Raw genomic sequence first — 70,086 nt, 5'->3', positions numbered from 1 at the left:
AATCTTGTCCTGTGCTGATCCGTGGCAGGGCTCCCAGAGATGTGGGATCCGTGACAAACAAATGGCAGCCAGACTGGAATCCCCTCAGTTAATGCCTTGGGTGTTTGCAAACCTGTCTGCGGGGTCAAACCGCATCACTGCATTCCTCACCTAGAAAACACGAGCATTTTAGTCTATGCTTTTGAAGTCAGAAGAAGAGAATATAGCATTGTGTTGCAGTGCTGTTCAGGAGACATTTCTCCCCTTAGTAAAGAAAAGGATTTTTGGGGCTTTGTGTGGAGAGGCTGAAAGGGAGAAACCTGTATCAGGGCAGGGATGGCTGTGCAGTGCTCTCCCAGCTGGGTCCAACCAGAACAACCAGCACTGCCCTCCCCAGGCCTGCCACACCAGTGGTGTGGGCCAGAGGATCCAGAGAGGTGCTGAATTAGAGTCAAAAGGGCTGCAAGGAGCGGGGCACAGATGTGCCTGCATGCAGGTCTGTAGCTGTGGGGCCAGTGGGCTGGCTAGCAGCGGGTCAGCAGTCCTTCTGCAGGTGCTCCTACTGCACTGCTGTGGAGATCTGCACACTTCCCAATTGGTTGCTGCACATGGCTGTGCTGCTGTTAAAGCTGAGTGCTTTAGATGGCTAAATTATAACTACTTGTATAGTTTTAAATTAAACTCTTGCTCAGGATGCTTAATTTGAAGTGTGACATGTTATTTATGCAGCAATATTTGCAGGAAAAGTGACCTCTAGGGAGAGCTGATGACAACGGCTGTGTATTTCATTTATCGTGTTCTTATCGGTGATCATTTTTCATTGCTGCTTTGATTGAGTAATATTTCCAGCCTGGAATGGCAGCATGCACAGATGCCCTCATGCACTCCTTCTGCAACGATGAACAGAAATGCTTCAAGGTTTCCATTTGAATTAGTCTATGAATGGGAAGGAAGTTAGGAGAAGTTCGTCGCAGCCTGATGCTTGACCACTCAGGGCTCCAACAGCCTTGTGCAGAATAGATGTGTGGTGACGGTGTGCCCGGCTCCTCCCACTCCTGCTGCCTCCCTCACTCTCACCTTGAGAGTACAGGGTACTGAGTGCAGGCCCAGCAGGGTGATTGCAGGCTCTGTCTGGAGAAACAGCAGAACTGCTCACGTAAGGGCTGACTGAGGCTTCCTGCCTGTCAGGAAGGGAGGGACAGCCCCGTGGCTGCGGAGCCGCAGTGAGCCCTGTGCTGGTTGTGTCACTGGGGCTGTGCTGGGCTCTAGGTGGGAGAGGAAAGTCGTGAAGGTGAGACTCTGACCCTCTGTTTTTCTAGAGTGGCACTTTGGTTTTTGCCGTGATTCTTCACTCATTACTCAGTGCGGTCCTGTAGCTCTTCTAAGGCTGCTCTGCCCCAAACTGGGACAGCACGTGCTTCTGTAAACACAGGTGTACCTGAGCAGGCACATCAGTGCAGCCACAGAGAAAGCCAATATAGGAAAGAAACATAAAACACGCTGGAAATATTTCTGTGCAGGACTGTGGCCTGGATGGGTCTCTTGCTGCTGAACTCTTGGCAGTTGTAGTTCAGTTTTGTCCCTCTGCCTTCCTGCACCAGGAAGGAGCAGTTGCAGTGCAGCTGGGCAGTGTGCTGCAGGAGGCTGTGAGCACTGCGTCCCGCTTGGCTCCTGGAAGAAATCACCTGGCAGGCAGCTCTGAGGGAAAGGCCCCGTCTCTGGGTTGGGACCGACCTAGGCTGCAGTTTGCTGGGGGAGATATCCCTGTGTACGTGCTCTGGGTGGCTGTTGTGGCCCTGGTGGTGTGCACCAGGCTGGGTGTGCCTTTGGTGTCCCTCGAGGTATCGGTTCTTTTGTTACAAGCAGTTTTTTTTTGCACTGAGTTTATCTCTGCCAGTGCAGCAACTGAAGACGCGTCACTGTGAGCTTCTGGTTGCTCTTCCAGGAAAGCAAAAGCAAAGCTGCTCTTCAGAGCCACAGGTGCTGCCTATGGTGGTGAGCTGGGTCCCAGCTCCTTCCTCTGGTCCCTAGCTCAGTTTTTAGACTGGGGAAGAAAATGTTCATCTCTAATTTCCATCCTTCAGAGCAGAAGGTGAGGTGACCTGGAGTGCACTGGCTTGTAATCTCCACTTCCTTTTTCTCCCACGAGATCAAAGTGAAACCTTCTATTAAGTAAGATACCAGAAGTGGCAGTCACAGATTTCCAGCTACACTTTAGCTCCTGTACTGCAGGATGCGAATCTCAGTGGCTGTGCATTTGCACCAAGCGTTGTTATTGCTTTGAGAGAATGATTTTTGTACTTGTCATGAAAACTCTAGAATGGTGCAAAATAGAGAAGAAGAGTTATGAGGTCGTCTACCACAGTCCTCCACAGCACAATATTGTTCCCTGTGGTATTCTCCAATACCTTGTCCAGGCTGCTTCTAAATTACCTAGATATAGAGATGAATTATGTCTAGGCTTACAACTTTCTGTGAGGGAATGAAATGAGCCGAATGTCTTGGACCCAGCACATGATATTTCACAAATCAGAAGTCAGCTTCGCACCATAAAGCCCAAACCACCCAAACTCAACCTGGACTGGTTGTGGGCAGGACTGAGGTGGGCCTGCTGCCCTGGTTGCTCCAGCAGAGCAGAGCTGGGGGCCCACGGGCTCCCATCAGAAATCAGCACGATGTACTCAGCCTATTGGTCAGTGCTGGTGGAGCTGGCACCGCAGCATTTTGCCTTCAATCAATTGACAGGGACAAGGCAGCGTGTGGGACAGTTGCTGGTTTGCACTTGGGCATCTTATTGTCATGCTGTCTTTCAAATGCTGTTGCAGATAAGCAGCTGTGCTACTGTGCAGAGCAGTTTGGACTGGTGCTGTGAGCCTGAAGAGCTACGGGAAGAGGATTTTGCGTTTGCAGGAAGCCTGCCTGTCTTGCTTTTTGTTTTGTCTTCAGATGACGGTGAGAAATGCAGAAGTTGCAGAATGAGCAAGTGCTCGCCAAAATAAATCAATGGGTGCCCGGTTTGATAGCGGTTTGCTGGCAGCAGAGCTGTATGCAGGTGCAGGGCCGGCCCAGCGCCCCGCTTCTCGCTGTGCGGGGGAAGAGGACAGGTTAACTGCTTGCCTTTCCTGTAGTGCAGCCGTAAGCGATTAACGGGCCACAGAAATGGAGCCCCTCCCCTACTGAGGGCAGGCTGAGAGCTGGGACTGTTGAGCGTGGAGGAGAGAAGGCTCCAGGGAGAACTGAGAGTGGCCTGTCAGTATCTAAGGGGGCTCTAAGAAAGAAGAGAAGAGACTCTTTAGTGGGGTCTGTGTAATAGGACAAGGGGAAGTGGTTTTGAACTAAAAGAGAGGAGATTTAGATCGGACATGAGGAAGAAGTTCTTTACGCTAAGAGTGATGAGGCTCTGTCACAAGCTGCCCAGAGAGGTGGTAGTGCCCCATCCCAGGGATACCCAAGGTGAGGCTGGATGGGGCTCTGAGCACCTGATGGAGCTGTGGGCATCCCTGTTTGTTGCAGGGGAGTGGGACCAGATGAACATTAAGAGTCCCTTCCAACTCAAATGATTCTGTGATTCTCAGGCAGTGCAGTTTTGTGCAAACAAGGAGGAGCTGCAGTGCACAGCCATCACTGTTAAAGCAGACAGAGCTAAGTTTTTCCCTCTTTGTAAATACAGGTATGGGCTGTCCCTGCCTGCTGTGCTGCTGGGATATGCAGCCTTCCCAGAGCTGCCAGCAGTGGATCTGGCTCAGACCACAGTGTCGCGGATGTGTGCTGTGCCAGCAGGGCTGCCCTTTGGTCTGTTTGCCTCAGCCAGTTGTCACTATGTGTGTAATCCACCTGCAATCATTTACTGCTTTAATCGACACCATAAACACAATGGAGTGGTTCCTTGTCCTTACGCTGCTGTCCCCATCCATCTTCATGTCATCTTCCACTCATTCCTAGGGCTGGGGAGGCTGTGAGCAGCTGTGCTGACTGTGAATCACTGAGCTGGGCACAGCCTGGCCAGGAGAGCCTGGCCTGGCAGCAGGGAGATGCGGGAGACCAGAAGACATGAAACCGTGCAGGAGGTTCTTAAATCTGACTGTTATTTTCTCAGTTCATGGATGATTTCTATCAGCGCAGTTAATCACATGCTATTGCTAACTCTTTCAGACCAGTGTCTAAAAAAATCAATTATTCACAGAAATTCCTGCTGACAGTTGTGAGTGTCGGGTCACAGTTCTCTGGTGTGCAGTTAGCAGCTTCAAACAACAAACTGAGAAAGGAACAGCAAAGGGGAGAAATGCAGGCTGCAAACCCAATGCTCAGGTGGGTTCCTGTAGCAAGGGGCTGGAAGCCATGGGAATGGGCAGAAGGTTTCCGTATTCTTTTCAACTAAGTGTTTTGTGCAAACACAGTTCTTAGGCCCAGTTGTTTAGGGCCAAGAGTGAACGCTTCTGTAAAAGGGAGAGAGCTTTTTTCATCTTCCCAAGCTCTCATTTTGGGGTGGGTTTTGCAGTTAGCTCAGAACCAGACTCCAGTGCCATCCAGCAGAGGTTGTCACTATGGGGCAGTTGTCATGTGGGAGTGAGCAGCTTCTTCATCTGCTCTTATCAGTGACAGTGCCAGCTGCTCCAGCAGATAGCCCACAGCTGCAGTGAGGTGTGCTCAATGTGTGGCTGCTCTTGGTAGTGAGTGGAGAGCATCCTGGAGCTGTGCCATGGCATGCCATGTGGATCCAGGGGGAGCTGGCAGCACTACACAGTGAGAGCAGCAGCCCTTGCCCTGCCCAGATGTATGGCAGGATTTGGATTTGTACCTGCTTGCTTGCAGGTTCAATATAAAATCGCTGAAGTTAGGTGTGTAAAACAAAAATTAAAAAAAAATCATCTCCTATAAAGGGAAAAAGCCAAATGGTTTTACAGGTTTTAGCACCTCCTTAGAGGTGCTAAACCATTGTGTAGGTGAAAAGCTATAAAGATGAAGCATTTTCTGACAGCAAGGTCTTGTCTTGAAGCCACTGGTAGGACTGGTGCTAGTGATGTATTTGTGTTAGAACTGGCTGGACGATGTGGTTTTGGCATTTTAAAGAGAACAAAAGCGAAAGGCTGATTCCACCAGAGCATCTGCTTTTAGTCAAAAGGTTCAGGTTGTCAGATTTCTACGAGAAAGTGCCTGGAGATGTCTCCAGACCTCAGAAATGCCTATCAGCAACATCGTCAATCAATCTATATATATATATGTGTGTGTGTGTGTGTGTAAAAGTGCTCAGCTCTGACATTGTGGCATCATCAGTTTTTGTCCATAAAACCTTTTATAGGAATGGTTTGAGCTCTGCTTTCTTGCCTGAGGTGGGCACACCATTTGCTGTGTTCACCCATTCTTTTTTGGCCTGTGGTTACTTGCTGGTAAAGAGAATGAAGCTGCTTGTAAATACTGGCAGGGCTGCTAGCGTTCATGGGCTCTTGGTTATCTCTGCAAGAAGGGAGGGTGCTGAGATAAGGAGAGCATGGTGAATGGTTTGCTGAAGATTGGAGGCTCCTAAAGCTTGCCTGCTTTCCCACCAATACCTGATCCATGTTAGTGAGGTCCTAACTACCCAGCTGGGTGCTCGGTATGTGGATTTCTGTAGAGTATCTGTTTATTCAGTTTATTTAGCTCCATCTGCCCCAGTACATCTTATACATTCGGGGTCTGAGCAAGTGCAGGTGAAAAGCTTAATTCAAATTATTCCTTATAATTTTATCCCCTGTTGGGTCTTTATTTTAGAAACTAAGGCACAAACTGTATGTTCTGCAAGTTGCATTGTTTATTTATCGCCTGCTTTGGGGTGACAAATTGAGGAGCCCATCAGTAGCTCCATCCACTGAACAGTCACAAAAGCAGCTATCAGGTCTTTTTTGTTTGCTAACAGTTCACGTTAAGGCACAGTTCTCGGGTGCTCCATAGTGGATGCTTAGTTGATTATTATTTTTTCCATTTTCATTCTTTTTAATATGGAAATAATGGTGAAGAGAGAGAGACATGAATTCTTCACATTTGCCTTGTGGACCCTTCCTGTTCAGTTACATTGTTAACTCTTCAGAAGTGCCATAACCCACTTTCTTAGTTCTGTTGGAAAACAGAGTAATAATGTACAGAAAACCCATCTGTTCTTGCTTCTTGCTTTACTGGGGCCTTCATCCAATACCTCATTTTCCATCAAGTGCTTTTTTCTCAATTAATCTTTCCCATAAGAAATATATTCAGTATTGTCCTTGTTGCTAGATCCCAGAGTAAAATCTACAGATGAGAATAACCTGACTTTGATGTAAATTGGCAAAAAAAAAATCAATCACAGAGATGGCAGTACAGCGACTGGAACAAATCCTCACTTAAGAGTAACATGAAAGACAGAAATAAGAACCATTTTACACCAATTCCAAATGTTATTTATGTTTGAAATGGGAGCGGATTGTGCGTGCTGTCAGCACACCCTAATCTAGCATCTCGGTGATGTGTGGCTTGGCTTTTGCATGGATTAAGGCTGCTCACAGCCCTGCAGACAGGGAGCATTTCAGAGCTGGGAAGCGCTTAGCGTTGACTCCTAAATCTCACTGCAGCTTGTTTGATGCGCCAAGGCAAAAAAGCCAGATGAAAAATGCTGGGAGGACAGAAGGGAATCAGCCCATCAGTCCCTTCTCCTGTCCCTGCTCCGACCCTTCAGGTCCTGTGGTCTGAATGGATCCCAGCTCTCCATAGCCCTGAATGGGCCACCAGAAGGGAAGCTCCCTCTGTGCTACCATGCTACACGGCTCTGCCATCATTGCTGTGTGTGTTGCAAGCAGTGTGTTGAAAAGTCAGTTGTACCTATGGAGCAGCCAGCAGGAAAGAATGAGGGAAAGCCATTAAGAGGAGCAAGCCTGAGTTTTGGGCTTGCATGTAATGGCAAATGGGCTCTTCTTATATATGCAATCCAATTAGAGTCTGTTGGCTACGAAATGGTTAACTTAATCTGTAATTACAGTTTGCTAACCAGCTCTTTAGCTGCTGGTACACAGTAACAGGGAATGCTGCCTGGTCCTCACCCCTGTTGGAGGTGTGTGGGCTATGGGAGCGTTCCCTTTCTTCCCTGTCTTCCTTCCTTGTCCCATGGCAAGCTCTTCCAAGAGCTCCTCTGTGAGCTTGCTGTGGATGTTTGACATTACGCCTGTGACTTTAGGAACAGTAATTTCAAATGCATGCTTTTCTAAGAAAATAGTCTTGCAGAAATAATATCATCAGCCTGCTGAGTTTCTTCGGGGTTTATAGAACCTAATGTTCTGTCTATTTCTGGCATCTGGCTATTACAGCATGTTTTAGTTGCATTAAGTAGTCAACAATAAGCAAAGCAAAAGCTTGAATTATACGTGTATGGAAATAATGAGGCGAAGTCACGGATGGCTCTATTTCTGCACAGACAGCAAGTGGCTATCTTAACAAAATGCTTTCAGATAGCTACTGCCGTATTTTAGATCATTTTGGCATATACTTATGCAATGTATTTGATTTCCATTTGCTGTGTTTTGCTGTATGGAGGGAGAAGGAGCACAGGCAGTGTGTAATGGGCAAGCGTTTTTCAGTTACTCTTTCATTTCTGTTTCCTTATCAGCAAAACATAAATCTGCAGCATGCTGTCAATGAAACCGTATGGTAACTCTTCCTGACGAATTGATTTTGCAATACAGATGACCCTGTGTCTGCATGGAAGGAGGCTTTTTGGATTATTTTGTCTTAATTTTCACATTACTCTTTAAGTTTCAGCACCTGGAAATCATATATTTGGATGTTTCTGAACTCAGTGGTTTGTGTGAATTAAGAATTTACAGAGCATGCTCAACTTTAGAGTTTTTACTTTGGAGGCAGTTATTTGTCATGTGAAATAATGTGTTTATTTGCTATAGCCAATGCCTTCCTGTCCTGTCAGACAGCAGCATCAGATTCCGATACTTTCTGAATGTCGACTATCCACTTAGTGTGAACTGAAGAAATGCATGGTATGAAGGATCTCTTTCTTTAAGAGAGTGTGCAGGTGTGCCCATAGGATTCTTAAGGTATTTGGCTCCTTATGCCCAAACTGGCCCATTGATGGCCTATGGTCTGCGATGACTGCAGCTGAAGCAGTACTTTGGGTGGTGGGCAGCATGGATAAGGTGCTTTGTGAGTCCCGTGCAATGAGTGAATGAACCAGCAGTTGTCTTCACAGCTTCTCTTAGAGCTCAAAATCAAGAAGTGATTTTCAGCCTTTGCTTTGTAGTGGTGAGTGAGTTTTCTTCTTGTGCTTAGAAGTGGCAGCCTGTATCTGAAAACATAAGCAGAGCACAACCTGGGACTGGCAAACAACCTATGAGTCATGGGAACTAGGTTTGGGAGACACATCAAATCTAGGAGGGAAGCCATGAAGCTAATCAAAACTAAACAGCACGTCATGGATGGGGATGTTTATTGTGAACTACTCACACATGGCTGATAGGCTCATGGTAATGCCTTGCTCAGTCCTCCCAGCTGTAAGTGCTGCCTGCCAAGCATCACTCTGTGGGGCTTGAGATGCAGCTGTTGCAAAAGTGAAATAAGTAGTATTTATGGCTCTTATTTGACATTACATTTCTGACTAGTGACAGTTACTGCAATCCAAGGCATAATATTTTCTAGATATTTAGAAAATAAATACAAATCGAGATGTAAACCTGGCCAGTGCAAGTGTCTGCAGTGTTGGTGTTTTACTTCAGTAGACAATGCAGCCTCCATGTCAGACCTCAGCTGAAAACAAAAATTCCTCCTTGTAGCAGATGTTGTCAAACAAGCGTGCCTGGAGAGCATTCAAAGGCTAGGTCCATGCAGAACATGGAGTACAAGGAATGGAATACAAGGAGTACAAACAGGAGGGTGGAAGCACACTGAAACAGTAGTTTTCAAGAAGTGGAAGGATAAAAGTAACCTGGCAGAAGAGTGGGTGCAATGAGTAACTGCAAGGACTTCATGGATCAATAATAGAAAGGGATGCTAGAGCTCACAAGAGAGATTCGAAAATGAATTATTAGAAGACTATTGCCAAAGAAAACTAGGGCAAATCTGATCCAGTGGTTTTAAATCTGAACTTGGATAAAATTCAGAAGCTTGTACTGGCAAAAATCCCATCTATGTGTTTCAATAAAAGCTCTTATTAAAATAATAATAATAATAATAAAAGCCTTTAATGTTTTGATGCTGGCCAAAGAAGAAATGGTATTGAAAAGCTTTAAGAAGAAGAAGAAACAGCGTTTCTTGTATGGCCACATGCAGATACGTGGAGTACAGTTGATGAACTTTTAGTTAAGGTTCTGTGTAAACACAAGCATAGAAGCTTTCAAAATTTTATCACTTATTGGATGTTGTCAAGAGGAGTCTCAGAATTACTGCCTCAGTTACATCTGTGCAGGGATGTCATCTGGGGATGACATAATGCTATTACAGCACAGGCCAAAGCAAGGAAATAACCACAGCTTAATGGGACTCTGGCAAAGGAAAGGCTGTTGCAGATCTCTGTAATGATCAAGTGAAGGAAGTATTTTTAAATAATAATGACGAAAGGTCACTGACATTCTGAGATTTTAATCATTCAACACATGCAATTATGGGCAAGGACAATGCAGGAAAGTGTAAAGAGTGCTGGCAACAGCCACGTAGTCAGAATGGCCAATGGTGGATTAAAGATTAAAAAAAAAAAAAAATTTGGAAGAAAACATCAAGAGATAAATTACCTATTCTTTGGATGTGTAATGATTCCAGGTAAACTGGCAAGTCTGCTGAAAGAGTCTAATGAGGACTGCTTAGGAGGCTGAGGAAACATAACAAATCAAACTTGGCTCTGAGATACTTTCTGCATCTCTTGCAGCTAGAAGCGTCACTGACGTGAGCTCTAAGTATGTGATCTGGTACCTAAAAGTAACCTTGGAAGTGTAAAATGCAATGATGTGGGTCTTTTGCAGCTTATGATGATGGCTTTTCAGAGCATCTTGGGTGTTTAAGGTGAAGAGAGAAGCTGGTAACACTCCAAAGTGAGGTAGGAAATGGTCCAGCTCACACATCAGTGTGTTCCAGCATCAGATGTTGAAAAGAAGGACAAGAAATAAGGGAAATGACACTCTAGGGAAGGTTTGCTCTTGTAAAGGCAAGTTGCTGCCATTGCAAGGGCCTGAAAGAAAAGGCAAAGCGAACAGTAATAACCTATATGGAATTAAGAAAGGCATGTTTTTAAAATGCAGCCCTCAGTGTGTATTTACTTAGATTAGACCAGTAATTGACACTGTGGTTTTATTTGGTGTTTTGCTGAGATTCCTCTGGTTTTGGTTTTCCAGGGATTGGGTTTTTTAAGAGTGTAGACTGAAGATGAGTCAGTAGTAAGCCCATCTCCTGCAGTTTGATCAGAGCAGCTTAGAGTTAATTAATGACTGGAGGGTTTTTTGGTATGAAAAATGAAATAGATTTGATATCAACATTGTAGCTCTGTCCAAGTGTTCTTGAGGAGACTATTAAAACTCTCAATTTCTTTCTGATTGTACATGTGGAAGGCATATTTTCCATCCTTTATTATTTTCTGTGCCATCTTGGTGTTTGCCACTCTGGCCTTGCAAGAGCAATCCCACTGCCTCTGAGCTGCCCCTGCCCCTGCTGAAGTCATCTGGAAATCAGCTGAGAGAAGGGAAGTTTGGTTTCTGATGCAGAAGCAGTGCTGCTATTAAGTAAGCGAGTGTTAAAACAAAGACAAAAAAAAAAAAAAAAAAAAAAAAAAAAAAAAAAAAGAGGGATATATAAAGCAATTCTCAGGTTCTGTCAGTGCACAGGTACAGGAATAGAAAAATGCAGTTGTTGTTGTTGTTATTGAAGTATAGTTGGATATTATGTGTTGCCTTAATGACTGACCATTAACATTTATGTTACAAATGAATGAAACAAGGAATATTGTGGCAACAAAACAAGGCTAGTGGCTGACAATATGTTGCTGAGAGGCTAATAACTCAAAGAACAGCTGTATGTACTGCAAAAAATAGGAAGAGAAAAGCCAAAAGAAAAAATGAAAAAAAGAAATGCATGGTGATACAGCAGTGTTAGTGAATGGAGATGAGGATGTGATGTCTCTATTTGGCCACTTTTCTCCTTTTCCTCTCCCTATGCAAAGGCTGTGGGAGTTGTCAGCTCAACTTACCAGGGATAGCAGAGGTGCAGTAATCTCTGAAAATGAGGAGATTCTCTAAGGTTGTGATAAGATGCTACCATATAGAACTGGGGTGCTGAAGGATGTGATCAGTCCATTAGGTCTTGGAAGGTTTGTGTGAGAGAGGATGTGTCATGAATGTTCTCTGAATGGAAAATGCCATCTTGATTACCTAATTAAACACAGAGCTCAACAATATGAGAATGGGTCCAATGAGACCATGCCACTCGTAGATCAAATTTTGTTTTGTTTGAGTTTGTCTGGTTTTATTTGTTTGTTTTTTAATGTTCATTGTGTAAAAGAAGCTGTGCAGCAATGTAAGTGAACCCCACTGCATGGGGCAGAGAGCAGAGGAGCTTCTGGCTGGCGTTACAGGGTCTGGCCATGGACTGGCACCTGGCAGAGCAAGCAACATTGCCCGTGCAGAGCTTTGTTCCTTGTTTTGGCCATTAACTTGGGCTGATTTAAAATATGATTATGGTCAACCAACCAAAGTGAACCTCCACTTTCTGCTCTCATATTGCATTGCCTCGTGTATTTGTTCTGCAGGGCAGTGCAGCCATGTGCCCCCTCCCCAGCTGGGCACCCTGCAGATCATTCATGGCAACGGCACAGCCGTCGGGACGGTCATCGCCTTCCAGTGTGCGGCCGAGCACCAGCTGGAGGGGCCGGGCGTCATCACCTGCATATGGAAGGGGAACAATACCCAGTGGACGGCAGAAGTGCCCTCCTGCAAGCGTAAGGCTCTTCCAGAACCATTCCCAGTCCCTCTGGGCTGCAGTGTAGTTATTTAGCTTCACGTATCTCCTACAACGTGAGGATTAATTCTAGACATCTGTGCAAGAAAAAAAGACAAATTCAATTTCCTTCAAAGTTGCCCCTGCTGACTGTAATTGCGCTCCATATGTGTTCTGACATCGTTAATTATTGTGACATAGAAAAGACTCCATCGGATTTCTGCCCGATCTTACATCACCGGATCCGGTAGTGTTGCACCCGAACAAACGTGGCTCAGGGTGTTCTGTTCTTTACAACTTATAGAGATGTGACCAACTAATCTGCAAATGTATTTACAGATCTCTAATCTGCTGGCATTCATTTCTGAAGATAACTTGCTGTAAAAGAAACATGGCAATATTTTTCAACAATATCAGGCTGTTGCCTGTGGGCAGCTGCATGGGAAAGTTACCATATTAACAAATAGCATTTGAATGGCAGCATCATTAACTACCTTTCATGCTGTGTTTCTTCTTATTTATTATAAAACAGTTAGTAATTTGACTGGAAGTAGACTCAAGCAAAAATCTACTGCATGGTATTCTGAGCTTTGTAGTATCTGAATTGGGGAGCTCAGTCTGTATCTCAGATTTGTATCATTTTAAATCACTGGTATTAGCTCTTCAGACTCTTATCAGTCCTTCTGAAATTCAGGTGTTCATATCTCCGGTTTAAGAGACTCCAGTAAAGAAAATAAATGACAGAAACCCTCCACTTTGTGTAGAGCTGAACCATTCCCTGTGCTGGTATTCGTGTTGAAGGAACTAGATGAGTTCTGAAGTGAGATATGGTTAGAGCTCACAACAAGGTGGCAGAGGTCTGAATTAGCTTTGCCTTGCCACATTCTCACTCCTCTTTTGTCTGGATAAATGCATTTCTGATGTCAGATCACTGTGAATACAGAGCCTTACAGATACCATCCCTTCCAACCCCAAACAGAGGAAGACCAGTTGGTCACTTCCTGGCATATGGGATATCAAAACATAGAGCCATCCTCAGTGTAAAAGGCTTCTTTAAACCCACATACCCTTCAGTATTTGTGTTTGCACTTTCCACTCCTTGTCTACTATTGATTAAAATGGTCTGGTAGCTCATCTGCATTTGATAGACCGACCAAGTTGTGCTTTTTAATTGCAGTGCTAAAGACATTTTGTTTAACTGCAGTGCTAAAATACTTATGAACAATTACTTATAAACAGGAATTTTTAATTAGCCAGTTTAAGATCTGTGTAGCTTTAGGTTGAAGCCAAGATACTTCAATATCGTAACACATGCTTAACACTAAGCTACTATTAGCATAAGTGTAAAGCAGGTAGGTTTCAGCATGGTTTAATGAAAATATGAGAGATAAATATGTTGACCTCAGAAATGTTCTCCTGTGTTTGCCTTGCTGCAGCCATATCGAAGTATGAGACTTTTGGATTTAAAGTCGCAGTGATTGCTTCCATCGTGAGCTGTGCCATCATTCTGCTGATGTCCATGGCTTTTTTAACCTGTTGTCTCATCAAGTGTGTGAAGAAAAGTGAAAGGAGGAGGACTGAAAGGTATGTCAAGAAAAGGCTTTTAGACAGACCTGGCATAAAATGTGTACACCATGTGCACTCCTGCTGCGATAGCACAGGGCTCCTTTCCAGGACTTGATGCTTAGAACACCGTGATGATGTTAACTACTTACAATCCTTCATTTGCAGAGTAGAACGTAGGCGTAGAAAGATATAAAATCAAAAGTATTTAGGTGCCTATTTTTTTTTTTTTAATATTGAGTGACTGAAGTGGACCTGGACAGATCTAGATCTACCCAGTATTATGGAGGGGCTGAACATACAAGTCTTGCTCTCTGGCCCAGTCTCTTTCTCCTTGAATTACTTAAGTTTGGCTGTATCTTCTCTTCTTCTCTCTCTTCCTTTTTATTCCTTTGCTCTCATCGAACTCCTCTGGGAAATCCAATCTACTCATGTCAAAACCATCAAAGCCTTCACCATCTGCAAAGTGTGCTTAGTGCTGTCCCACAGATGTGACAAATAAGAGCTGGAAAGAAAGACTTAGGATTTTGTCGTCTGGCTCGAAGCATGAGACAGTGGGCAGAATTACAAGCAGACAAGGGAAGAAGTAAAATTTACTCATCCAGTCCGTTATAAAAACTTATTGTGAAGGATGACTGAGTGACCAAATGTGTCTGAATGCTAAATTCAATCAGCTGTTGTTCATGAGAGCATCCACTCAAATTTACCTGCTGCAAAAAGTGTTCTATGTGCACCTGTGCTTCGTTTCCTTCTCTCTTTTCCCTTCGTCTCCCAGTGGGCTGGCTACTCCCAGCTGAAGCCAATGAGCTGCACTTCTTGTTGATTTTTAGTCACCTCTTGCTTCAGAGAAGCATTTGAAGTGAGGTGAGGGAGAGGACTCAAGTGAAGGTCTCTGTGCTCTGAGCTGTGTTTTATCCAGAGCTGGGTGGGAGCCAAACCTTCTCTTTGGGGGAAAATTCTGTAATTTCAAAATCTGACTGAAGCCAAAATATGGATTTTTTTCCCTCATTTCCCTTGAAAGGATTTTGCATGGCAAAGAAGCCTTTGGTGTCATTCATAGTATTAGGTTTTCACTCACAGCATGAAATAAATTTTGAAATGAAAAGGATGACTGGCATTTTCAGGATCGCTGCTTTTCTTTCTGATAAGACTATTCATATCAAAGTCCTTGTTATTCATTTATTTAAAATGAAGTTTTGTCAAAATTAGCCAGCCGCATGACTTTGATGTCTTGTTATTTTTCTCTTACCAGAGAAACAGACTTTTATACTGGGCATTTTTACTCAGTTTTGCCCTAGAACACCAAATGGTTCCCTTTGCTTCCCAGTGTACTGCTGCCCTCTGTCCTGTGGCAGTAGTCTTGCTGCAGCTGGGTCTCCAAGAGCTTGAGCAAGTGCACATAGAGGGAGCCTCTTCTGTTAGATCAGTTGATGTAGTGGGGAAATGAGGACCAACCTCTGGATGCACAAAGTGTTTCTTGATCCAAAGAAGAAATGTGGGTTTGGTAACACGAAGTGAGAGCACTTAGGAGGACGCTGGTTAAATAAATGTCTTTCAGGCCATCTCTGAAAGAAAAGGCAGTCTGCATCTGCAGAGCAGGGAGTGTGTCCTCATCTCCCCTTCAGCTTTGAAATCTGCCTGTCTGCTTTTTCTGGCTCTCTTAGTAGATTGCTAAAAAAGGTCACCTCTGCCTATAAGCCTGCTTGTAAGATTTCTGATGATCCAACAGGACGTGCCATCCTGTGCTTTATCCCTGCATTTGGGAGATGTCAGACAGAGGCATCCAAACACCCTCCCATAGCGTAGCCTACTCCCAGAGCTCTCCCCATGGCACAAGCATAGCATCCATTTTCTTTGGTAGAAGCAGGACTGCATCCTGAGAGGGTGGAGAAGTCATGGAAATGAGCATTGCCATTCCTCGCAATCTGATCTCATCCCAGCAGCCAATGTGATTGTTAGTGACTCTGCGAATGTTAGAACTCTTTTAAAAACAGGAAAAGCAATTGTGATTTTTTTTTGTTGCTGTTGTTTAACCCTAGAGCTGAAGAAAGCAGCATGAGAAGTGCCTTGGGCACATCCAGAAGGAAATTCTGAAGGCATCCAAACACATTCTTCTCTTTAAAAAGTCAATAAAATCATATAATCATTAAGGTTGGAAGAGACCTCATCTAGGTCATCTAGTCCAACCATCTACCTACCACCAATACTGCCCACTAAAGTGTGTCCCTTTGTACAACATCTAAATGTTTCTTGAACACCTCCAGGGATGGTGATTCCACCACATCCCTAGGCAGCCCGTTCCAGTGCCTGATCACTCTTTTTGGAAAATAAATGTTTCCTAATACCCAACCTGAACCTCCCCTGTTGAAACTTGAGGCCATTCCCTCTCATCCTATTGCTGTTATCTGGGAGAAGAGGTTGAGCCAGGCCTCACCACAGCCTCCCATCATGCAGCTGTAGAGAGCAGTGAGGTCACCCCGAGCTTTCTCTTCTCCAGACTGAACAATCTCAGCTCCCTCAGCTGCTTCCCATATGACACATGCCCCCAGACCCCTCACGGCTAGTGAGGTAATAGATGTGGATTTAGATTTAAACTCCAGTAAATCTGTGGTCAGATAAAAGCTCAGGTATGCAACTGTTCATCACAGTGCTGTTTTACTCTTTTTTACGCTTTATTCACAGAGACATGCAACTGTGGTATCAGCTCAGAACTGAAGAATTGGAGAACATGCACGCTGCTTACTTTGGTTATAAGGGAAGAAATAACAACAACAACAAGAAACTCAGGAATAATTCTGTATTTGATGATGTGACTAACATGGCATATGACAACCAAGGCTTCTACAGGTAAGGTTGTTAAAATATAGTGATTTTGAATGAGGTTGTTGAAGAAATTTTAGTATTTGCTAAAGAATATGCTTAGCAGACTGCCCTGAGGAGGTCAGGGTATGGCAGCAGCACTGACCTGGAGCAGGCAGGCTCACCTGCTGGGGCAGAACGTATGGTTTCCTTGAGCTTGCCTGTGCTGTGGGAGTTGTGTTGCCCAAAGGTGGCAGAGAAGAAAAGCTGAGCACTTGGTTACTCACAGCAGTGCTTGGTGAAGCCTGGTCTGCAGAGGAGGTTGCACCAGGTTAAGTGGAGAAAAGTTTTTAATTGGCTTTGTTAAGTGGATGCTAAACAGCAGCGGGTAAGTGGTTACACTGTGTGGTTGCGTGGTAGCAAGCTTGCCTAAGAGCCTTAGGAGAGGAGCTAACCAGGGTCAGCCCAGGGTGTTCCCATTCCTCTGTGCCTGGAGGGCTCTCCAGAGAAACATGGCAGTCAGTATGTGCAGGGCAGCACAGTGGGATCCTCAGCTGCAGCGTGCCACTGCCCCATAAATGCCACCATGGTGGGAACCCCGACCCTGTGGCTGCCCGGAGAAATGTCCATGCTGAAACAAGGTGTGCCCTGTGGTGTGAATGCATGTGGGGTGGGCAGAGGTGTTTTTATTGGTTCAAAATCACCTCTGAATGTGTCCAGATGTGTTGTCACCAGCAAAATAAATTTGTACCATCTGTACAAATACATGTCGTTGCGTCTTTGATAACCTCTGAGTGCTCCTTTGTCATTCTGTATGGTATATACAGCACAATCCTTGTTTGCTTTTAATTCACTGCTCCTTTGTAGAGCTTTTCTGAACAGCGGTACCTGTGATTTGTAGTGGTTACCTGCAGAAAACAGCTTTATGCAGATTGCAAACCTGCTTCCATGTCACAGTGCAGCTGGAAATTTTATTCCAACGGAGCACTTACATGAAAGTCTGATGGCTGTTTAATCAATTCTTAGCTTTGGGTGTTTTCAGAAAGAAGTATAAAGCTAATTAAATGAAATTTATAATCTCAACAGCTTTCACAAGTCTTAACGACGCAATTTTTAACTTTGGACAACTTCAGTCTTTCACAGTGTAAATGTTTTGAAAAAGTGTAATCTGCTTTTAAAATAACAGGAATAAATAAACACAGGGCTATCTACAGGGCATAGAGCTCTGCTGGAGTCTCAGCTCCTTCTGCTGCTTATCTGCACCACTCCACAGGGCAGAAGCTGCTGTGTTATGTTTACCGAATTCTGTACATCTTTTCTTAACTGAAACGAGCAGGGAATACACAATTCTTCTGGATAAGCAGCTTCTCTGGGGCCAGAAGTAAACAGTTTGATTATTTCTTTAGAAAACTGGAAGGTGTGCAGTTCCCCAGTGGGGAAATACAGAGGGCAGGAGGATAATGCCTGTGAGCTCTGTTTTTACTGCTTGAACGGAAGAGATGCTGTGTTGGGCACTGGGGCACATACCCACCTCCTGAAGCATGAGGCCACTGTCAGCCATGTCAGCTTGCTTTCCAGGATGCAGAGGTGATGTGATCCTGGCTAATGACCAGTGAGCAAAAATCAGCTGGAAGAACAGGCGTATCATGCTGTGCACACCAGAGAAAGGGTCTAGCTGTTTCTCTCATAAAGAACAGATGCTGTTTCTAATCGGACATAGTATCCAAGCTGTTACAGACCAAATAAAATGGTTTGGGGATTGCTCTAGGAGCAAGCATGGTCTGTTATCAGTTCTTACCACACTCCCTTTTGTCACCTGAATAAGATCTACTTAATAGGGTTAGTAAAAGCTATTCCCTTCTCCTGTTTATTTCTGTTAAGTGGATATATGCAGAGGATGAGGTGTGGAAATGATGCTAACCTGTCTTGTGCCAAGTCTCAGAGACAACAAGTTGTCTGTCAGCTCTGCACCCCTTGCAAGACCAAATGGTGCACGTCACAACTAGGTGAGGTCTCAGCATGCTGTGCTCTGGAGATGTCTTGGCTGATCTTTGTCCAGATGATAGCAGCCTTTCAGGCTGATCCAGATCTTGCCTACGTACATTGTCTACCAAACAGTTTGATTTGCTGCTTTGGGGAACAAAAGTGCTTTAGTAACAAATACAATGAAAAGCCAGTTCTTTCAGGCAGGTAAGACACAGGTTATATTTTGAAGAGTAACTCAGGAGCACAACGCTATCATCTGTTGAAGTGATGCCTTAGTTTGCTGATGAGATCATTTTGACTGTATTGAGGTACCTTAACAGAGATCCAAAATGCTGACATGAAATATCATTATAAATAATGCAGGATCTGGCTGTTGGACAGCTCAGGCTCCAGTGTGTTTTTCTGGTTCTGTCTGCCCTAAAACAAGGTTCTCATCCTCTTGTGTTTGAAGTGTGGAACAAATGTGATGAATATGTAGTCTCACTGGAAAACATTGAATTTTAATGACAACTGCTGTAACTATAATGAGCCCCATTCTGGCTTCTTAGGTACGTGAACAAATTGCTTTAAAATGCTGAGAAATATGTTTATGAATACCTGGGATCATTAATGGCTGTGTAGTCTCTGTTGATGCTGCTGCTTTGCTTGGGTGTAAGGAGCCATAAGGAGGTTAAAAATAGCAAATTTTAGCAGCTCATACATGCAGGAGCTGTAAGCCTATTTGCTCTTTTATAATATTGGAACAATTCACTAACACTGAGTAGGAACAGCAAGTTACAAGGCACAGGGTACTGGGAGGGATGTGCTTCCCCCAGAAGGTTGGAGCAGTGGCAGCAAGTTGCTACGTGAAACAGGACTGGAGATTAGCAGAAGGCTGATCCTCAGCTGCAGGAGATGAGAGCAACCCGTGGGCAGCCTGGCAGCCAGGGTGCAATGCCTGCAGCCTGGAAAGGATGCACTATTGCCTCCCTGATTTTGTGGCAGAATGAAACCAAGGATGTTAAATTCATCCATCCAAGGTGAAAGACCATCCTGAGAACAGCAGATAGCATCATGCTGCTTTGGATTAGATGGTCACCGTGAGTCTCATGAGGACATTAGCACTTAAAGTGCCATTCTAGGTTTAAAAGGTTTTTTGTTTGTTTGCTTTTTAAATGGGTAAGCTCCTGAGCAGAAAATTTGAGTAAACTGAAATAAATTTGAGTCTGTTGCCTTGGGGTACCTGCCTGGAGCCTGGGAAGTTGGGCAGCCTGAGCCAGCAGCCACCTCTTTTCCACGAGGCAGTGGTGCCTCTGTGACAAATCACTAACATGTGCACCAGCTCACAAAGCCAGCGTGAGGGCAGGCAGCAAACTGCTTTTGGCACACGAGGGCAGTAAAGGCAGAGATGGCTGTGCCAGTAGAACACTTACATACTGACATGCAGGAAAGGCGTGGAAGTAGTAGTGAGAAAAAACAGAGAGCTTGTTTCAATTCTCATCAGCTTCTGAATTACAATGAGAAATAGCCATGCTGAGGGAGGCCTTTGCTTGCTTTGGTTTTTCAGCACACACGCCTGTGTCCTGTGCAAAGACAGGCACTCCCTCAACTCAGAGATGTGCTGTTATTTTCCAAGGGAGAATGGACAGTCCAGTGTTTTCACACTAAGGGAGAGCTGAGTTCATGTGGAGATTGACTCCTTTTCAACATCTTTATCAAAGACATAGACAGTGGGACTAAGTGTACCCTCAGCTAGTTTTCTGACGACACCAAGCTGAGTGGTGCAGTTAACACAATAGAAGAAAAGGACACCATTCAGAGGGTCCTGGACATACTCAGAAAGTGCGCACACAGCAATTTGATGAGGTTTAACAAGGCCAAGTGCAGGGTGTTGCACTTGAGTTGAGGCAATTGCAGGCATTCTTACAGGCTAGGAGAGAGTAACTGAAGAGATGGACTTGGAAGCCCTGATGGACAAAAAGCTGCACATGAGCCAGCAGTGTTCTCTTGCAGCCCAGAAGACCAGCAGTAGCCTGGGCTACCTCAACAAAGGGGTGGCAGCAGGGAAAGGGAGGTGATTTTCCAATTCTACTTGGCCCTTATGAGGCCTCATGTGGAGTACTGTGTCCAGGCCTGGTGCCCCCAGCATGAGAAGGATGTGGAGCTGTTGGAGTGGGTCCAGAGCAGGGCCATTAAGATGATCAAGAAGCTGGAGTGGCTCTCCTTTGAAGAAAGGCTGAGGGAGTTGGACTTGTTGAGGTTGGAGAAGAAAAGGCTCTAGGGAGACAACATGGCAGCCTTCCAGTGCTTGAGGAGAGCTTACAAACAGAAGGGGACTGACTTATCACGTGGTCTGATAGTGATAGGACAAGGGGAATGGCTTTAAACTAAAAGAGAAGAGATTTAAGTTAGGTGTTAGGAAGAAATCTTTTACTCAGAGATGGTGAGGCCCTGGCACAGCTGCCCTGAACTGTGGGTGCCCCATCCCTGGAGGTGCTCAGGGCCAGGCTGGATGGGGCTCTGGTGGTGACAACCCTGCCCGTGGCTTTAAGGTATCCCTCTAACCTAAGACATTCTGTGATTCCATTATATGATTCCTTTTACTCCTCTGTCAGCTGAGAGGATAACCAGATAGAAACCAGCCTCACTCAAAAATACATGTAAAGATCAGCAAAAAAACGTAGTGATTTTTCCCCCCCGTTGTGAAAGCCTTTGGAAGAAGCTACGCATTCAACATTTGGACTGTTCTTGAGGTGAATTATTTTACACAGCTCTAGGCCAAGTTATAAAGCATTCTCTGTGAAGTAGCGATCTGACTGCGGGAGTGAGTCAAATGGAAAAGCCCACGTCTCGGTAGGCTTCAAGTCCTCCTTCACATATCCACTGCAGCTGGAGCATATTATCAAGGAGAAAAAAATCTCTTCTGCAGAGAAAGAGGCTAGTGTAATCTCCCACAGAAGATATTTTTAGCACCTGAATTTTTGTGCTGGAGCCCTTTTTGACTATAAGATGCATTACCAGCATGCCTGGCAAAGAGCAAGTAAGGGCAGTCCAACAGAAAAAATGTCCAAGTGAAAAGATTTCACAAAAAAAAAAGCCAGAGTGCTCTTAGGAGAGGCAGCTTGGCGTTTTGAGTCCACTCAAGAAGCTGTGTGCAGAGTCGGCAAAATTAGCTCATAGCTTTGGCCTCCACAGTGAAACAAAGTGTATTTTCTTTTTCTCTTTGATGTAGTGAGGCTGAAGTTTTCCACTACCTTTTATAAGGGGTTCCACCGGAGCTGCAAATCAAAACCTTGTGTTGCTCTGAACAGTGTCAGCATGTGCCCAGGCCCATGGAGGACGTGGCTATTGGCCAGAGGGGGAAAGACCCTTGGCCACGTTCCCACCTTTCCCTCTGTCCCATCGAGACACTTTCCCAGCTGCTTTCCCCCTCTAAACGCATTAGTAGAAGAAATTACAGAGCCTAAGGATCTGATGGCCTTTTGCTAGCAGCTTGCTGTGGTGCAAGTTTACTGCAGTGAGGGGCAGCGCTCATGCTGAGAGACAAAGTGCTGCAGGGCTGGATGGAAAACACAAATAGTAGTAGAAGACACCAGGACAGCCTGAGTGGCTGTCAGAACCGCCCCCCCCTCCCCCGTCCAACAAGCTGCAGAGTGAGGGTTGCATTAGAGGGAGAATTAAGGGAGCAAAACTTCTACAACAGAGGCTTCCTGCAAGACAGTCGGGGTCCCCAGTGTGTCTTCTGCACCTGGCGTGCCATGAAGGGCTGTGGGAGCTCATGCTGGTTCTGTGTTTTCATTAGATTTCTTTTCATGTTAAAAGTTGGACTGCTTGAGCCTGGCTGAAGATGCCGCTGTCCTACACACCCAGCTGGATCTCTGACTGCGCCTGAGCTCTGCATGCTGTGACCTGGCAGCAGGATGGCTGCACCAAGGGGCAGAGCTGAGCTCATTTCTCCCTCTGAGCTTCCATTTCTTCTGTCTGTGCCCACAGCTGGTGTGAGAATCCCACTGCCCAGGGATGCAGTCTGCGTGACATCCTTGTGTGTGGAGAGCAGCAGTGCTGCAGGAAGTAGTGCAGGGCTGACTCCACTGCAAGAAGCATCCGGTGAAGCAGCTGCAAACAGCACAGACTGTGTCTCATACAGCGTGCACAATCTATGCCATTCCCTGTGTGAGGGCTGTCTGGTTATGCAGCTCTTAGGAGGGGGGGAGCAGACTCTTGCACAGCCAAGGGGCCTTTACGTGCTTTTTGCATAGACAGCTGCACTCTGTGATGTCCCAACCTGAGCTTCTCTATTCATTTCCCCTTATCAGTTATCATGGTGCTTTGTGCTCCACCACCTCTCTGCCACTGAAGTCTCAGCACCTTCTGATGCACCTATTTCACAGAACTGCCAGGTGGGGGAAGTGGGCTGTGGTTTAGTCTTGGGGCCCTGTGTCAGTGGCAGGAGTTACAGGACACGTTTCCTGTTTACTTAATGTAAGAGAAATAAAAATGCAGTGAAAGAGAAAGCAGAACCAACCAACCAAAACCTTGCTCCTTTGTATCAGCAATTTGCACTTATCTTTCTCAAATGTCAAGTATTGTGCATCTAGATGGGATATTCAGCATGTGGCACTTCTGGATGCTCTCATGTTTCCAGCTAGGAATACAGGGAAGTCTTCTAACCTTCTGACTAGGATGGTTTGGAGTAGCCCAGTTGGAAACTAGCATTAAGAAGCCAAAAGGGGTCATATTTTCCCTGCTAACCTGGGCGCACCTCCTTAGGTTCTGTTCTGCTGTGCTGATCCCTCATTGAAAGCAGAGGTGGTTCAGATGCCTTTACACTTCCTGGCTGTAGTTCATGCCCCAAGTAGTTTTGTAACACAGCTTTCTAGTGAAAGACGAGATTTAATGTCCTCTACAAGACAGATGTATCTGCAGTGTCTGTACCAGAGCAGTTACTTGTAACAGTGCTTTCATTTTCTGCCCTTTCCCTGTGATCCTGTGCGTTCCTATATGAAGCACGCTTCCCACGAGCGCTCCTGCTGGTTTCCTGCAGCCAATGCAAGCAGCACACACAGGCTGCACCTCTTGAAACGCTGCTCATGTGCACAGGATAGGGCCAGGCTGTCCTGGATGCAAGTGCACAGACTGCTGCATTCCCCTCTAACCAAGCGAGGGCTTTCCTTCTGCACCGCTCACAGCACTCAAGTGCACCTAGTTGTATTCTCTAGTTAGCATTGCATTAAATTGAACGTGGAGACTCATTTTATTGAAAACAAAGAGATGACATCTGCTCCAACTCTACAGATCTTTCCAAGGACTGCACCAGCTTTTACAAACTCAATTATTTGCACCATTGCCACCTAATGCTTTTAATGCTGGAAGAAGCGAGCCCCTGTGTTACAGCACAAGCAGTTTGCAAAGTGCCCGATGTGCAAATAAAACAGATCGGAAGGTTCTGTATTCTCATTAGAGCAAGTAAAACTGAAGTAACTTTTCCCTTCATTCCTACAGATTCCAGGAGGAGTGGACTCGGGACATGGCAGCTTCGGGGCGCTGCAAAGCCGGTGAGCGGCTGCCCAAGCTCAGCAGCAGCAGCAGCAGCAGTGCACCTGGGAGAGCCACAGTGCCAGGACACAGCACTGCTCTGCACACCGCGAATTCAGTCCATGTGGTTCAGGTCTATGGACACACAGACAGATACAACAAACCCAGGTGTCAGATACCTGGCTAGCTGCTGGCTGAAGTGCACTTGCTTCTCTGGACCAAAATGAAGTGGATCGAAATAATGTGCCTTAAAGATAACGCAGGAAGTTAACTACTCATTTGAATCTGAAAGTTTTATATATTACAAAGTGATTATTTAACAGGAATACTTTGAGGTCTGATATAAATAAAATAAGGAATGTTGAGGCTGGCTGTCAGCAGCCATTCTCTGCAGTGCTCTGTGTGTTGTGGCCGTGGCAGAGCATCATGGCTTTCTTGTGTACCTCCCGAGAGGAACGGGAGCCGGTTTGTGTCTTTGCCTCATAGAAATTCACTGGTGATAATTACACTTTCATTACACCTTCCTTAACCCGTGTTTTTTGTAAACATTTCAGGAAGAAAAATCACCCATATTTTTACACAGCGGTATGATAGAATGACAATAAGATGTTTTTTAGTTAAAAGCCCCTCTCGTTCTGCATAAGGGAGGCCTTACTGCTTAATTGCACTGCTCTGTGTTTAGAGGCCATGGATGGAGTGGTGCAGCAGGGCACAGCCCCAGACCCCCAGCTGGTCCAGGAGCCCTGAGGAGCTGCTGCTGCTGCACCCAGGGAGTTTTCACACAGCAATGACACTGCAGCCTGGAGTAAGGCAAGAAGACAGCAGGTGTTTAGGTAAACCTGATTCCTCGATGAAAGTAAAAGTAGTAATGAGTTAGCAAAGCAGAATTTGAACCATCATTGCTGCAGCTTCAGGAAATTGTGAAGGACGAGGAAGGCTGGGGAAGGTGCAAAAGGGCTTTAATAAGGGGAGAGCTGAGAAGCACGAGAAGTGCCAGGGAAAAGGTGCTTCCGATAGCCACAAAGAGCACAGGATGCATGCTTGAAGTATCAGTTGGCACAGAAGGCCATGGGAAGCAGCAGTGCAGGTGGGTGCATTCAGTGCCTCCGTGCAGAGCACCAGCCACTGGCATTTGTTGAGGTGTCTAATCCAAGAGGCAGCACAGTTACAACAGGATAAGGAAACAACACCCATACTGTCTTTCATTAGATTTGTGGCTCCGTTCCCTCTGGGACTGTGCTCAGTTTATGACAGCTGCACCCCCTGGAGTTGGTTTTATTGCCCACATAAACATTATTTATTGTCAGGAGGAAAAGGAGTGCTGTGCAGGGAGATGAAAGCAGCTGAGAACCTAAAATAGAGGCTTAAGTACACATGTTTATTAAGTTAACCCTTAAATGCTTGGCAGCCAGTGATCTCAGGTTCAGGTTCCCATTTCTGCTCCAAAGGAAGTGCATTTCCATGTGCATTTTATGGAACAGCTGAAACACCCCAAACTGCACACACGAGCACAGTGCAGCCTCCTCCCTGCAGAGATGCTCAGAAATGAATTGTTGCACATTGTAGGATGATAGGATAATTCCTCGATGATAGGATAATTCCTTGCAGATGAAAAACCTGCCAGCTGTGTTTGTCAGAGCACTGCTCGTTTTCTTTCCCTGCCCTGGGCTTTAGGGCTGCTCTCCTGGAGCAGACAGCTCTGCTGGGGCGGCTGCACTGCTCTCCTACTCAGCTTTGGCTGTTTGCAGAAAACCAAGAGACAGTTTTTAAGATCTTATGCTAAGTACTGACGAGGGACTGGTTTTTAAGCCAGCTGACACGCTGTTTACTGTAGGAAAGCTTCTGATCCTGACATCCTTTTAAATGAAAATCCACTCTTTGGAACAAATGAAAGAGAATCCGTTTGCCATGCTGGGAAGGCACAGTGTCTATGCAGTGCTGGATGGAGCCCTGCACCCCGCTCCTGGCAGAGCCCCTCCTGTGGGGAGCCCTCATCTGGGGGTCACTGCACAGCACTGTGGGTCCTGTGAGCCCTGGCACAGCTGTCACTGCTTGTTTTCTTAAGGTGCATATGTAAGTTGGATGTGAAAATCAGAGCTTCCATATGAAAATATGTAGGCGTCCCACTTTCATGTTTGATGGGAGGAGTTTCAGACTGGAGGTGTCCAACAACAGAAACAATCACAAGTCCCTTTGGTTTCCTTGATGATGCTGACATGGCTGGGAGGAAGCCTGTCTCCTGCTGCTAGACTACCTGTCAGTGCCCGTATGGCCATGAGGTGTCTGCTGTGGCTGAGAAAAGGGAAGGATACGTTTGGAGCTGTGGAACAAGGAAGCATGGATGGACACCAGAGCGCTGCCAAGGAGTGAATGTTGCTTTTGTTGGGCTTTCCACGTGGGTATGGAAATGCCACCATTCAGCTGGGTACCCACTGTTTGGGGTCAGCCTGGGGGCTGGGACAGCTTGGAGTTGGGTTGGGGCGGGCAGGAGGTACAAACATCTTGGTCATCAGTGAGGCCTTGGAAGCACAGGAACTAGTGACTCTGCTAAATCTTAATGTCAGATGGAAATTGCTTGCTCAACTTTTTATTTTTTTATATCTACAATGTCACACAGCACAACTTTTTAACTTTAATTGAATCCTCTGCTTAAAAGGACCGAGCATAAAGCTCAGCAGCATGCCAGCTTCTGAGATTCCTCTGCACATCTCTGTGTGATACAAGGAACCTGGGCCTCTCCCTCCTTCAGTAACAGGGAGAGGTGACCTTTCTTACTTATATTTTAAGGACTGTTACCAAGAAGGCTGCTTTACAGAGGCAGTGTTGAAAGGCTCTCATGCAGTCACCCCACCATTATCCATGGCTAAGGGCCACAACCAGAATGCATCAGCTGATGGGAATGCTGCAGTTCCCAGCCCTCTCCAAGGCAGGATGTTTCAGAAGCGGTCTCCTTTTGTGCTAGCCAGTGCTAAAATGCACTGCAGTGGGGGAAACGTGAAACTCTTCTGGCAGAGCAGCAAGCAGGGAATGAAAGTTCATCTGACACAAGGCAGAGCTGAGCAGCTTGTTCCTGGGTCCCTGGCACTTCAGCACGTCTGTGCTCGGCTGTCTGTGTACTCAAGGTCACAGCCCCATGGCCGGGCTCATGGTGGTGTCCTCACAGGAGCTGCCCTGCAGCTGGGGGCTGTGCCCATCGCTCACAAACCCATGACTGCACAGCACCCTTCTGTCTTCCCTGGCCCAGAGTCAGGTGGAGCTCGGCAGGGTGGTTACTACAGTGTGGGCAGGGGCTGTGCTCTGTGCTCAGCATTCTGCTCCATCTCAGTTTAGCAGCTCTCTCAGCTGTTTATTTATTCACCTGTTTTAAGGGGAGGATACCCAAATGGCCTTATTTGCTTCCTGCCTTCAGAGAATTCAAAGACTCATCAGAGAATCGTTTGAGTTGGAAGGCACCCTTAAAGGCCATCTGGTCCCCTGCACTGAACAGGCACACCCACAGCTCCACCAGGTGCTCAGAGCTCATCCAGCCTGACCTCGGGTGTCTGCAGGGATGAAGCACCTCCACCTCTGTGGGTGACCTGTTCAATTCGGTGCTTTGGGGTTCTTAGGAGAAAAAAAAGAGAACGTAATGGGCTGAGCATTTTTCTCATATATAATTTGATTTCTATTTTAAAAGGGATCAGATATTGAGCTGTGTGATTTTAAAGACCTCTGAGAGGCCAACTGTTATCCTTTGTACAAGTAATGGAGCATCTTTGTAGGTTGTAAAACAAGCCTCCTGCAGCCAGTAGCCGGGCTGGGCAGGAAGCAAAGAGCTGAGACTTGCGGCGGAGCCAAAAAGGAAGAGAGAGAAAAAAAGAAGCCCAATCCAACCAGCCCGCAGGCGGCGGGGAGGCGGCTCGACTCGGCTCGGCTGCAGCTCCCCCCCCCGGCTTTTCCTTTCGCTTCGAGGCCGCCCTGACCTCGGCGCAAGGAGAGATCCGTTCCGCGCCGCCCATGGGCCATGCTCTACCGGAGCCGTGAGTGCGGAACCGGCGTGCCGACCCGACCCGGGGCTGCGGGGCTTCTGCTCGGGGGCTGCGGGGTGAAGCCGGGGGTTCTGGGGCTTCTGCTCGGGGCTTGGCGGAGGGAGCGCAGCGTGCAGTTGAAGCTTGTAAAGCGCGTCTCTTCGCGTTTCCTACGTTTGTACCGCCAGAGATCTATTCCCGTTCGGTCGTGGGAAAATAACAAGTCGGATTGCGATGTAACAATTAACGGATAAATAAGAAAACACTGCGTGCTGGGGCTGCCTCGGCAAGGGTAACGTTCAGCAAATAAAATAACTCCATAAATGAACAGATTGGGAAGAAGCAGGAGGAAACAGCCGCGGCTTTGGGATCAGCCGACAGGAAATGCACGGCTGCCCTCCGTGCGGGAGCAGCTCGGGGTGGGCTGCCCAGGAGCCGAGCTCCAGCCTCCCTGTGCTTTGGAAACGGTTGCTGCCTTCAGGTGCTCTGGGAACACGCGGGATCTGTGCCCAGAGCACAGGGGTTTGTGGAGCTGACTGTATCAGCCCATCGCTGCTGCTGGTCCTGAGGACGGGGCGCAGCCCTGTGCTGAGTGCCATGGGCACCATCCTTGGCTTGGAGCTGGATGGTGGCCTTTAAGAGCCCCTCTGACCAACACCATCCCACGGTGCGATGACCTCAGGAGGGGATGCAGTGGGCAGTGCTACCAGGACCCCAGCACAGTGCTGTGTGAGTGGGGCATGGCCACATTTCCCTCGGCACCTTGAGCCCAAGCCACACTGTGCAGGGGAGGCTCAGTGGCATACATGCCATGGGTGTGAGCAGGAGCTATATTTAACCACCAGTTCCCGTATCATCATCAGAGCTGGTGGGACAAAAATACCTCCAGTCAAGTGCATGCTGCAGCTCTCTTGGCAGCTCCACTTCACCCCGTGCTCAGTACTCGTGGGGAAAGCTTTGCTCTGTGCCACGCTGGGTGTTTCCAGTTTTGCCCTTGAGGTGCTGGTGGAGGTGCCAGGGGAGTGCTGTGAGTGGCTGTGTGACATGGCCGTGTGTCACCTTGTGTGCCGTCCCACTGCTGCAGTATATCAGTAGAGAGGTGAAATAGCCTTAAGAGTGTGATGAAAGGAGATATAAAGTGACAGTGCCACTTTCTATTGCCACAACAAGGTCAAGGTTCCTATGTGCTGTAATAATAGTGGTAAGTCAAAAATCTGCTTTCATGCTGCTCAGAAAATCTGACTTCCTGAAGGTAAATGGCATAAACTCTGGATGCTTGTACCCTATCCATTTTCTCAAGGACAGGCACCATAAACGTCACCATATTTTGCAATATTTAAAAATACTTCAGTGAGTTTTTTATTCCATATTCTTACGCTTTCTAAAGGTATGGAGGCTGCTTCCCTTTTAGGAAGGAGTTGTAGGATGCATAACATGGGGCTTGTTTGTTAGTGGAGGTACTCATGGCAAGATGGGCTGCAGGCACCCTCTGCTGCAGGCAGCTCCCAATACAGCGCTGGAGGTGACACTGATGGGATGCCTCAGGCTGGAGGGCAGGCAGTGACGGGTGATGCCTGGGGGTACTGCAGGACTCAGGATGCTCTGCCTTCATCAGAGCTGTCCCAGGCTCTGCTGCGGTGCTGGGAGGTGCTCACAGCTCATTTTGTACCTTTGCAATGTAAGGATGCAAGATTTTCCCATACATTACAAAAATATCAGATTTTTCAGTAAAAGAAAATAAGCTTGCAGTAATAAATAAGGTATCTCCTTATCGAAATTCGCAAAGCCAAGGTTCAGCCTTACTTCTCTGCAGAGTTTGTAGCCAGGAATGGCACATTGCCTCCATGAGTCAACGGGTAATTAAATGTTTATGGAATGTTGTGCTAATGAGAGCTTTAAAGCACACGGAGTTCCTGGGCTTCCTCGTGAAGAAGTTATATCCGGGATTTGAACAGTTAAACTATTTGTGGAAAAAGCAAATCGTGGCCGTGCTAATTCTGCAATTAATCGTTACGAACCTCGCAGCTGGGAGTGAATTCCTGCTCTCGGCTCTCACAAGGCGCTTAACGCCGGCTCAAGGTGTTTTTCGCAGCACTGAGCCCCCAGCACAGCGGCGGCCGCACGGGGGCGGTGGCGCGGGGCGGAGCGGGACGGGGCGGTGCTGCCCGGCCCCAGGGCGGCCCCGGAGCGCTCGGCAGCAGGAAGGGCGGCAGCCCCGGGCCGGGCCGGGCCGCTATGCTCGGTGAGTGCGGGGCCGGGGGGGCTGCGGGAGCATCGCTTCGGGGCCGCCGCTCGCGTCCTGATAGTCGCGTCCCGTCGCCTCCCGGCGCGGCGGTGCCGGGTGTTCTGCTGGCGGTGCCTGCGCGTCTCGTGTGTTTTTCGGAAGTTTATCTGTATTTTTTTTTCCCCGTCGTTGCGTGTCCCGGCTGAGCGCACGAGGCGCTCCGTTGGCGTGCAGCCGCTCACCTGTGCCATCGCGCGTTTCTCAACGCCGTCTTTTTGTAAACTCGGGATCCCCGCGCTGGGGCCACCCCTGCAGCTGCTGCAGCTTCGGGGCTGGCTTTCGTCCGTGAGTCACAGCCCGTGAGTCACCGGGCTGCGGGTGGCGTTCGGGAAGCGGCTGTGCTGCGTAACCTCAAGTCCTTGGCAAGTGCGCGGCGATGCCGGGCTGCTGTGAGCCTGGCGCTGGGACACGAAGGCTCCATCCCAACGGGACGTGTAAGCTTGTGCTGAGGCTCGCGGTCGCTGAATGGAAATAGGCGTGGGTTTGAACTTAAGCGTATTCATTTTTCCGCTGCAAGTGTGGAATTTGTAATGGATGTGGGCAGAAGAACCCACCTCGAGACAGCAGCTGTGTGCCAGATCCTACAGCTCAGCTGGTACACGGTGTTTGAGGGGAGTGTGCCACTGACACCGGGTCGCAGCCTTCTGCTCTTTAGGATCGAGCAGCTGCAAGGCACTGTGCTCTTGCTTACCAAAGGGCCCACTGGTTACCTCTCATATGGAGCACAGAGGAAAGTGTATAAAGAAGCACCACGTTCAACTCTCATGAGCCATTTAATGCTTTGCTTTTTTCTATTTTTAGAAGACACTCAGATAATGCTGAGTTACCGAGGTTGCTATCAAGGACTCTCACTGTCTGGTGACGAATGCACAGTTAGCAGCAGTTGGCCTGGAGGGAGCCTGGTGCCTCCCACCTCTCTGTACTTCCAGACCTGGGGAGCAGAGCCATCGCTCCTCTTGGGGAAGGGCTTTGGTTAACAGTGAAGTTTGATCATCTCAGGCAACTTCCGTGCAGCCAGATTTCCTCTTAAGTCCTCCTCACCCCTTTCTTGGGCTATTGAAGGGGGAAGGCCAACAACTAGATGAGTGTAAAAGCTAACATTTTGCTGAGATGCTTTACAGGGAGTCCGCAGGGATATATGCATTTTGTTGGTCACATGCCTTAAGGTTTTAATTATCAGCTCAGCTTCGTGACATTTATGAAAATCATTGAGTATTTCTGCAGGAAGTTGCTACCTGAGCTTGCATTGCCCAGCAGATGCCACTGGAGTTTCTAGAATTGATGAGCAAATTTATGAGTGGTGTGCGTGATGAACAAAGAGATGTATTGGGGTTTTGTTATGCTAAAATTTTATCTGCTTTATCTCATCTGTCTGCTTGGTAACTTGAAGGAGGCAGGCTTTTAAGAGATCAGCACCATAATAAAGATACAGTGATGTAAGAGGCAGTATCACAAGTCCTTATGCAAATATCAGTATGGTGGTGCACTAGGGATGTCCACCTGCCCAGCTTCTGGCTTCTTTAAGGTCCCCTGGGCCCAGGCTGGGGTTGGAGCAGGGAGCACCGTTCAGTGCCACAATAGAGCATGGAGTGCTGAGCGCAGGCCTACAAGTTTGAAATGCAGCTTGTTTGTTATTTAAACCTTGCTAAGTGTAGGTTTAAGGGTGCAATTTAAGGGTGACATGGCCATAGGGATGTGCGTTTTCTTATCTGAAAGGGCAGCAAAAGTAGGACGTGGAAGAGTGTACGTGAAGACAAAAATCCAGTGTGCTCTGTCCTGTTTGTTGTTCCTTATACAGAGAGCGATTTGGAGTCTTCTGAGGAAAGAATAAGCAAAAACAAAGCTACCAAGCAGTTCTTAACAGCTACTGTAACCTGATAGTTATGCTAGGGTGTCCCCAGCATTCATCTGATGTCTCTTGACAGAAAGCCAGCAAGGTGTGTCATAGAATGCCTTGGCTTTGCAGGGACCTTAAAGCCCATCCGGTTCCAACCCGTGCTGCGGGCTGGCTGCCCCCCACTGGTGCCTGCTCCTCCTGTGGGCTGTGCAGCTGGCTGTGGAGCTGCAGGCTGTGGCATCAGGCAGCTGACACTGCTGTGCACTGTGGCCGAGGCCCCAGTCTCATAGTTCTGTGCTCAGGCAAGCGCTGGCTGAAGGAGTGATGATCCTTGCAATGCTGGTATGGCTCCTGCTTAGAAACAAAGTTGTCATAGCATGAATTTTCCTTTCAGTAGCTGTCATGTCTTTGAGGCAGCTGCCCTGACCAGAGCCCAATGGTGTGGGGATACTTTGCTGCTGGTGGCACTGGTGGGGACAGGAGCTGGCTGGGGCAGGCAAGGCTGTGGAGCAGCACGTGGGAGTCTGAAATGCACGTGTGTGCTTTCTAGATATCCTTATCACCCCTGGGCAGGGTGCTGCATCCCAGCCATTAGCATCAGTGACAATTTGTGGTTTTGTTTTTTTTTTAAATTTAATTATTATTATTTTGTAATTTAGCAGCTGGTGCACTGGTTGGTGGTTCTGTGGCGTGTTCTCTCTTCCCTGGGGTATGTACCAGAAGCTTGAACACAGCCATTGCTCCTGTGGTTTAGCAAAGACTTCTCCAGTTAGAGGAGTGCTGGCAGGCTTCAGAAGAGGCAGGGGAGGAGCTGGAGATTGTTTTTGCTCTGGTGGTGCTGAGCTTGATCTCACTAGAGTGTTTTAAACGTTGTGCCCAGTCCCTCCTCCCAGAGTGAAGTAATGTGGGGAGGCAGTGGTACAGGTGTGTGAAGTGTCTTTGCAGGATGCAGAGAATGGAGCATCCTATGAGGCTGGGGAGCATCACACAGATGCTGGAGCCAGGCCTGAGGCGTGTCCTTGGATGGCACAGGTAGCACTGTCTGCAGGGGGCATTGACTCACTCTTTCGTTGTATGTTTTGGCTTAGATCGGAGGAAAGTGGGGACACCCAAAAAATCTCAGGCTTATGCAGTGTAATGCAATCTGCAGTGTGTGAGCGTGAGGGTTTCAGATGGCAGCAAAAAGCCCTTGATAAGACCAGTGCTGATTCAGTGAAGGTGTACAGATGTGCCATGAGGACATGCCGTGTTTCTGACTGCTCAGAAAAGAATGTCAGCTTAAATGTGATCTCCAGCTGGTCACAATTACCTTCACTGCTGTAGCTGCTGCTGATAGACTTCCACGTGCTGCCTGCATGGAATGAGGCAGCGATGGAGTGTGGGAAGCAGAGATGATACATCAGGGCTGCTGTTATTTTACAAACTAAGGTACATTCAATCTGTCGGAACCTTGTTGTTCTTTTGGTACTTGCTGTGGTTTGTTGACTGAATGTCAAGGTGTTTTTTGAAGTTAAATTTCTTTGCTAGCTTGTTAGACCTCGATTTAACACATGCTTTTTGTAAGGCTGCAGAAGGAACAGAGTTGTTTATGACATCCAGAGTTGCTGTGGATCATCCAAGTGATGCAGAGGAGGGAGGAGGTAGCGAGGGAGGTGCACCTCACTCCCCAGAATGTATTGGCATGGGCAGACAACTTGACAGGGCCTGATGCCCTATCAGTGTCTCCTGGTCCCCACCTCAGCCTGTAGTGCATCCAGATGAATGGGTTTGAAGAGATGTTTGATCTCAGCCCTGAGTCAGATAGTGTTGAACTTGCTGCAGCAAAAGGGAACTGCAGAGCGAATAGTGCAGTGTGTTTCTAACAGCATGCTGTGAGGCTGCCTTGAGAGCCAGCAGCAGAAAGACTAGGAATTAGAAACACATGGAAATGAGACGTGTCTGTATGCAAAGAGAGAATGGAACTGAAGTACTTTTGTGCTTGTGGAATTGCAGCTCTGTGCAGTATCAATGGCCACGTGCCTTTATTTGAGTGGGAGCAACTTTGATTCTAGAGAAGTTGTGACTTCACAGTGATCACAATGGCAGATTCTTGTAAACCCTTTCCTGTAAGTGCAGTTAGGGCTCCAAACATGCAGACAAAAGGGGGGTGTAACAAAATTAACAAACATGATATAGGATGGACAGGGGCTTTGCGTGTGCATCACGTGTTTGTTTTCTGGCTTTTTTTCCCCTTCATTCTTTTGTCTATCTTCTCTAAATCACAGGGCACAGAGAGCTGTTGATGGTCTATTCTGATAGCCAAAATACCATAAAATACCATAAAATACCATAAAATACCATAAAATACCATAAAATACCATAAAATACCATAAAATACCATAAAATACCATAAAATACCATAAAATACCATAAACCCTGTGTGTGCTTTAAGTATGGAGAAGGTACTGTATTCTTATTCTGTTCAGTTTGGATGGAGGGGTTTGTGCAGATCAGGTGTGATGTGTGTGCTTCCAGGGTTGGTGACCAGCAGAGCTGCTGGAGCACACTCATGCAAGTCAGGCATTTTAATGCTTATTTCAGGCATTGTAACAGATGGTTCTGTTTCTAAATCTAATGTGAGCATGGTAACCCACGGGACCTACCTGAACCTGTCTGCGTATTTAATTTCATAGTGGCACGACACTAATAGCTATAGGGAAAGCTATCAGCTAAGAGGTGAATTCCTACAAAATCCATTGCTATCAAATTGGAAACTGTGTCCAGAATGACAGCAAGTCTTGATTCATATATTTGCAGGTGTCCAGGTTAATTAAAAAAAAAAAAAAAGGTATTTTAGTGAGATGTGTATTTGAGCGTACTGTCATGGTAAAAAAAGTTTACTGCTTTTTGAATGCTTGTTCTCCCCTCTCCCAGGTGATGTGGAAGGGAAGTTTGCCGCCTTTGAACAGTTTCATGGCACTTTAGCAGAGATTTGTTCCTAATGTTCTGGTTTGTTTCAGTCTGTTGAGCTGTTTACACGGGGCAAATTGCTGATTTCTCCTGTTAGACAAAAGACATCACTAACTCTTGGTGGTTGGGTGACACTGGTGCCTGTTTCACCCTGTTGTGCCCAGCTTCCCTGCCTCCCATCCTGTACCACCAGCCCTGCTGTCATCAGGTCCTCAGCAGCAGGCGAAGACCAGCCCTGTGCCACGTACCAGTCACATATGGACCTGAAGCCAAATCTACGTCCTTTTGCCATTCTGTCTAAGAGAGAATGTTACTTTATGAAACACATTTCCATCAATTTTTTTTTAATAAAATCTTATTTTTAAACTCTGCAATCGAACTTTGTATTTATAAATGGTAGAAAACCTTCAGTGACTTAACTTTAGGACTGGATGGTTACTGTCAATGTATTTGAGGTATTCATCAGTACTTGACATCCAGGTAGTTCAGAAGCTTCTTCCTTTTGGAAGACAGAGATGCTCAGGTGACTGCCAGGAATTTGGGTACCTGTAATTTTGAATGCATGAATCTCTGAAGCACACGGCTGTGCTGCAGTTCAGCTTTCCAAAATTAGCTGCTGGTAATCACTGTGTTTTAGGTATTAAACCACTCTTAGGAAAATGAAATGTACGTGATTTAAAAATGGTTTGCTAAGTACTTACTGTGGTTTGTTCTTTGTGTTCTTCTATCTCTAGATCAGTCGTATTGTCACCGGCTGCAACACGACATGTATTTTCTTACAAGCAATAGCCGACTGAACGAGCAAGTGGTTGATAAAATTATTCTTCAGCTTAACAGAGTCTACCCCCAAATTCTTACCAATACAGAAGCTGAAAAGGTAACTTAATTAATTTTACTCCATCTCTGAATGTTCTGTTGTTTTTCTGCGAGCTGTCTAGTGACCCTTTAGCCCGCATAATTAAAAAAGCTCACAGTTTGCCACATCTCCTTGGGTGTTCTTTCTCATCTTTATTTGAACTGATATTAGCAGACCTTAAGGTAGTATTCAGCACTTTTGGGATTAGTAAAAGTGTCTTCACACAGTGTGCCTCTGTGTTAAGAAAATTGTATCCCTAACTTTTCAGGTAGAACCACCTCTTTTCTGTAGGTAGCAGCTCAAAGGATGGATTTGGTATGCACGTGCTGAGTTGCTGCTTCACCTCACTGATCCCTTTTCCCAGCTATAAGCGTGGGAGCTGAGAAATGGATGGAGTTAATAATGTAACTATATATGGAGGAAGGCCTCCTTTGCTCAAGAGCTTCAAAATAAATATGAAAAGCTTCAAAATAAATATGAAAACAATATATCTTTATTTTATTTCTACACTTAGCAGACATAAATGAACTGCTTTCCTATAGGTCCAGGAAAATTTCTGTCAACTCTCTTGAAAGTCTGAGAAGCTTACCATCCCCCTGTATCCATTTGACCTTGTGAGAATTTTGTCAGAGTAAGGCGTGTTGTATCAGGTACACTGTATTCCTGTCCCTCTAGAGAATGAATTGATCCTAACTAAATGTACTGCAAATGTTATCTGCTGCACTGGTATGAAATCTAATGCTTTGCTGAGAATGGTTTTGGTCACTTTCCAGATACTCTGGGATCAGTTTGATGTGGGTAGGGTGCACATTTTCATTTCTTTGTAAGGTCTTCTAGAATTCATCATATTTCAGACCATAGAAAAAAGAGCTTTCTTCTGCAGCTGCTTGCTGTGGTGCTTGAGTAATGAGAATTCATAAATGCTGCATTGGGTATGCAGCAGTGCTGGAAGCAATCAAATGTGTAGTCTTGGGATGATGAACACTCCAATATTGTGACTAATGTCATCAGCATAAAATACCTTTTTGGGTGATCACCACTAGGCAACTAAGGGAAAACCTGAAAACATTAAAATTCCGTAGGGTGTACGTTCATGTTTTCTGTTTGCTGTCAGAATCAAATTGTAGAGTGGCAAGTATTGAAATGAATGGGGAGAAACATCAAATGTGGAGTAGCTGTCACTTTACTGGGGAAAAATAAAAGAGGAAAGGCAGAGAAAATGTGCTTCCAGATGGAGCTCAGTGTATTGAAGTGTCCCATGCATTAGGTTCCCTTAATTTTCTGGCCCATTGTTTTTGGAAATATAAAATGGGCTCAATTCTCTGTCGTACTATAAAATAATGTGAAATTGTTCTCTAGCTGTTGTAATCTCTTTTCTGATGAGTGCTTTTCTCTTACAGTTCAGGAATCCAAAGGCATCACTCCATACCAGGCTCTCAGATCTGATAAAGCACCTTCAAAAGAGAGGAGAGAGACACTGTCAGGAATTCTACAGGGCCCTACAGATCAATGCTGAACAGCTGTATAATGACCTGCCAAGCAAGAAAATCTTGAGTAAGTTGATTTGTAAGTTGACTGAGTTGTCTATTTCCTCATCATTGAATTATGAAACCTCATTTCACTTGTTCTGTTCAGATTATTTAAATGATTATTTATTTATTCCCATATGTGGATTTGACTGCATAATTCTTGTTATTTGTTGGCTGGTGTAGGCTGCCCAAAATTCTTTGATAGCCTTGAAATATGAGTCTGTGCCTTTGAAACGGCTCAAGTTCTACATGTAAGATAGCAATACAGCTCATATAAAGGACAGTTCCTCTTTGTAATGGTTGGCCCCTCCTGGCGTTTTTATTTTCACTATGCTTATTCTGATTGGTAGCAAATCAGAACGTTATAGTAAAGTAACCTCATATCTGTTAATCGCAGAAACCCAATGGTTGGGAATCTTGCCTTTTCCTCAATACATAGATCATCCAGTTGTGTCTAGTTGAAGATGAAGCAACTACCTTGTTAAATCATGCTTCATTCGTAGGTCCTTGTGATGCTGAACAGTGACACCAAACTCTGTGACATTAAATACAGGACATATTTTGTGCAGCTCACGTGCCTGACTGATGTCCAAAAAATTGCCCTCCAAAAATATGTACATGTTAGGGTCTCAATGCTTTTGAGGTACATACATATATACAAGTTTGACTCTATGCTACAAAGGAGCTCATTTCTCTAAAGAAAAGTATCAAGCCTGACTTTCCTATCCGTTGGTTTTACTTTACCACTTAGTAATCTGGAGAAAAAGAACGCTGTTCCAAATGCATGGGAAGTATGTTCAGGCCTCCAGCACACGGAAATGACCTGAGCAGCTTGAGGAAAAGGTCTACGTTTAAGTTAATGAAGCTGCAAAGGGATTGTAGTATAAAAAGTCCTTATAAATGATCTAACAGCTCTAATGCTTCACTGGACAATTGATTTCTAGTTATTAGAAACTCAATTATGTGCCAAGGGGAAATTTTAGCGATGTGGGTCAAGCTTCAGTTAGATTCAAAGTGTTGCACCAAAAGTCAATAGATTTTAAAAACAAACAAGCAAAACAAAAGCTACTACCACCAACAAAAGCAAACAAAAAATTGTATCTCCTTTATTTCTAGACTGTGGCATATTAATTACAAAAAAAAAAAAAAGTAATGACTTTTTAATGTACAACATTGTCTAGCTTTGTTCAGCCTTTCGTGTTGAAAGAAAAGGTTTGTGTCTATCTAGCACAAATAGAAAACAGCTGGGAGACTACACCATTTCACTACCTGCACAGATAGGCTGCCAAATTGCCCCAGCTTTCCAAATTCCATACCCAAACCATCCTGAACAGGGAGACCTGTATGGATTCAGCCTCATGGCAGCTTTAAAGCATGCTTGTAATTTGCTGATCACCTTGCAGAAGTCATGCCCATAGGGGGAACAGGTTCTTCAATCAAATAGCTGTGAATCTATCATTTTCACCTCTGGGAGAGGTGTAGAGCCACAGGTTTTTCTACCAAACTGACTGAACGACAGTCTTTAGTAATTAACAACAACTAAGAATGTAATTTTAAGAGTATTTTGATGATTTAAGTTCTGTTAATATTCAGTACTTCTTAAGTTCTACAAGCCATTTCTGAAAATGAGATTTAACTTATCTGTAGATTTTAGCCAAGTCCTGCCTACATCCCATAGAGAAGTTAGCTGGGTGCTTGTAATAGCATAGCTGTGCCCAAGGCCATCTGTACACATAAAACCCTTGTTGGAGGCTGTGTGATGTTGAGACAGTGACCCTTCCCACTGCATTGTGCTCTTGTCACACCTGGACAGGCAGCAGAAAGGAAATTTGCACAGTGCTGTTAGCTGGAGCAGAAGGATGCTCAACTTTGCACCTTGGTGACTGATACAGGCTGGTTTAGCAATAGGGATCAGTATATTAGTTTAAAAAATAGGCTGATTGTGGTGTCCCCAAACCATTGGCTGCTATTGCATTATGCAAAGGGACTCCAGGGAATAGTCATTGCCAACCTGGGGAATTTGTTCTAAGGACACAGGTCCAATTGAGGCAAGCAGGCTTGTAAGCACCTGGAAGAAACATTTTGGAGACACTGATGATCTGTGGCCTGGACAAAGTAGATTACGTACCATAGATTACATGCAGCTGTGCATGTGAAAAGTATTTTCCACACAGGTGAACCTTTCAAAGATTTTGTTCTTATTTAAAAAACAAACAAAACCTTCAAAATTTTTTCAAGAACAAAGTTTCTTTGCCTCAAATACAATGTTGGAAGTGAGATGTTCAGCAATGTCTACGAGTTCCCACTAGAGGGTGGGGAAGGCACATGGCACAGACCCTGTCGCAGCTACTGAAGCCAAATAGGTTTTCCATGTGACTCAGAATGTTTTTATTTCTTTCCGAGCTGACGTGAACTAGAAGGATAAAGGATCTGCTCAATTCTGCCCAATGGTAGCTTGACAGGAGTGCAGAGCTGGAAGTGTGAGGAATTGTGTGCTAGGTTATCTGGAGAAGACAGCCCTCAAAGCACGCAGTCTGCGTGTTGACAGAGTACGTTGTGGGGGCTCTGCAGCGATTCTTTCTCCTTCAGTGGCTCCCAGGTGTGCAGCCAAGTGGTTGCAATGCTGCTGCTCTGCAGGAGGGCCATCTTGTCCTCCCCCCGCGGGATGGGAGACATGCAGAAATGGGAGGAGAATCAGACTGGGCCTGCTCCAGTGAAGCACAGATACTACTTGGATACTTTATTCCATAGCAGCTTCCTTAGTGTTCTCTCACCCATCCTGGCATGTCTATGGAGAGCCTAAATGTCTGTCCTGTCTCAAGCGCTTCCAAAGGCTGTTTTGTTATTCCTCTGTCTTACAAGTGCGGAGGATTAGCTTGGAGTACACCTTCATGGCAGGTCTCTAAGTGAAGGAAGAGACCTAGCAATACTGCTGCTGCCTTCTGAATTCTTGTGTTTCAACTAAATGGCTTTGTCGCTGTTAACTCTTGGAAAGCTTAAGGTCAACCTCCTTTTCTACTTGAGTTCTCAGAAAAACATCACCTAGAGGCAAAAATTACTTATGCCAAGTGTTAGTATGCAGTCCCTCCAGATTTCAAAAGAGACTGTATGTGTATTTAGCCGAGACCAGAATTTGGGTAAGTAATGTGTGCCAAGCAGTTTGTTCCAAGGGCTCCGTCTGCCAGATAGACCCATGCCCAGAGATTTACTCAAGAACCGAAAGGGTGGTGATACGTTCAATCAGAAGGTTGTTCTCAGATTAGCTTGTGCTTTGGCTCACGAACGTTTTGTATGTGTTACGCTACAAGTTTCTGGTGTTACGGAAGGAGTATGTCATGCTTTCTTCACTTGGGAAGCAGTTTGACTGCTCTGAAGTACTCAAGCGTGCCAGGGATTTTCAGTCGGTGTCCCTTGTGTGTGAATCCAAGAGCTGCTGTATGTAACGTTCCTTCTGTGGGTAAGGCTTAAGCAGATGGGAGGTGCTGCTGCAACTCCTTACAGCTATTCATGGTGCATTCAAATGACCTGTGGCTGTCTTTTGATCAATATAAAACCAGGTGTAACTGTAGCAATGATTTACTTCTGGAGGGGCTAATATTTCATGTCAGAAAGAGGTATTTTTTGGCCATGTGGTATTTTACATGTGCTTATTATGTGTTTTTATGTTATTATGTGTTATTGCATGTGTTTGCTTGAGCTGAATACTAACTTCTGATATGTTGCTTTTATTTCTAGAAACCACAGATTCCGCAGAGATAGACACTGACAAGGAGAAATGTATGCTAAATGACAGGGGTAAATAAATGCACACAGTGTCACTTTACGGAATGGCTTTTCAGATTACGATGCAATTTATTTTATTATATAATTTGCATTTCATGTAACATAGTTTGTTTTACGATGTCTTTTCTGTCACCATCTAAGTGGAATGAATGGAGGGAAACTTACCGAGCTGCTGCTGAGGCAGCCAGTGCCAGGAAATTCAAGAGATGAGTTTAATCAATATTTACTGTGGTATTTTTACTTGTGGTGTTTGAGCTAAGCTGTTCATTTGCTATGATTTCTCCTGTGCTTGAATAGTAAAGGCTATCCTGCTGCTGTGATTTTGCACAAAGCCATCTTATTTTTTTTTGTTTGTTTGTTTGTTTTATAGCTTTCAGTTTTATGATTATTATTTTTTTTAAGCTTCCAATTTAATTACAAATCCTTTGGGGGGAAAAAAAAAAAGAAAACAACAGATGAGTGAGAGTAAACTTAGGTATATTTGCTGTAGAATAACATGTTAAATTTTCTTCCTCTTCCTTTCTCAATGCCCAGATTATTGGGAGGTCAGTAATTTTAGTCACTAGAAGATGTTTTGAAAAGGAATTGAAGAACGAAAGAAACTGAAAGAAAGATGAAGTTTTGTGGGTTTTTTTTTTTTAATTCATCGTGACCTTTTTCTCATTCAAGTTTTAGTTGATGTTTTGTTTAAAAATTTCCATTTGATTATGAGAGATCAAGAGTCTTATGTAAGTCTCTGTGGCAGTTTTTGACCTGGAAGAAGCCTGAAATGAAGGGCAAAGATACATTTTAACTCATTGTGTGGTTTTATTTGGTTGCTTATTTCTTTGAATACTCTAATGTAGTTGGCTCCACTGACTTGTTAGTCTGGATTGACAGGTGCAGTTTAAATGTGTAGGTGTAGTCATAGCAAAGTCATAAATACAAATAGAATATTAGATGATAAAGAGGCAGATATAAATCTTTGAGGTCTTTGTTAATGGATAAGCATGAATTAGAAAGGTTCCATTGAACATCAATACTGAGCATCAGCATTAAGCTGTGTGTAATTCCAGGCAGACTCATTAAGGCAGCGTTTCCAGTGAGAGATTTGTTTGAGGTATGAGCGAGGCGCTGCATTTCAGAATTGTGATCAGGAACAAGAATATTTGCTTTTGTCATGAAAGCATCATTTGTGGAACATCTGTATATATATATATATATAATCACACACAGTCCTTTCCTGTTCCATTTTATATGGAGGCGTGCACAAATGCTATTGGAATAAGTGAGACATACAGCCACAGGAATCAAGTGAGTCCTGTGTGCTAATTGCAAACAAGGTAACAGAGCTGATACTTGGCAGGGCCTGGGCTTCTGGTATCAGCTCTGTTCTCCTTCTCTGGCATTTGCTGTTTTTATGGAGCCTGATCCTGCACGCTTTGTACAGAAGGATGATGAGGTGTGATTGAAGCCAGTGGAGCAACAGGATTCAGAGAAAGCAGCAATTTCAGTGCTAGACAAAAGGCAAAGAAAGGGAACAAACAAAACCCTAAAAACTTGCTCGTAGGGAATTGTAGTTATCTTGTGGTGTATTTTCACAATACTTCTTCCCCGTGGGCAGTTCACTGACCCAACAGAAGCAAGTTTTGGAGTAAGACACTGCATTGTGTGGCTTATGTCCCAGTGATCTGGTTACTATTTGGTTGTAGAATTTAAAGGGTTTCTTTGCACCAAGTTTTAGGCTAGGAAAATGCCTCCGAAGACTCTCGCTTCTATTGACTAGAACACAGGTGAACAGAGATGAACAATGAATGGTGTCAAAGTAACTGGAATAAAAACTAATTACAGTACAATAAATGTTCTTCATAGTATGTTAGCTACAGCACATACATAATTGTGAATGTGTTAACCTCATTTGAGTACACTTAGTTATGCATATTAACAGCAATCGATGATTTATGAACTCAGCTAAACTTTCACTTCTCTGCTCTGTCTTAATGAGTTCCCTTTTCCATTTCCTCTAGGCCCGGTGTTTTTCCTCGCCTGTTTCAGTGCAGCAGCAGGATTTGCCTTATTTTGGTATTGCTGTAACTCAGGTAATCTACCCCAGTATTTTTCCTGTTGATTGCCTTACTTCAGCACGTGACAGGGAGAGCAGTGCGCTTCTCAGTCTAACACAGCTTACTTAATAGAGCGGGTCAAGGTGTCATCATTCATTAATGAGGTTAGGATGCAAACTGCACTTCAGACGTGCCGAGATATAAATAATGGATCATTTGTCGACAGAGGATGCCACAAAAAGGGGCTCTTTTAAAAGTCAGTCATCATGTGAGCTCCTGTTGCTATGGCAGTGGGTCACGGCTCCCAGCAGCCACGAGGCAGAGGCAGAAGGCAGGCCCAAACCCGCTGATCCCACACCTCTGGGGAGCCATGACCATTTGCAGGGCTGGGACTTGGTGCAGTCACTGAGCCTGAGCAGCTGCAGTGTTCACCCTGCAGTGCTGGGTGTTTGCCATCCCTGCCCACTGGGAGCTCCTGCTTCACGCTGCAGATACCTGCTCCGTTTCCTAGTCCTCCCTGACGGAAGGTGACTCTTAGCAGAAAGGTGTTGGTGTGTGCTCCTGGATTGACTCTGGTGAGCCAGCACCAGTGGGAGCGGGCAGCTGGTTCAGAGGGATCCTTTTGTGCCTCTGCAGTGTGGGAGGTGTCGGTCTTCATGTGGTAGGTGGGGAGCAGAACTCAAACTTCATGTTGGATCGATGCCGTCTGCTCCTCATTTCCTGCTCACAGCAGTCACAGTTGGGTGTTGCTGTTGACATTTTTCCAGGCTGCTGACCCTGATCTGTAGCCGAGCTCATGGATGTCTGGGCTGTGTTCCCTTTCATTCCCAGATCTGAGTCCCTCAGCAGGACTTTCCCTGGAGTCAGGATTTAAGACTAAAAGGGGAACCATAAGGCCATAGCACAGGCTAACCCTAGTGCTTTCTTAGCTGCATTTGCCTTCCTCCACCAGCGTTTAGTACCAGCATTTTCAAAAAGAACCCCAGATGACTTCCTGTAACTTCCCTTGATCCCAGTTAATTATTCATAGCTCCCAAGTCCCCAGAGCTCCCCAAGTCTTTTGTTCCGAGACTTTTCTTTTCAGTTTTTGTTTCTCTATCCTGTACCTATGCAGTGTCTCTATTCCCCCACAGCAATGGCCACCAGAGCCAGGTCCTCACACTGCCCAGGGCCATGCTTGGGTGCAGAGCTGCTGCCATCCCTAGCTCAGTAGCCTCCTGTTTGTGTGTCTGCAATTGCAGCAATGCTGGTATTCATCATTTTCCTGCCTTGGCGGCCGATGCATGCAATATTGAAGGAAACAGGCTTTCCTCTAGAGTAATTTTTGTATTGATTTTTATTTTTTGTAGCTGCTCACTAGCTAGAATGAAATTTAACTGTATTCTCTTTCCTCCCATCTTCATTTCTGTTTTAGATGCAAAAGTCATAGGAAGATCCAGGAGAATATTGGGTTTTTCTCCTATTATCATAGGAAGACATGTTAGAAATATTTGTATGTTGTATTTGGAAGACATCTCAAGAAATTAAGGAAAAGCTGCCTCTTCGTTTAGACATCTGTACAGTGTATCTGCCAAGGGAAGACAACGGTGCATGAATATTAATGTACTATACTCTCATACCAAAGATTTTATTAACTAGCTTCATCAATAATTGTGTTGCCTCGAGATGTATTCAGATTCTCAGCTATATATGTCCTTCCTTGTGGGAATGGACCATTTATTTTTGTAAATGCTTATTTTAAAATATTTATCATTTGGATAAAAGTATTTTTAATACAAACTCTGAAATGATATCCTATCTGATCATGGGTTTGCATATGTGTATTTTATACTGGAATGAAGGAACACAACTGTTTAAGGAATGCTAGCCTGTCTTTTATGGTAATTTAAGAAAAGCACTTAAAAAAAAAAAAAAAAAAAAAAAGAAAGAAAAAACCAAAAACACACACTCAAAGCCTTACTAAGAAATTGATCTCTATCTCAGGACTGTCTGTTTTGTTTGGATCCTTTATATTTACTACCTGAGCTCAGGTGGGCACTGTCTCTTGCAAAGCTTTTCAGTGCCAGTTACCTCTGTATGCCTAGTCATACATGTGTCCTTGCCATATGTTGTAGTCCTCCTCTTTGTGGACCTTCCACCTGCATTGTTCAGCTTGTGTTCAACTGTACACTATGGTTTGAATGCACTGGAACTTGTGCAGGCCAGCACCCAGCCCATGAATGTTCTGGGGGACTGCAAGGTCAGATCTGAAGCACTTGAAATTACCAAGGAGACTTCTCAGATTTAGCTTTATCTTTTCCAAGTGGGGTGTTCTGGGGACTGTACATCCAAGAAACTGAAGTAATCTATAGTGTTTTGCAAGGACATCAAATTGTGACTTTATTTTTTTTTTAATGGCCAAAAATATGTCTACCTATTTGGAGAGCCTGAGGTTGCTCATAATGCCATTTTGGTTTTATGTTTTTCATCTGTAAGTTGGAACCTGAAAAACTTGCAAATACCATCTTCAATGTACAGAATAAGATCAGAGTTTTCAAGGCAAGTTCAGGGGGACAGGGCTGCAAGTTAAGCACACAGGGTTTATGACTCTAACTGTGGGCCTGCCTAGCTCAGTACAAATGGCAGTGGGAAGTGGCATGGTCAGTGGGTAGTTCTTCAGTTGCTTGCTCAAGAGTATAAAGAATTTGGTGAGGGGATGGAAGTGTGTGACATGGTGAGAAAGATGCTTTGTCTCTTCTTTCACTGAAATGAAAATTCCAAATCAAATTGAAAGCTGTTAGAATTTCTCATGGGATCCTTCAGTGCGTGGTGCCTTGTGCTGTAGCCGCTACTTATTCAGGCAGCCATCCCATGGAAGACTAAGTGGTTTTCTCAAAACATTCAAGTTGAAGATTGCCTTCCAGCTGTAAGCTTCATTCGTGCTATAAAAATGTCAACATTTTCTCCCAAGCAAATCATCTCGCAGTAGCTGTATTTCTTTCCAGGACAACTCACCAGACACAGTAGCAAGGGTGTAGTCCAAAAGAAGAATTGTGTACAGAGCCAGGTTTCCAAATAAAAGACCCAAAGAATATTTTCAAGAAGCATCTGGGAGATGAAAGGGCTCAACAACTCCTGATTTTACTCTTCTGACAATGCTTCTGCCTGCTGCACAGTGCATGGGAGGTGAAATCTTGAGAACCTACAGGGCAGTGTTTTGTGTAGGTGGACATACCCCAAGGTCTGCAGTGGCCACAGGGTATGATACACACTTGACAGCTTGATTGATGAAACCATACAAATGCCAGGCAACGTAACACCCAGCAGGGCAGTTTTAGACTTCTTTTCCCCTGTCTCCATCCCACCATCTCTCATGTCTCCTTGATCTAATCTCCTTGGGAATCTTACTAGGGAGAGAACTCTAACGGGAGTGAGAGCATTTCTTGTAGCATTGCCAAACAGCTTTGCTGCCTGAGTTGCACCGTGAGCTGCTGCTGTGCTGCCTTCCATCTTGGGATGGGCTTTAGTTATGTCCTGTTGTATTTGCTGTGCCTTGCCTTATGTTTAAAATGTTTTTTCCTCCAACAGACCATCTGTAATTTATAGCGTTTGGAATTAACTGTTACTCTCCCCTCTGTTGCTTAAACCTCTTAAGCAGCACCTTTTAAGAGGGCTAGAAAAAATAGATTTGAAATCCAAAGGGGTTTTAAATCTTTGCCTTAAAGCTAACTCTGAAACATCACTACAGGAAGAGTGTTCCATTTAACATGGAAACATTATTCGCAATATTCTCAACAGTCACAATTTCATTTCAAAGCAAAGGTAGAGGTCATGATGCTGCTAGGCAGGTTCCTTCTGCTGGCGTTATCCAGCACTTCACCCTTAAATAACAGGTTGCAAATTGTTGTGAACTGTTGCTGAAGCCTGCAGAAGCTGTCAGTGCCTTGTCTGAAGCAGCAGGAGCAGTGGCTGTGAGGTTGCATGTGGCCCTCCCACTTCCTTATACCAAGAGGCTTCCTTGAGCCTTGAAAACCATGGAGAATTGGAAAGTTTACTGAAGGCTGTGGCTGTATTTCTTCCTCTTCTTAGGTTGCTTGAGATGAGGATATCTCTTAGGAAAAAATGCCAGGACAAGCTATCCCCTAGGATAGGCTAGGGCTGGGAGGAAGAACGAGCTCAGATTCATCCCAATGCTAGTGATGACCTGACAGCAGAGAACAGAAAATTATCTGTTCCTCTGTAAGTGCTAGTTTTTAGTGTAAGAAGTGAGGCAAGGTTTAGAACTGTTATGTGCATAGGTTTGTGTAACGTGTAGTCTCTGGAGAAAGCAATGACTTGGTTCCTTTCCCTCCTTTTCCCTTCACTGCCCTAATCCCTACAAAACGTTTCAAGAAGTCGGGCAGAGTTGCAGCAGGTGTTTTGTAGTTCTCTGGGGTAGAACAGAGCGCTGCAGGTGAGCCTGTTGGGGGATATGCATTTTCTTTGAAGATTTTTCTTTCAGGAACAAATGCCATGGCTTAATACACTTCTTCACAAGTATTCTTCCTGCAAGTGCAGGCAGGTGAAGTGACAGTGCTGTACTTGGTTCCTGGAGGAAGTACATATGTACCTGCCTGGGAGTCAGGTTCTTCTGGGCAAGCACGGCTCTTCACTTCAAAATAAATTATGTAGGGCCTGGATGAGTCTGTATTGCTGCAGACTCCCAGCTCCCCTGTTAAGTCAAGCTGTGTTTGCTGCTGTAGCTGTGCTGGTATTTGGGAGTGTGTTAGCTGTGTGTGGGGGGAAGTTGTCCTGCATGTGCAAAATTCAGTAGGTGGCTGAGCGCGCCGAGGATAGAGGATGTTCTTGCAAACACTGTGGTAAACATACGGTAGACATAGAGGAGCTAATAGAAAGCAGTCCTGTTTTCAGCTTAACCTCTCACATTGTGCAGCTCTGGTTGGAGAAGAAAAATATTTGCTTTTCTCCTGCAGCATAAGGAGCAGCATGGGCTGAGGTGTCCAGCAGTTCTGATGTCTGCAAACATAGCATTGGGGAGAGGTGAGCAGGAGGACTGACATCTGACAGACAAGAGTGGAAGCATGCGGGCTCTCAGCAGTGCCCACAGAGCTGTGTCAACAGGGTTCACAACAGCCCCTCATGCTGTCCCACCACCTACCCCAAAGTCTTCCTTCCTCGCTTTTTCTCATGAATGGGCACTTTGATTTAAAGCAAAGCTGAACTGCCCGTGATTGTCTCAGCCATAGTGTCCGTGCTGCCGAGGTCACAGCGGGATTGCTGGGCAGCCCCAAGCAGTGAGCTGGCAGGCCGAGCAGCTCAGGCAGACTGAGCCGTCTGCATCCCAAGCTGGGAGACGAGGTGACAGCTCACACTGTCAGTGTGCACAGCTCCGTGTGCAGACAGCCTGCTATTTAAAGTGCTTCAGTGCTGGCTGGCGTGCCTGCTAGCAAGGGCTCTAATGAGGTGATCATTCACTGCAGAGCATGCGGGGCTGCTCGATAGCTGCTGCTGCAACTGCCTAGGCAAAGTTGTCTTCCTTAAGTTCTTTCATTTGTTGGTTTTTTTTTTTTTCTTATACTGTAATAATTTGAAAACATTAAAGCATTTGGTTAAAAACTGCAGTTGCAAATGCCTTGTACTGCTGTTCTTCATAATCAAAAGTTACTTTGAAAACATGCCTTGCCTTAGCTGTGTGATCAGGTGTTGCTGTTACATGAAGAAACAGCAACTGTTTGCTGCACTGCACAGGGCCTGTGTTTTGTAATCATTTATCCTCACATATGTCTTCTTTAATTCTGAAAGAATTAGTGGCATTCATTTTTTTTTATGTGAAGTTGGCCATGTAAACTGTAATAAAGTCTGTACTGAGCAAAGCGCTGCTGTGTGGTGTGATGTGCTCTGCCCCTCCCAGAAGGGCCCCAACACCTTGTCCTCATGGCGGCTCTCTGCCTGCTGCTCTCCAGTGGTCGATTTGCTGTGGGCACGTGGGAGGCCCTGGCTTGGTGTCGGTTTGACAGCCCTATGAATCATTGCCTGTTGAGGCCGGTGTGTGTGTCCTACAGCTGTGTTGCAGGAGGTGGCTTAGCTGGTTTTACTTTGACCATCCCTAAAGGGACTGCAGGTGGAAAGAGCAGCACACAGAGTTGTTAGCAGCCCATTCTTGTGTGTGAGCTTCAAGGGGAGACTTGCCAAATGGCAATGAACAAGAGGATTGTGGCTGAGCCATTGCACTCATTTGCAGTGTGTCTGCTGGATGTGCTGGACAGAGGCCTCCCATGCTGGCCTACATGAGGTTCCTTAGGGCAGGAGGGCAAGCTGTTCTTATAGTCATCACCACAGCCAGGATGTGTGTGACAAACCAGCACGGCTGCACAAACCTCAGCAGCTCTATACACTGAACTTTATGGAGCAGAAGCACAGAGCAGGGCCCTGCCTTGCTGCATGCGCAGGAGAGCATTTCAGGTGAGTCCCAAACTGCCCTTTCTATTTCAGAGCACAGGCTGTGCTAGTCTGCAGCTGCAAGAAAAAGCTTTCCTACATTTTGGTGCTGCTAAATCTTTAATACCATCGCAAATACCAGCAAAGCAAAAACCTCTCAGAGCTGGGCTGCTCCATGCGGGCTGCTGGTGCGGCTGTGAGCCACGGCGGTGGGTGTCCAAGCCCTCTGCACCTCCTGCCTTGCAGCCTCCCACAGCAAGCAGGGGCTTCCTGCCCCACTTATCACTGCTGCTGCCCATGCTGCCAGCAGCAATTCCCACCCCAGCCCTCTCCTGCCCCTAAGGAGGGAGATGGGACCCAGAAACATCAAGCACACTGCTGCTGTGCCTGTGGAAAAGGAAGGGCATGGCAGCAGATGGGAGGGTGCCAGCATCTGGGCTGGATGACCGTGGCCCTGTGCCACAGTGGTGCTCTCAGAGGTGGAATGGGATAGGACTGCTGCTGGGCTTTCCCATGTGATTTTCATCAGCGTAGTTTTCACAGTTCCAGCACAGATGTGAGAATCGAGTCCTTTCCAATGGCTTAATTAATTTTCTTCCTTGATGCCAAACAGTTGGGGTAATACTGGGTGGTGATGGAACTGTTCCTCTCATATATTTTTGGTGCCAGGGGAAACAGCTGGCAGTGTTTCGGTAGTTTTGGTGTGGCTCTGTCTATTGTGGCTGCTGATTTACAACTCTTCTCCTAAATAATTCAGTCCTATCCTGCCAAAAAAAAGAGGGTTGGGGCTGCCTCTGATCTGAAGGACTGGAGAACAGGAGCACTCCTGGGCCAGCTGCAGGGGAGAGCAGGAAGAGGTTTGCCTCTCCCGTGGGGCTGTGGCACTGTCCCAGGACAGCAACTAGGCACCGAACAGTGTGTGCCAGGAAGTAATGCAAGAAGAGTGCCATGAGAACTGATCTCTGCTTCAACAGTCTGTAGAGAGAGGAAAAAGTGAGTTCAGACTCATTCCCTGCATCCAATCGCAAGGAAGGGCATCTTTTGCCATTCCCACACAGAACACAGATGGCAGGTTGGGCCATAGATGGTTGTGGATTCTCTTGAAGATCATGTTCCACGTCTTCCACTGTTTGCCATGATGTGTGCTGGGTAACTTGTGACTCCTCTCCTGACACATGTGATCACCAGGAGCTGTGAGTGGGGCTTCCCTTGGGGCACTGGGATTGGCTCCCTCCTGCTTCGCTCGTTATGTACCTCAGCTGTGGAGATAGGCTCTCCCTTCTCACCTGGGGATGTGATGGGTAACTGAATGTGGGGGAGGTGATATATGGGCAATAGTGGAGTGAGGAAGGATGTTTGGTTCCTGTCTAGGCTGAGAGGATCTGACAAGAAGATTGTGTGATGGCTGGAGGGCCGTGTGAACAAGCACAAACCCATTGGAGGATGCCTTGTTACCAGGTATGTTGTACCGAAGGCTTGCAGATGTCAGGCAGCTGGGGTGTGGGCTGTGCTTGGTCACCAGTTCTGCAGCTCCATACACAGCACAAGCAGGTGCTTTGGAGCCATGTGTTGCAGGGCATGTTGAGGGAAGGTTGATGTATTTGTGTGTTCAAGTAGTGTGGGCCATGACTCTTTCTGCAAAGTGGCAATTTGTAAATAATTACTATATGTTGATTTCTGGAGTACCAGTTGTTTCTGGAGGCTATTCTAAGTGAAATGCAATGTCAGTGGTACCCTTCTGTAGTATGCATTTTCTGGACGTTGGTATGATAGTGACAAAGCTGTTGTCTGAAGAACTAAACAGCGCTACTTTAGCTTTTTTAGATCGCTGCTCTGTGAGTGGTGCAACAATGCTGCTGAAGCTGTCTTGAGGCTCTTGATTTACAACTGGCTTTGCCTTTCTTAATGGAAATGAAGGGTTTGTGGTATTGGCTATGTAAAGACGGGATCATATTTTAGTATTATAATTCATCTATTTAAATTCAAAATTTGAAAGTGTAACAGAGTCCTACAGCAGCACCGTGGTTTTCCCTCCATGAAACCAAAACAAGAGAGGCCCTGCTCCCATCAGTCACAGTGCAGTTGACATGCTGTGCGCCGCCTCTAACCTAGGGCAGCTCTGCAGGTTTATTTTCAAGGAGTGTTTATTTTCAAGTTAAGTGTGCAGTTATCAGAGCTGAGTTATGCATATGAATGCCTACCACCAGCTTCTTGCCCACTGGCCTGCATTAAGGAAGTGTGTTACCAGTGAGCCTGATTTCCTGTGGTCTGACAGGTTTCACTGTAGGATGACTGGTTTTCCATACTGCATCTTTGCCTTTTTTTCTGGAAACATGTAAAATAGTGCATGAATGGGTGCCACGTGTAGTGCTTACTGAACCAGATACAATTTGCATTGCCGTCAACTCTTCTAAGCTAGCAAATAAGGAAAGCATGCATAGCTTTTTGGGTTCTGCCACTCTTTCCTGGTAACTTTTTTGTAACTATTTGAATGCTTGATGTTGTAATGCCTCTTAAAGCTGCTAACAACAAAAACCATACGAGCTTTTATTGTAACATGCAGTACCCCTCTGAGCACCGGGCAGTGACAGCTACTGGCAGAGGGCCATGTCCCTCCTCCTGCACACATCCTGCTCAGCAGGCATGGTGCAGCTTACAGGAAGACATAGCAGAAATGGGATAAAGTGTCTGGATAAATTAAGTGGCCAAAACCTCCTGAGTGATGGCCGAGGGAAGCAGCGAGCAGGATTGTATTGCTAGTTCAGCCTGTTCTATTCAGCTGTCAGCTAGTGACCTGTTTTAGAAGACAAATGCTTACAGTTCACTTCCAGTAAATAACTGTTGTCATCCCCTAAAGTAAATACAGTTATGTTGAAAACTTCAGCATTGTCAGGCCTTGATGTTGAGGGACTAATGAGAACAACCAGAGCAGCATGTGTAATTCTTACACTGCCCAGCAGCTTATGAAACAAGTAAATAGATGACCTGGCATGAACTGTTTCCTGAGAGAGCCAGCGAAGATTCATTTCGCTTTATTATTGATGACCTCTTTTTTAAGTGCAATGGTTGCCTACAACTAAGATCTCTGGAGAAACACAGTGAACCAAAGAATCATTCAAACTGATGTATTTGTTTGCTGTCCCTAGGAAATGCATACTAGGATTTTAAATAAGTACCTAATGTTAAAAAAATGGTAATCACGAGATTTAATTATTTATACTTGAAACCAAGTTGCAGATGCTTTTGTCTGATAAAAAATACATGACCTCTGGAGGCTTCAGAGACTTAAAATCCAGATTGCATGTCTGAAGAAACGTTTCATGTTCTACTTAAGCACAATAAAACATGCAGTAATAAACCATCATTTTTAATTTTTTTTTAAAGAAAGCAAACAAACAAAAAACCCAAATGTCTGGTTGTAAGTTGAATACTGTTGATGTCCAGCAGAGATGGATGACCTTAGGATCAGGCTTTCATCTGTCAGGATTAGAAGAAATCAGGCCTTCCGAAGTTGCAGTCATCCCTGTTTTGCTGTTGCAGTTGCACTTCCAGCAACTCAGGGTGACTGAAGGACTTCTTGTGCTAAGCCTGGTTCCAGTAGACTCCAAGTGAGCAAGCACTCCCCCTAAATGCAGATCAGCCCTAAGCACTCAGCAATGCATTCAACATTTTTTTTTCTTTTCCTCCTGTATGCCCCCAAAATTGTCTTGGAAGGGTTCACTGGAATCAGTAGTTGACGTAGCATCACATGGTGAATGCTTCACACCCCAGTGCTCTGCACACTGTTGTTTTTTCTTTGCTGTAGCGTAGGTGGTTGGGAGATGGGATAGGGAGCCTTGCTGCTGTGCCTCGTCTTTCTGATACATCTGTACTGCTGCCCTATCAGGCTGTTCTCATGCACTTCAGTGCACGTGAGGTTTGTGGCAACAAGTGGTGCAGGAATGGAAAGCTCCATTCAAAACCAGGCCATATTATCACCACGTAGAAGTACAGTATGCATCCGTGGAGCTTTTGTCTGCATCTGCCTTTAGAGTAGTGAGGACAAATCAGAATATTAAAGCATTAAGTGCCAAAAACACATTGGTTTGCTGCCTACAGTCAACTCTTCCCAAGATGGAAATACGTTTAAGGCTTTCTGTACTGCTGTGTGGCCAGTCAGTTCACTGCAGTACAGCACTGACAACACAAGTATGTATAAACACTGGTTTGTATTAAAAAAGAAAAAAAAGAAAACTGTCCTGACAATACCTCATTGTTTGGAGCTATGCTTAAATTTGTACAGTGCACATAATTAAAACCACTGTTAGCCAAATACTGGTCAAATGCGTGTTAAGTTAGAAGCAACAAAAAAAGAAAAAAAAGAAAAAAAAAAAACGTAGTCTATTTTATTACTAGTTGAAAAGTTTCTGATTTGTTTCCTGTCAATAACTGCTATAGAGCATGTAAATGAAGATACGATACATGAATTGGAACATAATTAAAACAGAAATGAGATGAGAAACATGGAAGACAAAGTTCTATTAATACGTGCAAGATAGCATTTAAAACTTAATTGTAAGGAAATGCATTAGAACAAATCTCCAACTACAAGAAAGTATGATCTAGTAAAGCAGGACTTTCTGACCGCAGATGTGATTCTTTAGAAGTGTAAAAATTGCCACAACTTTTTTTAACATACACCATTACTTGCAATAGTGTATTTAGAAAAAGTGTCAGTCCCTGAGACAGCAGGCAATAACCTGAAATATATATATCTATACATATACATATGTATGTATGTATTTAAAGTTATTTTAGCCATAAATTCATAAAAATAGCATAACTGCAGCAATTGCTATCTCAAAGAGGAAAAAGCAAGTCATGAGCTTCCTACTAGAGCTGCTGGCAGGCTCTCAGCACCAGTTTAGCAGGTGAAGTTTACCCTGTATCCTCTAGTTTTCCAGCTGGACACAGAATACGTAGCTATTTTGATAGGATTTCCAGAAATCCATCTAATGCTCAGAATATGGAGGATAGCAGTAAGTAATGGAGCAGTGAGGTTATCTGTGTGTCTGCGCACACAGAAGAGAGCTTTAAGTGTGGTCCAGAGATGAAGAAACAGAATGCAGGACTACCTGTGAGGAAAAACTGGCCAAAGGATAGTCTACTGCTTCTAGTTGTAGCGCTGCTTTAGTTAAAGAATGGAACTGGGAGAGGGACAGAAAACAAGACACAGGTACCTTGGAAAAATGCAAGGGAAAACTGCTGTGCTATGGACAGCATAGGTGCCAAGTGAGTGAAATGAAGGACAATGGGAACATGCCAGACTGGAGGCCTGCAGCTTCTTACCACTGTGTAAGTGTCAAGTCATTGTAAAAGCAAAAGGCACAGAAATGGGAAGTCCTGAAATGTGTGAAGTCCCATCTGTCAATACTACCTGTCACTTTTCTGAAAAATGATCTACAAATTGAAATGCCAATCTCTGGAAAAGCAGTGTCCTTGGGTCAAAAGCAATCTTTCCTTAGATGCCAAACAATTGAAGTATTAACAATGGAAAACTCCAAGTACACAGATTTGTTGCTTGTTGGAAACCTGAGAAAGCTGCTCTGTGTGTCTGGCTTCTTCAGATTTTTTTTTTTTTAGTGTGTCCAAGTGTAGCTGGCCCAAGTGCAAATGGCATCTATGGAAGAACGAATGCTTCAGATCTCTGAAATGAGAAACAAAGATACTGAGATATTAGTGGTTCAGGAACTATAGTAAATGACAAATTTGCCTTGGGGGAGGGGGGAGAATTAAGCTCTCTTTTCAAAAGAGTGTGTAGTAGAAATGAGGCCAGCAAATGACTGCTTGTTTCTCTTAGGGCTCTGAGGTAACAGAAGCCCACTGTGGAAAAACACTTATCTTTCAAATCCCATTCAGACGATCATTACATACAGGTGTTTTTAGCAGAAGCAATGTGTACAAATTAACAAATAGATGTAATTATCCAAACTAACTAATAAATTCCTAATCTTACAAATCTGGATTAAAAAATATGAATTCTAGGCACTGCATCTAGCTATTTTATTAGGTAACTCCATGTGTGAAAAGCGTGAAGGTGAGGTGATACAGTTATTGTTTTTGATGGATGTAAAATTTGGTCTTGTCTCTACCCAAGATTACATAAATTATCTATTTCCCCTTTATCAAGGTGTTTCAAATTTATTAAACCATTTTCAGCAGTAGATACAGATCACATTTGTCTATGAGGAGAATGCTCTGGCTGTGCAAGGCAATACGCAGCCAGCTGTATGAGCTATCACCAGCCTCTAGGCACAACTGTTTCATGCTGTCATGCTGATCTCAGATGAGTTACATGGAAACTGACATTTCATCTAAAGTATAACTTCTTAACTTCTTAACTAGTGATTCCATGGTCCTACTCATAACTAGACCATAACATCCTTTGGATTGAGAGTATATGGATTACAGAAGGAGCCCACAAACCCACTGGTGCTTCCATACAACTCAGTGAGAAGGAGACAAAGTCTGGGGACAGCTGGCAAAATTTTCAGGGGGAAGCACTCTGCACATTTATACAGCTCATGCACGGTGAAGTTCAGATTCCAGCCTCATGCAGAATTAATGTGCAATAATGCCTCCCCAAGCTGAACTGGCCTGTAGTGCACAAAGCTCTCCAACAGTAACAGCTGCAGGGTTCCGTTAAGCCCTTTGGTACTGAGTTCTGTGTTTTTTCTTGTGAAGACAGCTAAAACTCCAGTAATTTTTCAGCCTATTTTTCTTGGGTGTGTATTTTTCTTGTCAGTGCAATTTTGTGGCTAGTGTTTCAGAGCTGTTTTCATGTGTGCTGCTAAGATGGATGTTCCGTGTATCTCTTTGATAATGTCTCAGAGAATCCATGCATCTACTGTTAAAACTAAATCCTAATATTTGTAGAAAAGATGGCCAGGAGTTTGCAATTAAACTATCTCATTTCTATGCCAGAACTGCAAAGGTCTTGGTGAAAGCAGACTCTTCATCCTAGCTCCCCATCCTGTTCAGCATCTCAAAAGATTCTTGTCTGGTTTCCATTCTTGCTACAGATTTCTGCTGTTGTTCCTCTTCAGACTAATAGGCTTTAATGCTTTGTACTTTACTTTTTGACTGAATGAGTTTAGAGATTTAAGGGCAATTTGCTTTTCATATAAAGTGTTAATACCAGCAGAATGTGTTTTGAAAGTCTCAGTGTAAGGCCTTGAGCTGCTTTTTCATAGCAGGTAGTATCTTGAGAGGACTTCATCTGGAAGTTCACTCAAACACACGATATTACAGGCTTGGCCAGAGTACCGAGGCTTGCCAGGAAAATTAAGCAACTCCTTCAGGAGATCCTCTGAAGGTGATTTGGAGATCTGTGATTTGAGATTTGGGAGACAGAGCCAGAGCAATGCTGGCCTGTGCTGACTGAGCAGTGCTATTTTAAAGGCAGATGTTAGAACGTACTGCTTCTTGGACTACAAGCCTGCAATTTAGGTTTACTTCTCAAATTGTTCATCATAGCTATGACACCAGGAAGATGCTCAGTTTGATTCTCACAATTCCTGTATTTATCCTTATGTCCACGTATCAAATAGTGTCCATCTTTGGGCTGAATCTGCCATAAACAAAAAAACTCTGCAACTAGGGAGGAAAGAGAAATCACATTATCTGCATAGGTACTGAAGGGCTCCCATGAGGTCTATGTTGTATTTTGGATTTATCAGCCCTAGCAGTTCCCTGGCTAACGATTAAGAATTCAGTACTCCTCACAGATTGGGTGCCATACATTGCAGAATTTTCCTTGGGGAGGGGGGGGGAGGGAAGGGGAAGACATTTAGAGGAAGAAATATATTATTATTTTCCTAATTGGCTTAGTCAGCAATGAGAAAAAGGAGTGGTTAAGCCAGAAGGAAGCCCTTGTCACTTCCTATCTGTGACACACACATTGGGTCTCTGGCAAAGTTAGGCACTGCTGTCAACTTTTGAACTCCGTGTTTACAAATGCAGGGAACTCCTACTGTTATTATAGTGTAGCATCTGCTTTTGCAGCAGTCTGAAGACAACTCATTTATCTGTGAAGTTTGGAATGATGCAGGGAAACTCGCTGCTATTTTTACAAATTATGCCACTGTGGGCAGTGTGTTCTTGTGTGCTACATCCCTCTGTCTTATGGCACAGAGCCAATACTCACCTTGTACTTATTGCCTTTACTCTGACTTGGCACCTGGTTTCTGAACTCCAAAGGCAGTGATGAAAATGTTCACAACAACTATAATGAATACTAGTCCAGTTGCGAGGTTGTTGAGGAAATCCAGCTTACCATGTTTTGCAGGGTTGTTAAGGTCATATTTTACTTCAAAGAGAAAGGAGAAAGAGAGATTTAAGCATATGAATATTTAAAAATTCAGAATAAAAGTCTTCATTATTCATGTAGTTAAAGAATTTCTTACATGGAGCTATTTGCAGCACTCATACTTAAAAGGGAAGGACGATTTTGCACTGTCAGTAAAAGAGCTAAGGAGAAGATCTTTAATCACAGGGTTCCTAATAGCCTCCAGTAATTAGCATCTAATCTCTGTGGATGCACAAAGGCATGCACAACATTACAAGGAACCTTCTGAGTTCTTGATCTCCTAAAGTCTGCAACAAAACTAGATTTCAAACCTTTAAAAATAATTTCAGTTATGAAGCTCGAAGCCTTGACAGGATGGGATGAAAGTATATTTCCTACAGCTCCAGGCCCTTCCCAGACAGCCCTCCCTCCTTACAAGTGCTGGATGTCTTTGTACTGGTGCCCTTCCCCAGCTGTACAGCTTTCCCCCTTCCAGTTCTTGCACTGACTCTTCAGAAAGCAATATCTATTAAACAGAGGAAGGTTTCAGAACGGTGTAGCTGCAGTTCTTGTTGTAGGCAGCACCAGCTGTGTAAATGCTTTGCTCTGCTTCTTGCAGTTCTTTGGTTAAACTGCTAATAGAAGACAGGGAAGACCACACAAGGCAGATACTATTAATTTAGCTTAAGCTTTGATTCCAGACCTTATGAAAACGCAGAGATAAGCTACACTGTACTGATAACAGTCTTGATAGACTAAAATGTACTTGTTTAAGGCAAAGAAGAATGGGGGGGCTTGGCTGTCTTCATGTGAAAAGCCAAGATTTTTCTCTGTTCTCCTGCAGGGAAAAGCTTATACCTGATAGGTTCTTTCAGCAACATAAATAAAACTGATTTTTTTTCTTAAATGATAGGTGCATGCATACACTTGCAGCTCTGCTGTGTGAAGTAGACTTTATTTTTAATATAATGTCCCTGTCAACACTGTGGAACTTAATCATAGAACCAGGGCTTGCTCACTCTGTGAATCAGGTAAGTAAAATGGTGGTAAACACATCCAAGATGCCAAAGTATTAAAAGCCAGATTCTCTTTGTGTCTCCAATTAGGATGTCTAAAGCTGTTTTGGTCTGAAGGAATTCTGGGCACCTGTTCAAGTCTTGTTCGCTGATGCTGTACAGTTGGGCAGGGTGGTCAAAGCACTGACAAACAGTGTGGGGGGACAACTTCAACAGCTTAAGCTACTGCACACCTGTGTTGACATGGAATAACTTAAGCTCAGCAATATTTAAACCTGAAAATGATTTTCTATGTGATAGTAAGGCATTTGGAGCTATGTGGAGATTTGCATCCTAATAGTGCCACTAAAGAATCCGGTGCTTTCATGTGAATGAAGCAGAATAAATGAAATGGAACATTAATCCTTAAGTATGTAGGAAAGACATTTCAGACAGCTGGCTGGCTTTAAAACTAATAAAAAGGCACTAATGGCCCAACGTGTTTTGTGAGTTAGAAGAAATCATGCTTGAAGGAGAATTGCCACTTTCAGAGCTGTCCCTATGTCCAAAATGAGGACAACAGAAAACGCAACTTAGTAGTTGAGGTGGGGCTCTAAATTTTGAAGCAGGATTGCAGCAATCCTTTTTTTTTTTTTTTTTTTTTTTTGCTAATTTTGTCAAAGAAATTACTGAGGAGGAAGCCAGTTTGGAAATGCCTGGCAGAAATGATAAATGAGTCCTTAAGCAGGCTTTTAGGCTGTAAACAACTAACACAACCACCAGGGAGATGCCTTCAACCAAGATACAGATAAGTGGTTGTTGCTGTTCTTGCTCATTTTTCTGTGACTCTCGCCACACTCCCCAGTACCACGAGCTTACTTTTTCCAGTCCCTTTCTGGAATCTCCCCTGTGCCAGGACCTGGATTTTGCCCTTGTGCCAACTCTGCCAAATGCAGAGACAGATGTTCTCAGTCTCTTTCGTAAGAATAAAAAAGCTATGTCAGCTGCACATCAATATTACAAGCCAGATGTATCCTCATTTCCTGAAAACTTCCTCCTTGATCACAAAGCTGTTCAGTTGTGAAACTGGAACACTGACAGTGCATCAGAATGCCCAAGGTAGCTTATATAGCTTAGTAAATGCTCTGTGTGAATACTGACTATCACTTTGTAGTAGGTTAAGGAAGCTGCTCAGACTGTATGCTGATATTATGTCATGGTTTTGACTAATGTCATGGAATGCTTTTAGGGTAAAATCTTGCTCCTACCTAGGAAAGAAAACTTATCTTTTTAGCTTTAATTTCAGTTTAACATGGGTTTGAAAAATCAGCAATAAGTACATTTCTATGATTCCTTCCCTAGAAATTTAAAATGCTTTGAATAATTCCTTAAATTTAAAAACAAGAATTTTTAACGTGTTATCAAAGCTTTGACTTGATTGCAGAAATACAAGCGAGCCAATGATGATAATATAAAACACCAGTGTGAAGACAGACAATCCAATCTTCATTTCTGTTCCAGAGTTCTATATTCACAATATATTCTTATAATATCACTTATGATATGACTGATATGGAGTAAATATATCTTGGTCATAAGATTAAGTAACAAGTCTTGCCAAAAACAGTATTATGAAACTGGGCAGACTGCGTGATCATATCTGACCTACTAATGTTTCTTTTATGGTATTTCATCAGTTTCCTTCCTCCTTTAGACTTTCTGAAAAGAGGAATATTCATGCTCTTCACAAATGAATATGAGGATCTTAATCAAAATGAAGATTCCCCATAAAGCTGCCCTTATTCCTTTTGTAGTAACATTTCTATGGTCTTAAAGAAAAATGTAATCAATTTCGATATCAAGGCATTCAAACACAACAATTTTTAAAAATAAATGGAGTGTCTGTATACTCAGGTTGCATTCCATAAGGAAAAATACACATCAGTGGTTCTTGCAGTTGCTACGTACCAAGGAATATCAGGAGTACTCCCACCATAACTTGCATTGTGAGTGACAGGCTGATAAGAACAATAAGGGGCATGTAGAATGAAAAAGAAGGTCCTTGCTCAATCACAGCTTTCAGCTGCGATGCATTGGCCATCAGCAGTGCAATGTCCAGCATGCTCTCTGCAGCGCTCTTCTTGTTTGCGTAGTGGTTGATATTCATAGGTCCATTTCTCTGAAACCACTGTGATGGTCTGTACTAAAAGTGGGAGAAGAAAAAAGATTATTTGTGTCTATTTTAGTTAGTGTAGAGAGTCAGAGATGACTTAGCCCATCAACTGATTTCTGTAGGTATACTGATAAAGTAACAGTAGTACTAAGACTCTACGTGCCTCTCCTTCACTGCTACCACTGCCCTCCATCTGATGGCAGAACTGTAGTGATTGTACTAGACTTGGGCAGATAAACTTTGTCCATCTTGACGGATCACTCTAATCATTGTTTCTACCATGAGGAAAGTAAGGACTGGAAAATCTGCAATGCTTGCACTGAGAAAGGCTTTGGAACTCCCAAAGACACACTTAAAACCACAAATATTTATTAAATTCACACTCAGTGGACATGGCAGATCTGCCTAGTTCTTCATTAGTCTTAAGTCTCATTTTGAGGTTTTACGTGGGAGTTGCTCACTATGTGAGCTTTGCTTGACCTCTTTTCCTGCTGTTTGTCACTCTGCCATACCACCATCCAGGTCCTTACACAGACAACAGTTTCTGCTGAAATATCGTATGACTCGTGGTTGCCAAGCACTGCCCAATTGCAAGGGTAGCTTTTTTTCCATTTTCCCATCAGCAGAGGTCTTTGAATTCCTGGGCAAACAAATAGGAAAAAACAGCCTACTGCAGGGCAAAACCAGAGCTGGTTAATCTGGAGAGATGGATAAAATGAGCATTTCCTGATGACGATTCAGGTGACCTAACCTGGAATTTGGCCGTGTGTCTGCAGTGGTTCCTAATTCCTCATGGGGTAGATGCAGCGTATGTAACTAGGCTAGGTGTGGAAGACTAACCATTAGATGAAGGAAGGAAGGTGAGGTGCTGCTCTTCTGCAGTCTCCAGACAGGTTAGGATTTCAGTCTTGTGGATCTTACTTGTAAACTTTATAAAAATAATATTCAAATATCAGTATTTTGGCTGACTGCTTCAAACCTGCTTCTGAGAGATGTTTTTGCTGCACAAGTATGTCGTGCTTGCCAGAAAATACTGTGAGGGAAATTTCTTTTTAAAGAGAAATGCAGAAAACGCCCTCAGATCGCTCTCTTTAGCGGCTCTAATAACCATCAAATTTCCAACTCCAGAGCCAAGTTTGCCACTGACCAGACTTAAAAACATTTTATTAATAGGATAGATATTGATACATAGAGCAAATACATTCCCAGTTTTTCCAGGGCATTCAAATGCCCAACTTGACCTATTTTCACCAGACATGCTGTAACCAACCACAGTCTAAATATTTTACTGAGAGAAAAATGTCATGGGGCAGCAGCAGACTTCTTTCTGCAGAGGGAATTAAACCGCGTAACCATAGCTTCATGCAGATGGCTTGTTTACTCTTCCATTGCTCAGAGAAGAGAATGGCTCTGAAATTGATACCAGCTTCAGTGGGGAAGCTAGATACGAGTTTGCTTTTGTCTGTGTTCTGCAGCCTAAAAATGAAATTTATGTGACTCGGGTCTGTGCCTCAGTTCATTACCTTTCCTCTTCCCAAGCAGTCTCCTCTTTCCACTCCCAGCTCCACTAAGCTGCTCTAGCATTGGGATATTTAGAGTTAGTGTTTGCTCCTAGTGCAGCCCTGCCACAAGCTTGACAACAGGTGTGAATGCTCATTTCCTTACCTAGAGCAGCATGAAGGATACACTGGCAGTACTCACTAAAAAAAATCCAGACTATGATTTTTCACTATTAATTGCACAGAAAAAAAGGATAAAAAGGATCAACGCACTTTATTCTTGCCTTACACAATATGTAAGACAGGGTGGGGAATTACATGTGGAACAGCAAAACTTGACTTCTGGGTATGAGTTTAAAAAAGAAACTCTTCTCAGCAAACATCAGAGTTTTGTAGTGACTTCCTGATAGATGAAATTATATTTTCTGATATCTAGTAGCTAATTAACTATTTCCTGACCAAAACCAAACAACCAAACCTAAATTATTCCTTGAGTTCACAAGGCTTCGATATATAACACAGGCAAAGACTGCTTGAGTAGCTATGCTCCCGTCTTAATCCTGATGGAAGGAGGCTGCAGCAGGAGCTGTACATAGTGTACTGATGACAGCTTTCACTCTATGTAGGAATGTGATCATAAGCTTGAAGTGACTACTTTAAAAAAAAAAAAATTATATTGAAGAATAAACAATCCGGACTACATCTTTCTTTTAGTTACCTCTATGAGATACGGGGCTCTTCCTATGTCAGTCAGCAGTCAGCAGAATACAATCTCTTTTCCAGGGCAAGTACAGAACTTTGCAGTCTGCTAATCCCGTTTCTGCATGGCCAGCCAGCACACAGCAGCCAATGGCATTTGAATTGCTATGGAAGCAAAAGCTGAGTCACCTCTGGACTCTGATAAGCACAGAAGACTTTAGCAAAGAAGCAAAACCTTGTGCTTCTAGCATCCTAAGTCAGCTGTTTACCAGGTGTGAGTCTAACGGAAGGCATTTTACTCTGTGAGGAGGCTTCCAGCCAGCACTGCCAGCAGACCAGACACAGTTGGAGCTGGGCACAGGGAGGGCAGAGGCCCCACATCTGTGGCACAGAGTGTCCTCAGCTGTGCCTCGTGCTGGGAAGAACGGTGTGCAATCATGGAAGCCCCAGAAATGGTTGTTTCCCTTTTCTTAAGAAATGGAGCCTCCTGTCTCGTGATGGAAAACCATAAAACCAAAAGAATGCAAATTAGCATGGAGTCAGGGAAGAACTTGAAGGCAACTGCCCAAAGGATCAAAACAAATGCAGGCAGTACTCTGGAAGCAGTTTTTAACAACAGACAATGTGTTGCACGGCAATATATAGACAGGCAATGAAAGGAGAGCTGCTGCCTTAACCTCTGGTTAATGATAGTCCTGCATGACAGAAATTACATGGGGATGCTGTTATGTGGCTTTGTGGTTTCAGGGAGATGCCAAATGGCTGCACTGAGTGGCAGTTACCGTGCTATTGTCACCTGCTGGGATGCAAGGGAGAGTGAAACCACTGGAGATTCCCTGTGAGACGTGCAGGTGCCACTTGGCAGGACAGGAGGTGTGCTTGGCAAGGGGAGTCCTTCACTTGTTTTTGTTGTGATATAATCACAACAACTGCCTGGTACAGATGAACCGATCAGTGTGCTTTGTGTTGCCTAACGAGTCCAAGGAAAGGCAGCACACAGACACAGGTGCATGCACAAGGGCTGCATGCAGCTGCTCTGTCTCTGGGCAGCAGCACTCAGTGCCCACAGGGCAGTCAGCTCCCTGGGGTAATGCAGGATGCTGCACCAGAAGCTGATGCTTTCTGCTTCCACAAAAATAAACCTTGTGTTTACTTCTTCACACTGGGAACTGAGTTTTACAATACGTCATCTTACTGACAACTCTATGAGTACAGGCTTTGCCTCTGCTTTGCTTCACTAGTTGTCTTAATGGCACACCCGGAATAACTGAGTCCCCCTGAAATACAGAAAGGATTTATTCACTACACTTATTTAAAAATAAACACGGCACTGAGGTAGATATCCTTAAATGCTGAATTGAACCAGTTCTAAGGCAAACCTGGTGACTTAACAGGAAGGAAACAGTGCTGAAAATGGAAACCCTTGAGAACAAATCATAAAGTATCTTTGTTAAATACAGTGACCAGTTTAGAAGCATGAATCCTTACTATTAAGGCTTCATGTGACAAAGTTTATATGGCTGCTTGCTGAACAGGGTATTTATCAGGCACTAGTGACTGCTGAAGTAGTCCAATTAGTCTGCTGGAAGTCTGAGAAAGAGGAAAAGCAGGAGCAGTTTGGTGTCTTGTCCAGCTTGAGTTGCCCAGAATGTCAGTCTGCCAGGAGAAGGCAGGTGGAGTTTTTCACATACCAGTCATCTGGGACTTGTGGAGGAGAAGAACAGTAGTGAAAACTAAGAATATTTTAAAGCTTAGTTATGTTTGTTTCTGTCACTGCCCTATGAATGTGGGAGGAAAGATAAAATGTGAGCGTAAATCTTGAGAATTCATCTCTCTCCTTTTGGGATATACCCAGGTACTTCACTTAGCTTCTTAATTTTTTTCCCATCACATGCATATTTTCTTAAAGGGATTATGTTAAGAAAGTCTTACAAATTAACACATATGAGAAAAATATTGCCTGAACTGATAGGACCTTGAAATTTCCAAGCTAAGACTGAGATCTGGTATGAACGTTGACATTTGTGTGACTGTTCTTGTGAATGAAATTAGCAAGTACTTGCAGTAGCACTGGACTGGTTACTTTTTTTTTATTTAAAAACCTAGAAAACCAATGTTGCAGTTAGCCAGGCAAACATTCAATTTCCTACATGCATAGCATAAGTCAGAGGTATGGCCTTGATTAGCAATTGTCACGGCAGCTGCCTCACAGCATCTGGGACTGCAGGACCCAGAGCTCTGTGTGATGTGCATGTCAGGCCCAGTGCCCTACCTGGTCTGTAAAACATACAAATGCTCAGTTTGGTGTGAGTACAGGCATTCACAGTATTGTAATTTTAAATCATTTTGCAGTAGAAAGTGCTTATTAAACACAGTAGGCCCGTGGTTTTGTCCAGGATGATTAGGCAGATAGCAGTGATTATTGCTGATATATTCAGAATAAGGTTTCTAAGACCTGTGCTTCTGATTAGTGACGCCTGCTTTTACCTTTGAGCACATTTGCTCTGAAACAATCTTCAAAATCCTTGGCTTGCTCTATTTCTGTATGCAGTCCTCTTCCTACTTTAGTTAGTGATTACTGCAATTGTAGGGCAGTTTTTACGCACTTAGAAGCCAAGCGGCCTTGCTTTAAAATGAGATGGGATGAACTTTTGGTCTGGTTGTTGGCCAGTAGAACCTCTGGGTTTGTAACATCACAGAGTGAGTTTCCTGAAATCCTTGTGTTTAGGGATAGTCCCTATTTTCAAATGATGGAAAGTTGCTAAGTAATAACAAGGCTGTGCAAATATAAGGCTGAGTCACGGAGATCTCACAATCAATGGTTCTTTGCTGTGTTTTGAAATAGTCTTTCTAATTAAAAATAAGCTGAAAACATCCAGCACAAAATTCCACTTATATCAAAGAAGGGTCAGACATAAAAGAAATTACATAGAACTGAAACAAAACACAATTTCAGAGCTTTTAAATTTATTCTTTCTAAGACTAACCCTGACATTGTAGAATTGAACCACTGACTTTATACAGTTATTTAATGGTGCTGATGGATGTAGAATTTCTGTCCAAATGTCTGTCATCTACGTAGTAGAAATGGAATGGGTCAGTATATGGCCACTGCCACTGAAATCAGACTTCCCCTCTGTGTCAAATAATTTTCTGATATACAAAAAAATAGGGAAAAATATTCTACAAAAAATAAAAAATAAAAAAAATCTCCCAAGGCAAACATTTTTAGTTGTGCCAGTCATACAGTGGAATATTAGATCCTGTGTACACCTCCTTGGGAAGATGTGATTTCTTCCCCCCCCCCCCGCAAAACATTAGACCACTTGTTCAACTTAGCACTGACTCATAAAAAAAATCCCTAAATCTGGCGCTGAATCATCAGTGACATTTCCTGTAGGAATTCCTGCAGGAATTTGGGGGAGATCTGTCTGTTCAAGTACCAACCTAACACAGCACTACTTAGCTTAGGAGGCTGCTGCAGTCACGTCTGGAGGCAGTGTGGTTGCAGGTAATCTAGAAAATATATATTAAAAACCAAAACAAACAAAGCAACTCTTCAGCCTGTGTTCAATATCCTGGCACCTTTAAAAGCTTGTACTGAATAAGAGCAACATTGTATATGGAAACAGAAAATGAAAATACAACTATGTTTAAAAAAAAAAAAGCTAACAAGTGGTAGCTGTTTTAATTCTTGAGTTTTAAAACCTTGCACGAATAGAAGGGAACGGTACAGACATGTTAGCTCAGGGCAGAGCACTGTTTTCCTATAGCTGTGATGGCATCAGTAATCAGCACACCTGATGACTTCAAAGTGAAGTTATAAATGAGACTTGTCTGTAGAGCAATTGGAACAGAAGCTGCTCCTCACCACTAGGCAGCAGGTTGCCTGTCATGTGTTGCCAAGGCACTGCTTGTTTGTCCCACCTACTTGTGATTCTAGCATCACTACGGGAGATTAGATTGGAAGTACACCATACCTTTTTGGAATATGCCATTCCATTCCATGTGCAGGATAATTATTACAAGTTCTTACAAATTTGAAATTTGTTACTTGTGCAACAATGCCAAAAAAATTGACATGTCCCCAAGTAACTTAGGAATCAATGTACAAACTTGAATACGTTTTTAGCAACAATGTGATTATTACAGAAACCAAATATTCCACAGCTGTTCTCTTCAACCATCCAATAGTTGTTCATTTTTTTTTCACAGACCCTTAACTATTTCCACTGGCATTCCTTGCCATCATGAGAAGCCCAAACTGTGCTAGTTTTCACAGCAAAGCAGCTGCTGGACTGTTTCGATACGGGGCATGAACAAAGGAAGCAAACACGGGAACATGAAAAAACAGTTACTGTTGGCATCGAACAGATCCTTTGCACAAAGGGCAAGCACAGCTTCCAACTGTAATTATTGCCATTAGTCAGTGAGGTGTGCCAGGCCAGCACTGGAAGAAATGCCCAGCTTCTTTTTAAAAGAGTGACAGTTGGTGAATAATATTATTCAAGTTAATGACCAAGTTAAAATAAATCAAATTTAGAGTGAATGCAACCACAGAACCAACAGAATGGCAGTGGACTCAACATAATAAAATAGAATTACTGTGCTTCTACCCTGCTTTGAAGGTAACTAAGCCATTTTTTCTTTGAAGGTACCTGCATTTTGTATCAGCTAGCATAAGAGAAATTCATTAAGAGAGTGATGTGCAAGAGAATGCATTTCGAAGGCAGGGCAGATGCTAGGATGGGCAGTAAGAACTTCAGGGCTGCCAGAGATATCAGCAAGCTCTCCTCACAGCAGGCACGTAAACACCTCTAGCTCCAGTCCCTGCACGTTGAGGCCCTGTGGGTTTGTGTGAATGCTGGACTTGATCATATTCTTAAGGTATCTACTCTTCAAAACTTGTTTTTTAAGAAATCTGTCGCCTGTTTCATCTTGTGTGTATAATTTTTTAATGTATATTTTAGAAAATGAAACAATGTTTGGGAAGTTCTCTGAAGTGTTAAATAGAGCGCATGCATAATACAGTATGAAGTCTCTCTGCTTATTCTTTTGCTTACACAGCTTTTATGGGAAAACAACAATGAAACAATAATTGCATGCAACTGGAAATGAAGCAAAACAGGAAAGTCATAAAAAATTCTTAGAACAGACCAAGAAAAAAAAAATCCCCATTACATGTACTTGTGATGCAATCATGAGTCTGGGTGTTAAAAAATAAATGCAAATTCTGAGAATTTAGTGGCTTAAAGGCCAGCAGTTTGATTTGCTCATTCCAGCCTTGTTTCTCTGTAGATACTTTCCAGGATTTATTAAAACCAGATTGGTTTTTATTTTTCTGGTCTGTTGTCCATGCCAAGGGCTCCAGGAAGGGAAGGCACGGCCTTGCAACCACCTGTGACCAACCAGCAATGTGGGTAGTGGTTTGCTGCAGCTGTTCCTGTGTGGCAGTCCTTGTGAGAATGAGAGAAGCTTTTCAGAGTTTGGTCACTTTCAAAACAACATGAAAGATGCTCTTTTAGCCGCTTGGCATTTTAGAAAAGCAGCATGCTTGGAAAACATCCTTTATATGTAAACATAATATGGGATGAAATGCTTTCCAGTGCACATCTCTAGGCATGTTTTGACTACATGGAGCAGTGAAAAGCTGTGTTTTCCCTTGTTTGTATGTGATGACTACATGCAAACGTGCAGCCCCAGACTTCAGGGCAGCTCAGCTCCTGCAGGAAAACCCTCCCAGTCAGAAATCATACGAGCACAGAATAGCGTAGGTTGGAAGGGACTTAAAGATCATTCAGCCCCAACCCCTGCCGTGGGCTGGCCGCCCCCAGCAGCTCAGGCTGCCAGGGCCCATCCCACCTGGCCTCGGGCACCTCCAGGGATGGGGAACCCGCAGCTCTGGGCAGCCTGTGCTCAGCATCCCCCCACCCTATGAGTGGGAAATTTCCCCCTAACATCTCACCTAGATCTCCCCTCTTTTAGTTCAAAGCCATCCCCTCTTGCCCTATCAAAATTCCTATCAGAAATCTGTCTCCGTACCGAGATTTTAGGTGAGGAGGACATCTGATGGCTGGGCGCTGGCCCACGCAGGAGCTCTGCAGCCACCACGCCAGGCCTGAAAAAGATCTTCCAGTCTTTCCCCGGCCCGTCTTTGATCCAAGACAAAACGAGAGGCGCGCGCAGCACCCCGCAAAAAGGGGAGCGCCGGCAGCACTGCGTTCCGCGGTGACAGCCCCGGGGCACCCGCTGCGCGCCGAGCCCAGGGCAGCCCGCCCGCCCCAGCCCCGCGCCGCGGGCCCTACCCGCTCCACCACCGCTGGCTCCGCTCCTTCCGCCCGCCCGTTCAGCTCGTGGCTCTCGCCGCTGGAGTCCATCTCGGCTCCCCGAGCGAAGCAGGAGAGGCCTCGGCGGCTGCTGCCGGCAGCCTCCGGGAACCCCTTTTGTATCGGCTCCCCCCTCTGGCCGCGGTTAAGAGAGAAAGTTTCCGGCAGCGGAGAGGAGGGAGGGCCTGCACCGCGCGCACACCGCCCCGGGGCTGGGCCGAGCCGAGCCGGCTGGGCTCTGTGCGCGGCGCTGCGGGACGCCGTTGGCGCTGTGTGGGACTGAGAGAGGTTCTTTCTGCTGAGCTCTTCGGTAGGCAGTAGGGCTGGCAGCTGGCTGCTCGTCTGCGCTGAAAATGCTCTCCAGAGGTCTGTGCCGGAGTCTGGTGTACAATGTACCCCTCAGGTTAACGCCTTCAGAGTCGTCTGTGTTACAAACTGTTCTTCTCGCTGGGTTTAGTTCAGGCCCTGAATAGTGCTGAAACATACTTTACAGAACGTAAATAAACACGTACCGAAAACAAAGTATAGACCCCGCTTCTGCTAGGCCATACTCGTAAAGAGGTAATGTGGAAGCGTTACTTTCTGCTCCTCAATC

General features: G+C 44.6%; 3 protein-coding genes across 7 annotated transcripts in view; 2 read left to right on the top strand and 1 right to left on the bottom strand.

The window, feature by feature from the left end:
• Nucleotides 1–24,162, top strand: part of SUSD3 (sushi domain containing 3) — a 25,684-nt gene extending 1,522 nt beyond the window's left edge. Inside the window, exons 2-5 of the mRNA XM_031555508.2 lie at nt 11,720–11,908; nt 13,344–13,491; nt 16,153–16,317; nt 23,737–24,162. Coding sequence (XP_031411368.2) covers nt 11,720–11,908; nt 13,344–13,491; nt 16,153–16,317; nt 23,737–23,956 — 722 coding nt within the window. The 3' untranslated portion in view covers nt 23,957–24,162. The remainder of the gene's footprint in view (nt 1–11,719; nt 11,909–13,343; nt 13,492–16,152; nt 16,318–23,736) is intronic.
• Nucleotides 24,163–27,627: 3,465 nt separating this feature from the next.
• Nucleotides 27,628–48,908, top strand: CARD19 (caspase recruitment domain family member 19). 5 transcript variants are annotated; one of them, XM_003210060.5, is made up of 6 exons: nt 27,628–27,788; nt 35,581–35,723; nt 37,103–37,256; nt 40,967–41,008; nt 43,021–43,092; nt 44,471–48,908. In XM_003210060.5, the coding sequence occupies exons 1-6, from the start codon at nt 27,773–27,775 to the stop codon at nt 44,581–44,583; spliced, it is 540 nt and encodes a 179-aa protein (XP_003210108.1). In that variant the 5' UTR covers nt 27,628–27,772; the 3' UTR covers nt 44,584–48,908. The 5 variants fall into 5 exon arrangements, with proteins under 5 accessions (XP_003210108.1, XP_010716767.1, XP_010716768.1 ...); XM_010718465.4 differs by having other exon boundaries at nt 40,967–41,026; XM_085236263.1 differs by lacking the exon at nt 27,628–27,788 and adding an exon at nt 29,871–30,018 and having other exon boundaries at nt 40,967–41,026.
• A 3,911-nt stretch (nt 48,909–52,819) lies between these two features.
• On the bottom strand, nt 52,820–69,673 carry NINJ1 (ninjurin 1). The gene is made up of 4 exons (XM_010718639.4): nt 69,471–69,673; nt 60,763–60,997; nt 57,659–57,820; nt 52,820–55,159 (listed from the first exon to the last, which is right to left on the bottom strand). The coding sequence occupies exons 1-3, from the start codon at nt 69,540–69,542 to the stop codon at nt 57,675–57,677; spliced, it is 453 nt and encodes a 150-aa protein (XP_010716941.2). The 5' UTR covers nt 69,543–69,673; the 3' UTR covers nt 52,820–55,159; nt 57,659–57,674.
• Nucleotides 69,674–70,086: the final 413 nt, after the last annotated feature.

The sequence above is a fragment of the Meleagris gallopavo genome, chromosome 14 (assembly GCF_905368555.1).
Source record: "Meleagris gallopavo chromosome 14, MGAL_WU_HG_1.1, whole genome shotgun sequence".
In the NCBI taxonomy this organism is placed as follows: Eukaryota; Metazoa; Chordata; class Aves; order Galliformes; family Phasianidae; genus Meleagris; species Meleagris gallopavo.
The sequence above is the reverse complement of the archived record's forward strand: the minus strand, read 5'-3'. Positions and strand labels throughout refer to the sequence as shown.

Excerpts from the sequence above, each read along its gene's own strand:
- CARD19 (XM_010718465.4), top strand. Across the intron at positions 37,257-40,966 it reads GCCAAGCAAGAAAATCTTGA|AAACCACAGATTCCGCAGAG; the intron begins GTAAGTTGATTT and ends TTTTATTTCTAG. Across the intron at positions 41,027-43,020 it reads ATGTATGCTAAATGACAGGG|GCCCGGTGTTTTTCCTCGCC; the intron begins GTAAATAAATGC and ends CATTTCCTCTAG.
- NINJ1 (XM_010718639.4), bottom strand. The coding sequence starts at position 69,542 with ATGGACTCCAGCGGCGAGAGCCACGAGCTGAACGGGCGGGCGGAAGGA. Across the intron at positions 60,998-69,470 it reads AGCCAGCGGTGGTGGAGCGG|TACAGACCATCACAGTGGTT; the intron begins GTAGGGCCCGCG and ends TCCCACTTTTAG. Across the intron at positions 57,821-60,762 it reads AGTACTCCTGATATTCCTTG|TAAAATATGACCTTAACAAC; the intron begins GTACGTAGCAAC and ends TTCTCTTTGAAG.